The sequence below is a fragment of the Megalobrama amblycephala genome, linkage group LG7 (genome assembly GCF_018812025.1).
Source record: "Megalobrama amblycephala isolate DHTTF-2021 linkage group LG7, ASM1881202v1, whole genome shotgun sequence".
NCBI classification, from domain to species: Eukaryota; Metazoa; Chordata; class Actinopteri; order Cypriniformes; family Xenocyprididae; genus Megalobrama; species Megalobrama amblycephala.
Genome location: NC_063050.1, coordinates 14,949,109 through 15,018,573, shown reverse-complemented (window position 1 = coordinate 15,018,573; position 69,465 = coordinate 14,949,109). Strand labels below are relative to the sequence as shown.

Genomic DNA, 69,465 nt, shown 5'->3' with positions numbered 1-69,465 from the left:
TAAGAGTGAAGTGAAGATCCATTTATAATTCTGTTTTTGGAGCTGCATAACAGTGTTCATCATCAACATCCTGCTGAAAAATTAAACAACATTTCAATCCAGCCTAAACCAGTTTGCTGGTATAATTGGTCTCCCTGCCAAAACCTCTCTGAATCAGGTTGGGAGACTACAAACCAGCTTAGGCTTTGTCTTATGGTTTAAATTGCAAGCCATTATATTTATGTATGTTTACTATTAATGAGCATGTAAGATTTTTTTTTTTTTTTTTTTAATTGTTATTGTGCAGGATGGCCGGGTCAGGAGTTGCTCTGAGGTTACATGAATTTAAGGAAAGTCAGGACACCAAACATCAACCAACACATGTGTAAGTATAAATGATATTTAAAGGTCTTTGACTCCTAATAACTCAAAATAAAAGCATTTAGTTCCAGTTGTGGATGTTGATTGGGTAATAAATTATGCCTGACATTTACACTTGTAAATTTAACATGCTGTAATATTGCTTTCAGTTTAAGTCATTTAAAAATGTTAATGACTAAATTTGGCCAGTTTATTGCTTTGTTTCTCCAGCGCTCGTCGTCAGGGCCGAGATGTTCTGGGACTGTATCCTGGTCAGATCGCGAGAGTTCATACCGTCAGTTCACGTCTGCACAGGTGTGAGAGAGACACAAAGACACATTTACATAATCACAAAGAGAAATTCACTTTGTATTCTTTAATATTTTAATACGTTAAACGGTTTCCATTTTCTCAAACTTGCTGAGAAAACGTGTTGATATATTCACAGTGTTCATCATAACAGTGTTCATCATCAATATTTTATTTCAATGTTATCCTGTTGAAAAATAAAACAACAGTTCAATCCAGCCTAAACCAGTTTGCTGTTTTTTTAGGTCAAAACCTGGAAATGAACATTTTAACACTTCCGGTTCCATTGTCCTGAAGTCAATTGAAGACTTCAGATGCAAAAACCTCTAAGTGCCGTCTGAAATTTTCTTCTAAAATGAGCATTTTTATCAAGCTTGTATGTTTAGGGTCAGTAATTTCACTCTAATGGCAATGAAAAGGACTAATTGCCATTAGAATGAAATTACTGACCCTAAACATACAAGCTTGATAAAAATGCTCATTTTAGAAAACAATTTCAGATGGCTCTTAGAGGCTTTTGCATCTGAAGCCTTCAATTGGTTTTTTGAAATGTTTTTTGGTTTGATGCCTGAAATAAAGTCTGTGGTTGAAACAAGCCCATGATATTATCACTATGACATAAAACAATGTGATTTCATTAAAGCTTTTACTTGAAGGTGGTTGCTAACAAGAGGCTAAATGTGACTACAGAGGCTGTCGGGGACATTAAACATTATTTACAATCACGCTCTTGCAAACTATTATAGGTCGAACTTCCAGAGAAAATGTTCATAAATACGGAGCCCCGGACATGACATGCAGGAAAAAAATAGTAGGCTAAATCATTACTATTTCATTCCCTCAATTTATAAATCATGCACATGATTTATAAATCAAGGGAACAAATTAGTAAATTAAAAAGTTGTCCAAAACTTAACGATGGTGACGTATCATGAGGCTGTGGTGTCGTTCATTTAGCCTACGTTTAGCTTTTTACTTCTAGCGATTGTATTTAGGCTTTAAAATTTGTAAAAGTTGTGAGTATTATCATGATGAACAAAATGTGTAAGAATCATAAACTTTAGTTGGTCAAAGAGCTTATTTTCTGTAATAATTGGGTTTTAGTTGAGGGAACCAGAGTGATGCAAACTTCTGGGTTGGCCTACAAAAATACATCATCACTGCATCACTGCATCACTGCAGCGCTCTATTGCATAAGTATTAACATTCGGTGCATACTAATTTATGTAACTTATGGCTGAATGACATTATACTACTAATGCAATAGGTGATAGTAAAAATGTTGTCCAGATTTTTAACTGTGCACTAGGCTGCACCAACCTCAACAGATTTCTGATTTCTCTTCCTCAGATCGACACCGAAGACTCCAGACCTGCTTCATAATGAATCTAACGTAGAGCAGCATTATCAGAGAAGAAACTTCGATCTGCTGAGCCTGCAGGCCTCACTTCTGTCCGGTCACAGCGGACAACACACACCCTCTCAGCTGTCTATAGGTCTGTGTTAGAGAAGATTCACCTGATACCTCTGTTTCACCTGCTGTCTTCACTCGCTTGTAAACCTCTGTAGAGGAATTAACAAATACTCACAAGTCTTTTCTTCAGAGTCATAAATAGAAGATTATGATTAAATCCCCTTTCTTGATATTTAGCAATGTCTCACCTTTTTGTCTTACAAAAGATTCTGTAGGCCTATCCTAAGCTCTTAAATGCCCTGGATAATCAGGAGTGTTGTTGGAAGGCTTATTTTTTCATAATTTTTTTCTCTGGTACCTTACAAAATCATATAAAGGTTAAAATATAAAGGTTACATGTAGATGTAGACACAACCTGAGCAACTGTAGACTAGTTGTCCTTCACACATCGGGATGTTCTTGACCTGTAAGTGGAGAAACAGGGAGAGTGTGTGTGTGTGTGTGTGTGTGTGTGTGTGTGTGTGTGTGTGTGTGTGTGTGTGTGTGTGTGTTAATATATTGAACCTAAACGTTGTTCCACGTGCATTAATCTGTGTAAAAATCAAATGAAACTGAAATATTAATTTACATTAGATTAAAAACAGCAATGAACATTCTGAATACATAACCCTACTGTCACTAGCATGTATATCTCACACAATACTAATGGATTGTACCATTGTAGCTAATGCAACATTTCTCATTTTCATCTTATAGGTTTAACCTGATGTAATAAAATAACCCAAACATAGACATATTTACAAAAAACTAAAACTAATACATATGACAAAAACATAAATCTTATCTTTAACCACACACACACACATATTTGAGCTTTATGGAAAACTCTCCTAATAATAAAATGGCAGCACTGTAAAAAAAAAAAAAAAAAAAAAAAAAAAAGAATTGTTGTTTTAACTTAAAAAAGTAAGTTACCTTGTTGAAACTAAAAATTTGAGTTAATACAATGAAGGCGATTGGTTTAATCAACGGAAATGCAAATTATTATCTGAACCACATTAATTATCTGAGTTGATTTGACAAAAGAAAAAAAAATGTTTTACAGTATGTACAGTTGTGGCCAGAATTATTGGCACCCTTCATAAATATGATCAAAGATGACTGTAAAAATAAATCTGCATTGTTTATCCTTTTGATCTTTAATTTATAAAATTAGCAAAAATCTAACCTTTCATTGAAGGAAAAGAATTGAAAGTGGGGGGGAAGTAACATTATGAAATAAATCTTTTTCTCCAAAACACGTTGACCACAATTATTGGCACCCTTTTATTCAATACTTTTTGCAACCTCCTTTTGCCAAGATAACAGCTCTGACTCTTCTTCTATAATGCCTGATGAGTTTGGAGAACACCTGACAAGAGATCAGAGATCATTCCTCCATGCAGAATCTCTCCAGATCCTTCAGATTCTAGCTCCATGTTGGTGCTTCTTCTCTTCAGTTTACTCCACTCATTCTCTTTAGGGTTCAGGTCAGAGGCCTGAGATGGCCATGGCAGAAGCTTCATTTTGTGCTCAGTGACACATTTTTGTGTTGGTTTTGATGTTTGTTTTGGATCATTGTCTCGACGGATGATCCAACCACAGCCCATTATAAGATTTCTAGCAGAAGCGGTCAGGTTTGGATTTTTTATCTGTTGGTATTTGCTAGAATCCATGATATAATGTATCTGAATAAGATGTCCAGGACCTCCAGCACAAAAATAGGTCCACAATATTAAAGATCCAGCAGTATATTTAACCGTGGGCATGGGGCACTTTTTATGCATGTGTGCACCAAACCCATCTGGTGGGTTTAAGGCCAAAAAGCTCTTCTTTTAGTTTCATCTGACCATAGAAGCTGAAGAAGATTTTTCTTGAAACCCTCCCAAACAACTTTTGGTGATGTAGGTGCTTTTGATCATTTTTTTTAGGCTTTCTGAGACTCAAGACTCAACTAATCTCTGCAATTCTCCAGCTGTGATCCTTGGAGAGTCTTTGGCCATTCAAACTTTCCTCCTCACCGCACATTAGGATGATTTAGACACACGTCCTCTTCCAGACAGATTTATAACATCTTAAGTTGATTGGAACTTCTTTAATTATTGCCCTGATGGTTGAAATGGGGATTTTCAATGCTTTAGCTATTTTCTTACAGTCACTTTCTATTTTGTGAAGCTCGACAATCATTTGCTGCACATCAGAACTATATTCTTTGGTTTTTCTCATTGTGATGAATGATTAAGGGAATTTGGCCTTTGTGTTTCCTCATATTTATACTCCTGTGGAACAGGAAGTCATGGCTGGAAAATTTCATGTTCATGATCACCCTGGTGTGCTAAAAGATGTAAATATGAATGGGAATATACTTCAGAGATATTTTACTCATAAAAAATTCTAGGGGTGTCAATAATTGTGGCCAACGTGTTTTGGAGAAAAACATTTATTTCTTAATGTTACTTCCCCCCCACTTTCAATTCTTTTCCTTCAATGAAAGGTTAGATTTTTGCTAATTTTATAAATTAAGGATCAAAAGGATAAACAATGCAGATTTATTTTTAGAGTCATCTTTGATCATATTTATGAAGGCCACAGGTTCTGATGTCCAGAAGTTCACGCTGAGTTCACATCCAGCCCCGCTGGAGGAGCAGTGGGACATAAAGAGATGATCAGCACCTCTACCTGATCCACCACATCCAAGACATGTGAAGCTCCTATCAAAGTCATGATCAAAACCTTCCGATTGAGGAAAAAATTGGTGGAATGTGATCACACAATGACACAGCAGATCTGTTAGATCCGTCATGCAAAACATGCAATGAAGTAATTTTCCACTGGCACACAACCAGAACCTTAAAGATATTTCAGGCATGTCTGTAATGATTAGTCTTAAAATAGTGATAGTACACAGAATCATAGAATAAAATGTGAATTATGTGAAAAAAAAGTATGATGCAATCTTCTATTGCTGTTGCTCATATCATTCGGTGCATACTAATTTATGTAACTTAGCTGAATGACATATAGTACTTATAGTACTAGGGCAATAGGTGATAGTAAAAATGTAGCCCAGATTTTTAACCACTAGGTTGCACAGATTTCAGATTTCTCTTCCTCAGATCGACACCGAAGACTCCAGACCTGCTTCATAATGAATCTAACGTAGAGCAGCATTATCAGAGAAGAAACTTTGATCTGCTGAGCCTGCAGGCCTCACTTCTGTCCGGTCACCTGCTGTCTTCACTCACATGTAAACCTCTGTAGAGGAATGAAGCAAATACTTAAAAGTATTTTTCTTCAGAGTCATAAGTAGAAGATTATGATTAAATCCCCTTTCTTGATATTTAGCAATGTCTCACCTTTTAGTCTTACAAAAGATTCTGTAGGCCTATCCTAAGCTCTTAAACTTGGTCTCCCGCCCTGGATAATCAGGAGTGTTGTTGGAAGGCTTATTTTTTTATTCATTTTTTTTTCTGATGCCTTACAAAATCATGTTTTGCTAATATAAAGGTTATGTGTAGATGTAACTGTAGACTAGATGTCCTTCACACAACCTGAGCAACTGTAGACTAGATGTCCTTCACACATTGGGATGTTCTTGACCTATAAGTGGAGAAACAGGGTGTGTGTGTGTGTGTGTGTGTGTGTGTGTGTGTGTGTGTGCACGCATTTTTGTGACATATCAGGACACAAATTTGTACAATGACATGGGTATGACATATTACAAGAAGAGGTGACTTATGAGGACATTACCCCATGTCCCCACTTTTCAAAAGGCTTATAAATCATACAGAATGAGTTTTTGTGAGAAAGTAAAAATGTGCACAGTTTTCTGTGATGGGTAGGTTTAGTGAAGGGTGATAGAAAATACAGTTTGTACAGAATAAAAACCATTACACCTATGGAATGTCCTCGCAATTCACAAAAACAAACATGTCAGCTTGTATATCTCACGCAATACTAATGGACTACCATTGTACCACTAATGTGAAAAGAAGCCTGCATGACTGCATAAAGTATAATGACTTCATCACTACATCAAAACAATCAGTTGTAGCACGAACAAGCATTACTGGTTTCATATGTACAGATGATTTGTATCAGTAATGGTAGATGCAAAGATTTTTTTTTTTTTTGCACAAAGAGTGATAACGAGGCCTATTCGCGTCTACACAAACAGACGATAATGTTCTGCTGAATCAAATCATGCGATTCGGTTAAGTTCTGCAGCGCGCAGCCGCGCACTTTAAAGTTTGGTGGATTCTGATTGGCTGATAGTGTTTCAGCTGGAAAAAGCACTAAATCGTTCCTCTGTGTCTTGTCATTATAGCTGTGTTGTGGACACTCTAAGAGGTGTTTAGGCATATGTTTATAAGGCTAGTTATTTCACATATTTACCTTTAGTCATCTCTATTAAATGTTTCGTAAGAAAATGTGAGTGGTATTTAAGCCTGTATGTCGTTCCACATTCGAAAGCTGTAGAACACGAAGGAAGAATTTTGAAAAATTCAAAAAATTTAAACATGTATTCTAGTAAACGTTAACGTAAACTAACCACAGCAAACTATACAACAAACAATTGACTTTACTTGAGGGGAAAATAAATGCTATAACTGACATAAAATATATTATTAAAAACTTATTTTATTTCAGCTAATGCAACATTTCTCATTTTCATCTTATAGGTTTAACCTGATGTAATAAAATAACTCAAACATAGACATATTTACAAAAAAACTAAAACTAATACAAAAAACATACAAAAATCTTATCTTTAACCACACACACATATTTGAGCTTTATGGAAAACTCCCCAAATAATAAAATGGCAGAATACACTGTAAAAAAAAAAAAAAAAGAATTGTTGTTTTAACTTAAAAAAGTATGTGACCTTGTTGCCATAAAATTTTGAGTTCATTGAAATTAAAAAATTGAGTTAATAAAATGAAGGCAACTGGTTTAATAAATGAAAATGCAAATTATTATGTTATCTGAACCACATTAATTATCTAAGTTGATTTGACAAAATAATTTTTTTTTTTTTTTTTTTTTTTTTTTTTTTACAGTATATTTATATACACTGTAAAAAAAAATGCTGGGTTGTTTCAACCGAAATTTAAGAATTTAAGTCAAAAATGGACAAACCCATACATTTTGGGTTAAATTTTTTAACGGCTGGGTTAGTCCATATTTGACTAAAATTTTGGTTTAAACAACCAAGCATTTTTTAGAGTGCAAAACATGATGGCATAAATAGTTATATTTTATTTTGAGGTGAATTATTTTTTTAACAAATCTGGTGGGGATGAAAAGCTACTGTGGTTGTTCTTTTGTGCTTATGAAACACATGCCACAAAATCACTGTACCTGCAAGTGTTGATCTCCATCAACATGACAAGCCAACAATGCACACATAACGCATGAAACACTATGAAACATGAGGATTTTAGCTGATGAAATGACAAAACGACTCTTGACAAAAACATGCCATTATAAAGTGCAGTCTGTGAACTTTATGGTGATATTTTGTGCTGTTTTTACACAGGTTCTGATGTCCAGAAGTTCACGCTGAGTTCACATCCAGCCCCGCTGGAGGAGCAGTGGGACATAAAGAGATGATCAGCACCTCTACCTGATCCACCACATCCAAAACACATGAAGCTCCTATCAAAGTCATGATCAAAACCTTCGGATTGAGGAAAAAAAATCTTCCTGGTGGAATGTGATCACACAATGACACAGCAGATCAGTCAGATCCGTTATGCAAAACATACGATGAAGTAATTTTCCACTGGCACACAACCAGAACCTGAAAGCCTCAAAGATATTTCAGGCCTTAAATATTTCAGAAAAAATATTTCAGGCTTAAGATCAGCCTTAAAACAGTGAAAGTAGTACACAGAATCATAGAATAAAATGTGAATCAGAAGAATTTTGCTTTGTGAAGATTTGGGTGACTATGTTAAAGGGTTAGTTCACCCAAAAATGAAAATAATGTCATTAATTACTCACCCTCATATCGTTCTACGGGTTAAGACCTTCGTTTATCTTCAGAAAACAAATTAAGATATTTTTGATGAAATCCGATGGCTGAGTGAGGCCTGCATAGACAGCAATGGTACTTCCTCTCTCAAGATCCATAAAGGTACTAAAAACATATTTAAATCAGTTCATGTGAGTTCAGTGGTTCTACCTTGGTTCTATATTATAAAGCAATGAGAATATTTTTCTGTGTGCCAAAAAAACAAAATAACTTTTTAACGATATCTAGTGATGGCCGATTTCAAAACACTGCTTCATGAAGCTTGGAGCTTTATGAATCAAATCAGCGGATCGGAGCGCCAAAGTCACATGATTTCAGCAGTTTGGCGGTTTTATATTTGATCCGAATCACTGATTCGACACAAAAGATTTGTAACGCTCTGAAGGGTCCATAAAACAGACATGTTGATCTGCTTCATCAATGCAGAAATGTTTTCTGAAAACACCTGCAATTGCTGATAAAGAAGCAACAAAAGTCAGCTCAACTAAAACAAACACTAATCTACATGATGGTGACCTCAAACTAAACATTTTCAATAAGACATCAACATCTAAACCTCTGTTAATTCTCAATAAGAACTTCTGTAGACGTGTGACAGAAATAAAGTCAATCTGGTTAGTAATAAGTGAAGTTGGTAATGCTGATTGTGGAGTTGTTTAATAAGATCTTCAGAGATTTAATGTCTTTTATCTTCAGTTCATCTAAGGCTGTGGCTGAAGAAAGTTGTAGTTTGTGTTCTTATTTCTCTTTCTTTCAGTGTTTGTTAAGAGCAGGTGTTTGAATGATTGAAAGAATGTTTCAGGAACATCATACTAACCTTTAAATAACATTCTAATAACATTAAGGAAACTGAACATTTTCATGTTCTTGGAATGTTACTAATCAACTTCTTAGAATGTTGAATTTTAGATCAAAATTAAGTTTAAAGAACGTTTGAGGAACATTATACCTTATAAAAACGTTCCTCCAACAACAAGAAAACTGGAATTTTTTTACGTTCCCAGAACCAGCACTGAATATTTAGAGAACATTCTTATAACAAAATTCTGTTAGTTGGGAATGTACTCACATTAACTGATTTAAATATGTTTTTAGTACATTAATGGAGAGAGGAATATCTTGAGAGAGGAAATGTCATTGCAAAGATGAACGAAGGTCTTACGGGTGTAGAAAGACACGAGGGTGATTAATAAATTACATTATTTTCATTTCTGGGTGAACTAACCCTTTAAGGTGACTAATCCATGCTGTTTAGATTTACTTCAAAGTATGACATTAGAATGGCATAATCTCAATCATACAATGGTTAAATACTATGTAAATATTTAAACATCCCAAAGCAATTCATTAGATGATCAAAACAATGAGGACTAACAAGTGAGCAATAATCTCCACCTGCATTTGAACCTTTATTTGACAAAGGACATAAAATATTTAATCATATTTAACTATTTGATAGAAGATAATCACAGCAGTGAGAGACTGACGTCATGTGTGGATATCTAAACGTCTGAGCCATGCTGACATTTGTCTTGTGTTCACATCAAAAATAGCACAAACTCTTCTGAACTCTCTTGACTTACTGCAATCTGATCCCTCATTATAGAAACACTGAACAATTCAAGTTTATCTTTCTCAGAATATTGTCAGATGGCTCCAGTCTTCTCTGATATTTAATACTTGCGTCGTAACTCGTGATCATGTTCCTCAACTGTACGGTTCATTGTTCGTTGTGTTCTCACACCAGATTGTACATTTGTTCAGTGAGGGTGTGTGTGATACTGACCTTGGATAATTAAAAAAGAAAAAAAATATATATATATATATATATATATATATGTATATATATATATATATATACATTCAAAACAAAACAAGTACAATTTTCAATAAAGAAATAAAGTTTGGTCTTAAAATATAAAACAATAATTATATTGTTCAAAATTAACATGTTCTGCTGTCAAACTTTGTGCAACATGTAAATATACTAATATGAAGACCTTTTTGCATTCACAAAATAATGAACTCTGGTTAAAAATAACAGTGGCTGAGACTTAGTGTTACATACAGAAGGGGACGGAGACACAGGTATAATACAAGTAGTGTTTTATTGAACAACCAGAGATGGCAAGCAGAGTGCAGGTAAGTGAAGGCAGGTATAATTCGTGGCAGGGGTGATCGTGGAACTGATACTTGTCTTGTTTTCCCAGGGATCGTGGATGGCAGGCAGACGAGGAGCAGACCAGACACAGAGACACTCACAGGAGATGAGGAGAACACTAGGAGACGTGGAGAACACTGGAGACAGTTAAGTAATCGTTGGAGGAGTCCTTGAGGTAAGCATAACTGTGACTGTGTGTGCTGCTGTGTCTTTTGTAGTGCCTGTGATGATGTTGCTGATGCATGACAGGTGAGGATGATTAGTACTCTGATGAGGGAGCTGGTCTGTTGGGATGACTGGCATGGAATTCTTTGAGTAGGCTTGGATAGAGTATATCATTCCTGGGGACCCATGACCGCTCTTCAGGACCGTACCCCTCCCAGTCCACAAGATACTCCAGGTGACCACCACGGCGCCGGGAGTCCAAGATGTCTCATACCAGATAAGCTGCTCCATCATCCACGATAAGGGGGGGGGGGATTCACCAGGCTCTGTGGGAAGAGTGACAGAAGGATGGTGAGGCTTTAGCAAGGAGACATGGAAAGTGGGGTGAATTTTATACTCGGGGGGTGTTGAAGCTGATAGGTGACAGGGTTGATCTGTCGGCAGATGGTGAAGGGGCCAATGAATCTAGGACTCAGCTTCCTACAGGGCAGGCGCATCCTGATGTCCCGGGTCGACAGCCAGACCTTCTGTCCTGGCTGGTAGTTGGGTGCTTTGGAACGTCGAAGGTCCGCTGTCATCCTGCGCCTGCGTAGGGTTCATTGGAGTTGGAGATGAGCTGAGTCCCAGACCCTCTCGCTCTCCTGGAACCAGTAATCCACTGCAGGGACATCAGACGGTTCCCCGGTCCAGGGGAACAGTGGGGGTTGATAGCCGAGTACGCACTGGAAGGGGGTAAGTCCAGTGGTAGGCTGTGGGAGGGAGTTCTGGGCGTACTCGGCCCAACCCAGAAACTGGTTCCAGGAGTCCCGGTGGCCATGACAGAAGGTACGTAGGAAACGGCTGATCTCCTGTATCTTCCTCTCCGTCTGCCCGTTCATCTGGGGATGGTAGCCAGAGGAGAGACTTACGGTCACACCTAGGAGCTTGAAGAAGGATTTCCAGACTCATGAGGTGAACTGAGATCCACAGTCAGATACAATATCTTCGGGCAGTCCATAGTATCTGAAAACATAGTTAAACATGATCTCAGCGGTATCCATTGCCGTAGGAAGTCCTCGCAGGGGAATGAATCGACAGGACTTAGAGAACCGATCCACTACCACCATGATACAGGTGCATCCGTTGGAGACTGGAAGATCTGTGATGAAATCCACTCCTAGGTGTGACCAGGGGCGGTTGGGAATGGGCAGAGGTTGTAGCTTCCCGGAGGGAAGATTATGAGGCTCTTTGAGATGGCACATTCCCTGCACCCTTGCATGTACCTCCTGACATCAGCTGCCATGTTGGGCCACCAGAAGCATTGTTTCGACGAGAGGGTTGAAAGCGTTGTTTCAACGAGAGGGTTTCATTGACCCCTGGGTGGCCAGTGTCCAGTGACGTGTGAAGAAAAGAGCCCATCTTGCTTGGCGGGGATTCAACCTCTTGGCGTCCCTTAGTACTCCAGGTTTTTATGGTCTGTCAGAACCACAAATGGATGTTGGGCTCCTTCGAATCAATGCCTCCACTCCTCCAGGGCGAGCTTGATGGCGAGAAGCTCCCTGTTACTGATGTCGTAATTGACCTCAGCCGGGTTGAGTTTGCGGGAGAAGAAGGCACATGGATGGAGTCTACGGGGTTTCCCCTGCTGCTGGGACAGGACCGCTCCCACTCCTGTGGTAGAGGCGTCTACCTCAACGATGAAAGGGGTATCAGGATCAGGATGAACCAGGAGGGGAGCGGAGGTGAATGCTTTCTTGAGTGTGTCGAATGCTTGAGTGGCGGCTGGAGTCCAGGACAGAGACTTGGGCTTACTGCATAGCAAATCCGTGAGGGGGGTGGTGATGATACTGTAACCTTGAATGAATCTTCGGTAGAAATTGGCGAAACCCAGGAATCTTTGCAGTTCTTTAACGGAGGTGGGAATGGGCCAGTCCTTGATAGCAGAGACCTTCCTCTCGTCCATGCGGACGCCACTGCGATCAATGTTATAACCCAGAAATTGCACTGAGGGCTGATGGAAGGTGCATTTCTCGGCTTTCAGGAACAGATGGAAAGCCCTCAGGCATTGAAGGACCTCCGCAACGTGACGGCGATGTTTGGCCAAGCTCCGGGAGTAGATCAGGATGTCGTTGATGTAAACCAGAACTGACTTTTGCAGGAACTCCCGGAGCACCTCATGCATGAAATCCTGAAATACAGAGGGGGCGTTGACGAGTCCATACGGCATCACGAGATATTCATAGTGACCGGTAGGGGTCACAAAAGCTGTCTACCATTCGTCCCCCTCATGTATTCGGATGAGGTTATACGCGCTGCCGAGGTCCAACTTGGTGAACACAGTGGCTCCGTGGAGCTGTTCCAGTGCTGATGGGACGAGAGGAAGCGGTATTTGAATTTAACGGTGATTTTGTTTAAAGCTCTGTAGTCGATGCAGGGCAGCAAGCCTCCGTCCTTCTTCGCCGCAAAGAAAAAGCTGGAAGCAGCACGGGAAGTAGACGGATGTATGTAGCCTTGAGACAGAGCTTCGGTGATGTATTCCTCCATGGCCTTCTCCTCCGGGATGGAAAGGGAGTAGATTTTTCCTCTGGGCACTGACTCACTGGGAATGAGGTGTATGGCGCAGTCCCATGGCCGATGAGGAGGCAGTGTAGAGGCTTTCTTTGGACAGAAGACATCGCTGAAGTGGGAGTAACATGCAGGGATGTCCGTTGAGCGGTTTTCAAGTGGACTTTCCACAGACATAACACAGACTTGGACTTCTTTGGAACGTGGGAGACTAGGAACAGGAAACTCTGGGAAACATTAATTGAAACATTGGTTACCCCACTTCAGGATCTCTCCTGTCCTCCAGGAGATGATGGGGTTATGCTGCTCTAGCTGGGGCACCCTAAAATCACGTCAGCCATGGAATCCTTCAGAACCAGCAGGTGGATCTCTTCTGTGTGAAGAATGCCTATTTGGAGTTGAAGAGGGCAGACACAGTAACATACTTGATGTAGGGGCCTTCTCGTTACCGAGTGGATTTGGTAGATTTTCGGCATGGCTGTTGTCTTGAGTTGAAGCTGACGGAAGAGGGCTCCGGAGATGAAATTTCCGGCTGACCCAGAGTCAAGGAGAGCATTAACTGGAAGACAGAAGTCGGCAGCAGTAAGGTTTACAACAATGGTGAGCCTTTCCGTAGAGTTGAGAGATTATGAACGCCACTTTGGAACTGTCGTTGGGATACAGGTGTAGTTGCATCTCCAGGACCAGCGAATACTGAAGCAGAAATCCGTTGCAGTCCTCCGCCGAGCCAGAGAAGGGCACTGGTTTGGCCTTGGGACTGGCGACCGCGGGTGGCGAAAGAGATGCAGCGGTGAATGCGGAAGTGGGCGCTGGTGGTGTTGCTGTGGGAGTGCTGGTGAGCATGCGGCGAAGTGCATCCACAAGGTCTTGAAAAGGGTCGGGAGCGCTCATCTTGGTTGTTCAGACAGAAGGGGACGGAGACACAGGTATAATACAAGTAGTGTTTATTGAACAACCAGAGATGGCAAGCAGAGTGCAGGTAAGTGAAGGCAGGTATAATTTGTGGCGGGGTGATCGTGGAACTGATACTTGTCTTGTTTTCCCAGGGATCGTGGATGGCAGGCAGATGAGGAGCAGACCAGACACAGAAACACTCACAGGAGACTAGGAGAACACTAGGAGACGTGGAGAACGCTGGAGACAGGTAAGCATAACAGGTAGGTATGCGTTAACGAGACCGGACAGTGACTGTGTGTGCTGCCGTGTCTTTTGTAGTGCCTGTGATGATGTTGCTGATGTGTGACAGGTGTGGATGATTAGTACTCTGGTGAGGGAATGCATTGTGATTGGGTGACTGTGGAGCCTGGCGTGTCTGTGACACTTAGTTTGATATTTTGTATCCAATGCAGTGAAGTTAGACGTTGATGTTTTAAGGGTCCAGATACTTTGTACACAGTTTAAAATACTTTTCAATTAAAAAAAAATATACACACAACACACAGTCTGGACATCCCCAGACCATCACCAGTACATCTTAATAAATTAAAAAAGATAAATTAATTTATGTGTTGTCTTCTTTTATCATATTTAAGGGTGTATAATCATAAAAGTATTTTTGAATACATAGTTAAAACTAAAGCAAGTTTATTTAGCTACTGTTTTTATCAGTATTTATGTTTATACTTTTAAAAACTCTTTTATTTAAAATAAATAAATAAACATTTTTTTGTACATATTTCTGTACAAAATATGGACTGTGAATAATATGTTAAGTTGAATGTTTTATATTTTAGTAAAGCCATTATTAGACAGATTTGCATTGATATTCAACCTGTAACATTTAAACATTTTTAATGCCATTGCCCAAAACATGTTATGCATGAGAAATGTCATGGCTTAACCTTTACAAAAAGAAAATATATTTCCCTATATATAAATGATCGATATATTAAATGATTTAACAGTATATTTGAAAATACACAGAATAATTATTGTGTTAATATATTACAATATATTAAAGGAATTGCCAATTTTCATATATTGAAAATTATGTGACAATATATTTACTAATAGATCATAATGTATGTAGGCTAATGTCTATCTGCCTTCTATCTATACTGTTGAGCAGTGCGTTAAGACAGAAGTATAGCTAGAATAAGGCCTATAGGCTTTAAAAGTGCATATTTTTTGGCAGGAGGACATGACAAAGTTGGGCAAATACACAAAATATATCGCGGGGTGTTTTAGTGATTTAGCAACATTTACATACCTCAATTTCTGTGATTCTTCATCTTCGGTGAATATCCTAGCTTCTCTCATCTTCAGGAAAAGCTCTTCCGTCGTCAGTGTCTGATCTGAGAAACCATCGGGTTGTATATATAAATATATATATATACACTCGTCCCCAGCCAACAGAATTTTGTTATAAGAACATTCTCTAATATTCAGTGTTGGTTCTGGGAACATTAAAACATCCATTTTTCTTGACGTTTCAGGACATTTACTCTCCTTTAACAGTCAGAAACAAAGCATGCTGGGAACTAGAAGTCTGTTGTTACTCATATATATATATATATATATATATATATATATATATATATATATATATATATATATATATATATATATATATATATATATATATATATATATATGTGTGTGTGTGTGTGTGTGTACAATACATTGACATTTATATGGGAACATGTATGTGCAATATACAGTATGTACACAATAAAGGACAAAACTTTGTAAAAATTACATGCTATTTTTGTCTTCATTTATAGATATTTTTATATGTATCAATATATAGCCATACATGGTCAATGCATATATTGCAGTATATTGAAAAATATAAGCACTAGTTTTCCATATCTAGAAATGTATTATGTAATATATTGCATGATATTTTGCAGTATATTCCCATATATTTTGGTTTAGTAAGGGGATTTCTTTTTTCAATTTAAATTATTATACAGCACACCAAAACTAAATTTACTTATCCATTAAAATTAATTAGATATATATGAGTTCAAAGAAGTGGTTCTGTCGAGCATTTCATACCTTTTAGGGTTTCCCATTATGGGATCATTGTATGGATTTATTTGTAATTAATTCACTTTGTTTAAATTCATTTTTAATTTGAATTAAAGAATTAGATTTGATGAATTAAACAGCTTATAAACAAATAGAAATATCCCGTTAATCATGAATGTATGATTCAATCATTGAAGACATTTCTCCTTATACAACCTTTTTGGCATAAAGTTTTTTTTTTAAACTGAGTCAAGAATTCTGGGGTTATATTTAGAACCCAACAGAACTGAAAATGTTTTCTAAAGCCGGAGACACACTTAACGACTAGCTGAAACATTCTAAGACTGAACTGAACACACTATATGATTTTAAATGCTGACTGTAAACACCGACTGAACGCAACTGGCTCTGACTCAGCGTGTTTGGGCATGATCAGTCGTAAGTATCAAATTACATTCATAAATGGCCATAGCAATCATTAAGCGTGTCCCCGGCTTAAGAGTGAGGGGCTAAAATAGTGTAGGGTTTTAGGGTTAGTAATAATAAATATTAATATTACACTGGAGATCTATATAATGATAACAGCTCTGATACTTTGGACCTGAATAAAATATTATTTCTTGAGTTCTTAAGTTCAATGACAACCTTTTCAAATTAAAAGTAAAATAAAAATATATTGAAATTGTTAATATGCAGGGCCACTGTGTCAAAGCCTGAAGGAACCTATAGCACAACAGAGACCTGAGGTCACATTACATGGTCACAGTTTAAAAGTTGAAATGGTGAGAGGAAAAAGTGATGAGGCAAAACCTGACTCACCTCCACCTGAGCCTGTGTCTATTACATTGGCAAACATGCCAGATAAAGAGTGATTTCAAAATTATGAAGCAATACATGACATTTGTCTTTGAAATCCAAGTCATGAACTGTTTGATCAAAAGGTTTAGTGAGTTTCGAAGCAGTGAGGCCATCCCATCATAGTTTAGTATAAAAATGCCCATGCTCAAGCATTCAGAACACATCAGACAGTGGAAACAAACACCAGCTTAAAGCAAGAGTGAAGACTAGATCTCCATCTACAACAGACATCTCTGGTAAAATCACTTCTGAACTCTCAAATATTGCTCTCATTTATCTATTAGGCTAAAAATGCTTTATAACTTTGTTAAAATATGCAACAGTAATGAGCCATTTTGTTGTAGAAGATCTAATACAAAGTGTTTAGTGGCATGAGCGTTTCCTCTAGACCAACCAGTTGCTTTGCTGAAGAGCATAATGATTAAAAACAATTGTTTAAATACCCTACTAGGGCTTTACAAACCAAGCCTCAAACACTGTTAGTAAAACTACCTTAAGGGGCATCTACATGTTTTTTATCTGTCCCTAAAAGGTGCATATTATGCCTTAAAGTAGTAATACGTATGTACTATTAAGGTACTACTCCTTTTAGGGGTAAAGAAGGTACAAAGGTGTACCTTTGAGGGTACTGCCCCAAGTGAAATTTTTTCTGAACCCAGAAAGTTGCTAATTAGTTCGGTTTCTTCATTGTTTATTGATGTAGTTTGAAGAGAATTTACTTTTTATTGAGTTTTAATGCAGATTATGATTGTTTCATTGGATTTATTCATTGTTCTGTGTTTAATCTCCAGATATACAAGCAGAGAGAGATGAAGAGCGTTCTCTCAGTGAAGATGTTGGCGGCGTTGGCTCTGGTTCTACTGGTGTCCAGTGTGACTGAGGGACGGATTCTCAGTAAGTGTGAGCTGAAGGACAAGCTCAAGGCGGCTCTGGGAGGAAATCAGGGAGGAAATGTTCCTGGAGGAAATGACACTCCTGGGGTTGGAAGGACAACTCCTGGGGTTGAAGATGTGACCGGAGCTGGGTCTGGAAGTGTGGATGAGCCTGGAAATGTGGATGAGCCTGAAAATGTTGCTGCGCCTGAAAGTGTGGATGTGTCTGAAAGTGTGGATGTACCTGAAAGTGTGGATGTGTCTGAAAGTGTGGATGTGCCTGAAAATGTGGCTTCACCTGAAAATCTGGATGAGCCTGAAAATGAGATTGTAGATTTGGGCCTCATCGCCAAAAGTAAGTTTTGAAAGTGTAAACGCTGTCAGTTGAATACTAGTAATGGTACAAGTGTAAGCCAAGGGTGTTTCTGTCTCTCTTTCAGTCGTCTGCTTTGTGGAGCGTGTGTCAAAGTTCAACACCAACCTGGTCACCCCCATCCGAGGTGATGTCAGACCTCCAGCAGGACCCCCTCCCAGACCAGAACAACGACCCAATGGAAGACCAGGGGGAAGACCTAGTCAGGGCCGTCCCGGTGGAAGAGGAAAGAGATCCCCTGGTGGGGGACGTGACAGGAACCCACCTAGCTTTTTTGATGACAGTTCAGAGGAGGATTCCAGAGAAAGCTCAGAACGTTCCGCTCGTGTTCCCACAAAACTGTATGGAATCTTCCAGCTGAGCGATCGTGTGGCATGCAGTTCCGGACCCGGCCAGAGTCTGAACATCTGCCGCATGGACTGCAGAGGTGAGTCATGTGACTGGTCACAAAAGTCATTAAAAACTCATGGGAACACATTACTATTTTACAAGGACATTGTATTAATTTGCATTATGTTTTTTGAACGAAAACGCATGATTTTTAGAAAAAAATTAAGCATAACAGAACAGATTCAACCTGATCTCGTGAAAAAACTTGAATTTGTACAATGTGATTTGTATGAAAACATAACATTTTTAGAAAAAAAAATAAGCATGAAGCTTCACCTTAAACCTAACTGTTAGTGGGGAATAGACAGATTGTAGAAAAATGTATGAATGCGATTGTATGAATTCATACACACAATTTACAAAATGTAAAATAGTTACAAACTGCTATCAGTGTGTGTTGATAGATCGCATATACACAATAGCACAGTTTCATCACAATTTCAGAATCATACGTCAATGTTGAGTGACGTCTTGTAAATTTTGTCTTCTAAAGCTCTGATTGATGATGACATCAGGGATGACATCGCCTGTCTGCAGACCCTGTTGGACAGCGTGAACAATGCGTAAGTTCGTCTACTTTTCACATCTACAAATCAGTAGTCAATTATAACAGTTGCATAGTATTGCTAATCATGTGATCCCAGTCTCCGCTCCCATTAGTACCACATTCAGTCATTTGCATAACTTAGCTCAATTTTATAGCATTGCCAAGGATTGCTGTGGCTTTAAATCTGCAAAAAGAATTTTAATTGCAATGCATTTTAATTGCAAATCGCCAAATGTTTTCATTGTAGACCATTCTAATACGACTAAAATCGACTAAACAAATGTATTTTTCTCATGATTGCCAAATTTCTCACTTTTTTAAGTAGTAGACACATATTAAATAATAATAATATTCCTGGTCCTGTTTTCTTACAGTGTTGCTCCAGCTCCTCGGCACAACCAGTAAGTCAAACAAATAAAAGGTTGCATAAGTCAAGAGAAATACTGATTATAAATATATTTATATTTTATTCAATACCTGAAAGGCTTCAGGAAATACATTTTTCAAAGTAAAAATACATTTAATACACAAAACATACATTTTGGGTAAATGCAAAATGTATTTTAGATAAAATAAATAAATATATGATATAAGTACCTAAAACATATATACAGTATTTTCATCAATATTAGCAAAATATTTGGACCTTTTTGGATATTTTGAAATATATAGTTCAAAACATGTCTGAAAATATGCATTTTGCCATATAGGTTCTCATTAAGTATCTCATTAAGCAACATGATAAAGTGAACAATGCGTAACAATGCTTAAGTCGTCAACTTTTGAGAATTTATGCATTGCGCAAGTCATCAAAACAATGCGTAAGTCATCAACTTTTCGCATCTACAAATCAGTAGTCGATTATAAAAGTTGCATAGTATTGCTAATCATGTGATCCCAGTCTCCACTCCCATTAGTAGTCACCACATTCAGTCATTTGCATAACTTAGCTCAATTTTATAGCATTGCCAAGGATTGCTATGGCTTTAAATCCGCAAAAAGAATTTTAATTGCAATGCATTTTAATTGCAAATCGCCAAATGTTTTCATTGTAGACATTCTAATATGTCTAAAATCAACTAAACAAATGTATTTTTCTCATGACTGCCCAATTTCTCACTTTTTTAACAAGTTGTAGACACATATTAAATAATAATAATATTCCTGGTCCTGTTTTCTTACAGTGTTGCTCCAGCTCCTCGGGACAAGAAGTAAGTCAAACAACTGAAAGGTTGCATGAGTCAAGAGAAATATTGATTATAAATATATTTATATTTTATTCAATACCTGAAAGGCTTCAGAAAATACATTTTTCAAAGTAAACACAAAATATACATTTTGGGTAAATGCAAAATATATTTTGGACAACATAAATAAATATATGATGAAATATAAGTACCTTAAATGTATATACAGACCTTTTTGGATATTTTGAAATATATAGTTCAAAACATGTCTGAAAATATATGCATTTTTGCCATATAGTTTCTCAATAATTTCTCAATATCTCATTAAGCAACATGATAAAGTTAAACTTAACTGGAGTCACAAAGCAACTCCTTATGTAAATCATATAAATTGTGTGCTCTGTGTTAACAGTAACATTTACAATGTTAAGATACGCTACAGCAATGAGGTATACAAGATGTTTAGCCTGTTTTACAAGTTTGTGTTTATTGTCTTTTAGGAAGCACCCGCTGTTCGTGAAGGAGTGCCTCAATGTCAATCCTTTGCAGTACTTTGCTGAGTGTGTCTAACACATTCAGAGTTTCTTCAGACATGAATATTCTGACAAGCTTAAAAATTATTTAAATTTTTCAGTTCTCAGACTTCTATGCCTTTCATTTCACTCTTCAGTTGCACTTTTCAAAATATAATGTTCTCAAAATAGCCACAATTATGTTGATGCAAATAAAGCAATATTCATAAAAGAGTTCCTTGTCTAAGTCTGTCTTTACAATAAAACATCAATAAATCAATGTTTGCATGAGTGAAAGGTTGAAAGCTGTTCTCAGAGGTGTAAAGTCCAGGGGTCAAAAAGTAAAAGTCCTGCCATATTTTTTATTCCACCCACTGAAGCAATGTTAAAGTTAATGAGATAATGAAGTGATTAATTGAGTGATGATTGACCATTATTGAAGACACCTGATGATAACAAGCAGAACCACCAAAGGAGAAAAATCACAATTTTAAGTGTTTGCTGAATCGAATCACGCGATTCGGTTAAGTTCTGTGACCGCAGCCCGCACTTTAAAGTTTGGTGGATTCTGATTGGCTGATAGTGTTTCTTACTGTTTATCAGCTGGAAAAAGTGCTAAACTGTTCCTCTGTGTCTTGTCATTATAGCTGTGTTGTGGACACTCTTAGAGTTAGAGGTGTTTAGGCATATCCCAGATAGCAACATTGTGATGGCCTAGATCTGGCCCACATCTGGCACATGTGGAATGATGATCTGGCACCACATACTGCAATGAATTATGGTTCTTGTATGGGCTGTTTCTGTTTGCCAGATCTGGCCACAAGCAGGCCACAGCAATGCCACATGTCAGCCAAGAGCAAAGAAATAAACCTAAACTGGACCTAATCTGAGCCACAAAATCTGTGTATATTAAGTATAGAGTCATCTATTTTCTTGGTTCATGCTAATTCAGATTTGCACAGTTGGTTTTAAATTAATCTAGTTTATTTTAATTCAGGACTCCATAGTCTAGGTTTTAGTAATCTGTACTTAATCTGTGTTTCAGAAAGCCCTTTTTTAAGACACGATTCACTATTCTAGATTAAGGCCTATCCTGTCTTAATTTAAACCCTGTCCGAGAAAACCGCCCCTATAAGTTCAAATAACAACATTTGTCAAGCTGAAGGTACTTAATTCTAAGTAATTAAAACTTAAATAAGTCAGTGGAAATTAGTACCTCAAAAGGTTAAACTGAGAAAACAAAAAACATATTTTACAAGTAAGTTCACCTTACTTTCATAAAGTTAATCCAACTAAACATTAAATTCAAACAACATTAATTTTGGCAAGTTTAACATACTTAATATTCTACGTAAAGACAACTTAACTGAGTCAGTGCAAAAAGATAACTCTAAACGATAAGTTGAGTAAATGGATTTTTAGATATTTTTTTTATAGTGAAGGAAAGAAGAGAACAGAAAAAGAGACGAACAGAAACAGAAGAACTACAACTGACTTCAGCCACAGCCTTAGGTGAAATCAACTGAAGATAAAAGACATTAAATCTCTCAAGATCTCAGCAGAGGAGGATTAAACAACTCCACAAACAGCATTACCAGTGTAATGAAGGGTCGGCAGAGTGTGGATCCATTTGCAGCTTTTTATTAAAAGGGTTTACAAAGCAGACAGGGCAAAGGCAGAGGCATACACAGGGACAGACAATGGTCGTGGCAGGCGGCAAACAAACAGAGTCAAGGGACAGGCAAGGATCAGGGCCGGCGGCAATACAAACACAGTCCAGGAAACAGGCAAAGATCAGGACAGGCGGCAATGGGTCACAAGAGATAAACAGTCCAAACGATAACAGGTAACAGTCCACAGGAAAACGCTCAGTAATGATCACCTCAGCAAATCAAGACTTTGCGATGTATGTGTGCGTGTGTGTGTCTTAAATAGTGTGAATGTGATGCGGTGCAGGTGTGTGCACAATCAGTCCCAGGAATGAGGGCCCATGGGAATTGTAGTCCGAATGGTAACTGCTCAGTATTCCGGTGATGGCTCCCTCTGGTGGTCAGGAGGAGGGGCCGAGGGAGCCACATTCGTGACAGAGCCCTCCCCCCCCCCGCGAGCGGCTCCAGACGCGAGGACGCGGGCGCCGGAGTCTACCACGTGGTCGAGGGGCCGGTCTCTCCGGGTGCGTCCCATGAAACTCCTCTGTTAGTGAAGGGTCCAGGATATCATCCGTATTGACCCAGGATCGCTCTTCCGGGCCGAACCCCTCCCAGTCGACTAAGTACTGCAGTCTCCTACCCCGGCGCCTGGAGTCGATCAGCTCTCGTACTCGATAAGCCTCCTCGCCTTCGATCATCAAGGGTGGGGGGGTGAGGGCCTCGGCTCCCCCGGCTCCCCTCCGGGGCCCCTGGAAGGTTTCAACAGCGAAACATGAAAAGTAGGAGACACACGGTAATTAGTAGGCAAATCTAAATGATATGATACTGGAGTTATTTGTCTGATAATTTGAAAGGGCCCTACAAACCTGGGACTGAGCTTTCTGCATGGAAGTCTTAGCCGGAGGTCTCTAGTGGACAGCCACACCCATTGTCCCACGGTGTACTGGGGATTGGGACGACGACGTCGGTTGGCCTGTATCTCCTGTCTCCTTACGGCGCGCTGCAGGTGATGGTGAGCTTGGTCCCAGGTCTCCTCGCTTCTTTGCATCCATTCAGTGACTGACGGTAGGTTGGACGGTTCCCCAGACCAAGGAAATAACGGAGACTGAAAGCCCAGGATGCATTGAAAGGGTGTGATGCCAGTTGCAGGTTTTTGTAGGGAGTTTTGGGCATACTCCGCCCAAAGCAGATAGCGACTCCAGTCATTCTGGTTGCGATGGCAGTAAGTGCGTAGAAATCTGGTTAGCTCTTGGTTCATGCGCTCAGTTTGGCCATTGGACTCTGGATGGTACCCTGAGGTGAGGCTGACGTTGATATTGAGGTTTTTGAAGAAAGATGACCATACCCGAGAAGTAAACTGTGGTCCCCCTTCTGACACAATATCCTCGGGTAGTCCATAGAAACGGAACACATAATTGCATAGCATCTCAGCTGTCTCGAATGCTGTGGGTAACTTGGCCAGTGGAATGAGTCTGCAAGCTTTAGAAAAGCGGTCGATGACTGTGAGGATGGTAGTGTGTCCCTTAGATGCTGGGAGATCGGTGACGAAACCAATGGCTATGTGAGACCAGGGGCGTTGCGGAATGGGCAAGGGTTGTAGCAAACCAGCGGGTGCTTGGTGAGATGGTTTGGTGGTTTGACAGGGTGAGCAGTTGGTAATGAAGTGAGAGGTGTCGGCCAGCATGGAATCCCACCAGAATCGGTTTTGCAGCAGATTGAAAGTGGCTGTAACGCCTGGATGGCCGGAGCTAGGGAAGTCGTGTACATGATGAAGTAGTCTGTCCCGAAGCTGGACGGGGACGTATGTGCGGTCTGGTGGGCATGCTGGCGGAGGTGCGGTCTGTTCGTTGGCATGAGCAATCTCGGTGATAATATCCCACCGAACTGGAGCGAGAAGTAAGGTATCTGGGATGATATTGTCTGCGCACTCTGTCCGCTCCACCTCCTCATGTTGCCGAGACAACGCGTCCGCCTTAGTGTTTTTAGAGCCTGGCCTGTATGTTACCACGAACTGGAACCGTGTAAAGAACAAAGCCCACCTGGCTTGTCGTGGGTTGAGACGTTTGGTGGAGCGTAGATATTCTAGATTTTTATGATCCGTGAGAATGGTGAAGGAATGTCTTGCTCCCTCCAGCCAGTGCCGCCACTCCTCCAGAGCCGCCTTCATGGCTAGTAATTCCCGATTGCCCACATCGTAATTATGTTCTGTTGGACATGATCTTCGAAGGAGTTGGAATAAATCAGGATGTCGTCTATGTAGATAATGACCCAGCGATTGAGCATGTCTCGGAAGACGTCGTTCATGAATGACTGAAAGACAGACAGACTATTGGACAGCCCGAACGGCATGACGAGAGTCTCATAGTGACCAGTGGCTGTGGAAAAGACGGTCTTCCATTCGTCTCCTTCTCTGATGCGAATGAGGTTGTAGGCACAGCGGAGATCCAGTTTGGTGAAGTAAGTAGCCTGACAAAGTTGTTCAATAGCTGGAGGGACCAGAGGCAGAGGGTATCGGAACTTGACCGTTATATCATTTAATCCTCGGTAGTCGATACAGGGTCTTAAGCCACCATCCTTTTTCTTGACAAAGAAGAACCCTGAAGCTGCTGGTGAGGTGGACGGGCGGATAAATCCTTTCTCCAGCTCCTCCTCAACGTAGGCTTTCATGGCTACAGACTCGGGTTGTGATATGCCCTTGGGAGGCATGGTACCAGGCAGCAGGTCGATGGCACAGTCACTGGGGCGATGAGGAGGTAGTTCGGTGGACTTGCTCTTTCTAAATGCCACGGCCAGGTCGGCATGCTCATCGGGTATATTGGACTTTTCAGTATCAGTGCCGTGGAGTGAAGCAGCTTGAACAGGTAGTGGGGTGACTGGTTTGAGGCAGTTTATATGGCAGTTTGTGTCCCATTGTAGGATTTGGCAGTCTTTCCAGGAGACATGAGAGTTATGCGTTCTAAGCCATGGTAGAGGATTACAGGGTTGCTGGGCGAGTGGATGACATAAAAGAGGATTTGCTCATGGTGAAGGGCTCCTATTTGCAGTGTGACTTCAGCGGTGATGTGAGCCACTCTGCCTCCGCCGATGGGCTTCCCATCTAGCGCCTCCACTGTTAACAGGGAATTACAGTCTGTTAGAGGGATGCCATGATCTTTAACGAATGATTCTGACATAAAATTCCCAGCGGCTCCAGAATCCAGCAGAGCATGAGTGGTTATGTGGCAGCCATTGACAGTAATTTGGATAGAAATTTTGAAGCAGTTAGCAGAATGGTTGGACTGGTGTAGAGAACTCACAGCTTTGGAACCGGAGGCTTGGGGTCGTACAGGGCAATTGATCTTGACGTGGCCAGCCTCACCGCAATAGAGACACAGATGAAGTTGACGTCTCCTTTCTCTCTCCTCGGGTTGCAATGGAGTATAGCCGAGTTGCATGGGCTCTGGAGCGGGGCTGGTGGCGGCGGATAACCGGCTCAGGCGTCGTGTACGTAACAGATTGTCAATATGAATGGCAAGTTCAATGAACGTGTTGAGCGAGCTTCCTTCATCCCGGCAAGCGAGTTCAGCTTGTAATTCCAATGTCAGACCTCTTCGGAATAGCAATTTCAAAGTGTCTTCTACCCAGTTCGTTTGTGCAGCTAAAGTGCGAAAGTTCAGCGCGTACTCAGCGGCTGTTTGTTTACCTTGACTGAGAGCGAGTAGTTGATCACCCGCGCTCTTGCCTCCCTTGGGATGTTCAAAGACTTCTTTGAAGTTCCGTAAGAAATTCTGAAATGTGGGAAATGTGGAGACGTCATCTCGCCACACCGCGGTGGCCCAATCCAGGGCTTTGCCAGAGAGTAGGGAACACACAAACGCTATCCGACTGGACTCGGTGGGATACAGAGATGGCTGCTGGTTGATGAACAAGGAGCACTGGAGGAGGAACCCCTTACATCTGGCGGGAGTGCCGTCGAACTTCTCTGGGAGGTCTAGGCGAGGATTGACTGCAGGGGAGACCGCGAAGCCCGGATTGGCGGGAGCAGAGGGCGGCGGTGCGGCGGCTTCTGCAGGACTGAATCGGAGGCCTTGCAGCATTTTTACCAACTCTTCGGTAAGGGAGGTTAGGCGGTTGAGTTGATGCTGATGCACCGCCAGCTGGTTGGCCTGGGCAGATAATTCAGACGAAATCTGCAGGAGAGCTGCTGGATCGCTGTGTGGTGAAGTCTTCTATAATGAAGGGTCGGCAGAGTGTGGATCCATTTGCAGCTTTTTATTAAAAGGGATTACAAAGCAGACAGGGCAAAGGCAGAGGCATACACAGGGACAGGCAATGGTCGTGGCAGGCGGCAGACAAACAGAGTCAAGGGACAGGCAAGGATCAGGGCCGGCGGCAATACAAACACAGTCCAGGAAACAGGCAAAGATCAGGGCAGGCGGCAATGGGTCACAAGAGATAAACAGTCCAAACGATAACGGTAACAGTCCACGGGAAAACGCTCAGTAATGATCACCTCGGCAAATCAAGACTTTGCGATGTATGTGTGTGTCTTAAATAGTGTGAATGTGATGCGGTGCAGGTGTGTGCACAATCAGTCCCAGGAATGAGGGCCCATGGGAATTGTAGTCCAAATGGTAACTGCTCAGTATTCCGGTGATTGCTCCCTCCGGAGGAGCCACATTCGTGACAACCAGCTTCACTTATTACTAACCAGACTGATTTTAAGTTAGACAGAATTGTTGTTTTAACTTAAAAAGTAAGTTACCTTGTTGCCTTAAAATTGTTAATACAATGAAGGTGATTGGTTTAATCACTGGAAACGGAAATTATGTTATCTGAACCACATTAATTATCTAAGTTGATTTGACAAAAGAAAAAAATGTTGTTTTTTATTACAGTGTATGTATATGCACTCTAAAAAATGCTGGGTTGTTTCAACCAAAATTTTAGTCAAAAATGGACAAACCCATATATTTTGTGTTAAATTTTTAAATTATATTTTTAACCCAACAGCTGGGTTTGTCCATATTTGACTAACATTTTGGTTTAAACAACCCAGCATTTTTTAGAGTGTGGGAAAAAACATGATGGCATAAATAGTTATATTTTATTTTGAGGTGAATTATTTCTTTAACAAATTGTTTAAAGTCTGGTGGAGATGCTTTTGTGCTTATATGAAACACATGCCACAAAATCACTGTTGATCTCCATCAACATGACAAGCCAACAATGCACATAACGCATGAAACACTATGAAACATGAGGATTTTAGCTGATGAAATGATAAAACGACTCTTGACAAAAACATGCCATTCTAAAGTGCAGTCTGTGAACTTTATGGTTTATGTTTTTACACAGGCGCTGATGTCCAAAAGTTCACGCTGAGTTCACATCCAGCCCCGCTGGAGGAGCAGTGGGACATAAAGAGATGATCAGCACCTCTACCTGATCCACCACATCCAAAACACATGAAGCTCCTATCAAAGTCATGATCAAAACCTTCCGATTGAGGAAAAAAAATCTCCCTGGTGGAATGTGATCACACAATGACACAGCAGATCAGTCAGAGCCATCATGCAAAACATACGATGAAGTACTTTTCCACTGTCACACAACCAGAACCTGAAAGCCACAAAAATATTTCAGGCATGTCTGAAATGATCAGTCTTAAAATAGTGAAAGTACACTCTTAAAACAGATGCGTTAAAAACAACACAACCTGTGTTATATATATGAAATTTATTTATTTAGGATAAACCCCTTGAGATGTAACATCTCGTTTTCGAGGGGGTCCCAACATTCAAAATTACACAATCTTAACATACAAACATCATAAATTATAACTAACAATACAAACACAACAGCACACACACAAAAAAAAACAAAAAACACAGCGACAGTCTCAAGGGTAACATGTACAATCGTTCTTAAAATAAGATGTTAAACATTGTTTAAACAGCCCAAATGATGTAATGGATCTAATATCTACAGGTAAATATCAGGTTATATACAGATTATATCTTAACACACCTGTGTGTCTAGTTAAGGACAACACATTTTGTGTTACTTTTAACTCAACCAGTGTGTTATTTTTTCTTAATACAGGCATAAAATATTTAACACACTAATGTGTGAGAGAGAGAGAGAAACAACACTGTGTCCAACACAACATGTGTTAACTATCATCCAATCACATTGCTGCTACGTCACTCCACAAGCCGTTAAGCAAGTTTGTGCCTCTATCTTCATTGGTGGATGACTTAACACACGAGTGTGTTAAGATATAACACAGGTTGTGTTAAAAACAACACAACCTATGTTATATCTTAACACAACCGTGTGTCTAGTTAAGGACAACACATTTTGCATTACCAGTGTGTTATACAGGCAGTGTAAAATATTACTTCTTAATACAGGCAGTGTAAAATATTTAACACACATAATGTGTCATAAATCACACAATTTGTGTCATAGATGTGCTATTTTTGACCAGTTAAAATGAATGCAATACACACTCTTAGAAAGGATGTGTTAAATTCTTACACATCAGTGTGTGAGTTTAGGGACGATGCTTGATGTGTTAATTCTGACACATTCACCGAGTCAATGATTTTAACACAGTAAATGTGCCAGGAAGGTGATCTGCTGTTAACAAGCAGAATCAAAGGAGAAAATCACAATTTTTAAGCCACCATCATGGAGATGAGTGTTTGCTTTAGTTGAGCTCTTGACCCTTGAATTTTTTATATTAGATTTTGTTTTGGCTGTTGTAACTGTTATAACAGCCATACAAGCAAAGAAAATAGTTGATCAGGTGGTGTTGGTTATGTTTTCACATAATCATTATTTGACCTGAATCACTGAACTCATTTAGAGCCCAATCTCTGAGTTAGTTTTATAATATTGATTACAGCAGAAGATCAGCTTTATCAATATAATCTGAAGGATTTCTTAAAAGTTGTTCTGATTTAAAAAAAAAAACTTTTTCATTTCAAAACATAGACATCAAGAATCAGCATATGAATCTCAACAGTGGTGAGAATAATAAAGCATGCTGCAGTGCATTCTGGGTTCCACTAATCAAAATTCATCCATGGCTCCCATCATGCATTGCTGCATCAATAAATTATGAGATGAATTGTCTTAGTAATTTCCTTTATTCTCACTATTTTATTTTTCTGTTTTTATGTGACTTTTTAGTAGCTTGTTTTCTAATGCAATCTGTTGATCCGAATATGTTGCTTGTCACCATTGCTCTAAATGAGTTCAGGTCAAATAATGATTATGTGAACACATAGCTAACACCACCTGATCATCTCTGGTTGTATGGCTGTTATAACTAAGTTACAGCAACCCAAACAAAAACTAATATAGAAAAGTCAAGGGTCAAGAGCCCAACTAAAGCAAACACTCATCTCCATGATGGTGGCTTAAAACTGTAAATTTCTCCTTTGATTCTGCTTGTTAACAGCAGATCACCTTCCTGACACATTTAATGTGTTAAAATCATTAACACAATGAATGTGTCAAAATGAACACAAGTCATCCACCGATGAAGAAAGAGGCATGAACTTGCTTAAAGGTGCTAAAGAGGTTTTTGTTTTTAGATGTTTTGTTTTATGCACTTTTGCAAAATTACTTGAAACTGTCTTTACTAACTGATAAAAGACTATTTATTAGGTGCAGTGAAAGGAATAATATTAATATACATCATCTGTGCATGAGGTAGGGCCTTAAAAACATCAGCCAATCGTTTACGCGATCATCGCATAAACGACTGGCCCTCTGGCTTGTCAATCACTGCCAGGACGTTCCTTGTGCGAGACGTGCGGCTGCGCGCTCCAGTAACTTTCCACACTCTACAGGAGCTGCATGCAGTGTTTTTGTCAGGAGACAGGAGTAACAACTGCAGATTATGAGTTACCTGTGGTGAGTCCGTCATAATGAATCCACTAACATGACACAGCGAATGCCGGTGGTAAACACTCGTGTTCCAATACTCGTGCACGAGTTTTGGGAGGCGTTCCCTGGAAATTAGCTGTGAAGGAGGGGGTTGTTCTTATGCATGCGCTCATTTAAAAAACTCACTAACAGTCTTTGGTTTCTCAGTCGACGAAAAGATCCTCTGTAGCACCTTTAATGGCTTGTGTAGTGACGTAGCAGCAATGTGATTGGATGATAGTTAACACGTTGTGTTGGACACAGTCTCGTTTCTCTCTCTCTTTCTCTCTCTTTCCTTTTACACATGATCAACTTAAAGGGGACCTATTATGCCCTTTTTATCAAGATGTAAAATAAGTCTCTGATGTTCCCAGAGTGTGTATGTGAAGTTTTAGCTCAAAATACCCCACAGATAATTTTTTATAGCATGTTAAAATTGCTACTTTTAGTGGTTGAGCCGTTTCAGTGCGGTCCCTTTAAATGCAAATGAGTTGCTGCGATCGGCCTAAGAGGGCGGAGCTTTACGAGCTGATTCCTAGGATTCAGTCAGGACGCACTATAATGTCAGAAACTGCGAATATATGCTACATGGAGATAGAACAGGTATAGTTTAGTTCAATTACGGTTATAACTTATATTGCCTTCTTGTTTTTAATCTACTATATTAGTACAAGTCTGTTGTACCATCCGAATGATGGCCAAAACAGATGAGGTTTATAATGTTTACTTCACACAAAAGATGAAGCGACTGTTTTCACTCTAGAAAATCACTGTAAGAGCTTAATAAAACACTGCAAGTGTGCATTAAAATATTATCCATAAACTCTCTCTCTCCCTTGCATTATCACCAACACACATAGTGAATTACACAGAAACACTCGTTACAACTAACAGTAAACAAATATATAAAGACCGTATGCCTTTTCAGGTGGTGCTTAATAAACTTCAAGGCTGCCAACTCTCACGCATTCAGCGTGAGACTCACGCAATTGACCCAATTCTCACGCTCTCACGCCACACCCCCATATTCTCACGCAGAGTCGTGCAGAAGTGAGGAAAAAAATCGCGCCGCATGATCTCGCAAAGCAACGCGCAGAGAGACCAGACAGACAGTGTACAGGGAGTTTTTTGTGACAATTGTGAGGGAAATACACAATTTATTCCCATAAACTGTGTAGTCAGCCGTTCTCCCTCCCATCTGCACCGTGTGAATTGTGAACGCAGGCAGGTCAGTGAGTTACAGGGCGCTCCGTGTCTCCGTCCAGTTTAGGCTAGTAACTAATAGGCCTAATATGCTAGTTTATAGGGGTGTGACAGGATTTCTCGTCGAGGCGAAAAGTAGTCTTGTGATATTGCCATGACAGTGTTAGGATGATTAGGAAAGAATATGCCATCGCTACGTTTACATTGCGCCTCCACTATCGTTTTGCTTTGTATTTAAATAAAACACATTTAATTCAGTTGGATAACGGTCGCCGCCGCTCCATATTTACAGAGTTACGCGCGATCACGAAAGTGAAAGTAAACGCGAGCGCGCATTCAAACGCGATTTCAATACCCCGCATTTGAAAGCGGCTCCCTGATGAATACAGATATCTCTCAATATGAAACCTATTTTAGGCTGGGCAGTGTAGTTGTAACCATCTCTTAGCTCTGTATCAGAGAAAAATGTAGTCTTATTTGCACTTTGAATATTGAGAGAGTGCGATTATGGTTGCACTTATTGTAAAGTGTTACCATAAAAATGAATAACAGTTTTCTCTTAATCTTATTAAGCACAAACAATAAGGTTTCATTTGTTAACATTAGTTAATGCACTGTGAACTATCATGAACTAACAATGAATGATTATTTTTATTGACTAACATAAACAAAGATTAATAAATACTGTAGCAAATATATTGCTCATGTTAGTTGATGTTGGTTAATACATTAATGTTAATAAATGAGACCTTATTGTAAAGTGTTACCATTTTTATTTATACTGTTTTTATTTCTATGATCAGTTTGTGGAAAGGAGTTCAGTTAGGAGGTCAAAATTTGTAGAAGCTCATAAATCATGTACAGTAAGATCTGTCAGTTGAGTTAGTGGCAAAACCTTTTACAGTGCTTGAGTATTGTTGTCTTTTACCGCATATGATAATTCAGTCTCAGAAAGTAGAACTGAAATGACATTCATTACAAGATGATTAGTTAAAACATTTCAAATGCACCTGCAGACTACTTTTTCTAGTCATGTATTTCGCCATCTTGTCTCTTCTCGTGAACTCAATCTCGAGTCTCGTGAGATACCTGTCTCGTCACACCCCTAATAGTTTATATAGAGTTAAGTTAGCATTAGCAGAGTTGTTTGTTTTGCAGCACTGAGCAGTTATTTTACATAACTTTATCATAAAAAAAAGTACAAAAGTAAGCCACACCCCTCCATAAGCCCCTCCCCCATAACCAAAGCCACGCCCCCCAAAATCTCACTCTAAGCTGAACTCAAAAGTTGGCAGCCCTGAAACTTTATACCCGTAAATAAGCTCAGATGAACTGTAATCAAGTGCTCTCACCTTCATCACTGCCGTATAGTATCACTCTGGAGTCTTTAAGCTGGATCACGAACAGTTTTTCCTTGTATATCCTCCCTGAGTAGCACATTTTAGCACAGTCTCTGTTTTGTATTGTCTCTTTGTATTGATATTCGTTCACTAAGCAGTCCGGTGTGAATTGATTCGCGCAGACATAAACGAATTTCGACAGAACTGAGGGAACATTTTCCTGGAAAACCAAGTTAATCCACCTCGTCTTCATCGGCTCATTTAGGGAGTAAATGAAGAGAGCTATGTGGATTAATCCATCCAGCTACAGAACACCAAACACAAAACGCTTGGGAGACATTCTCGTCAGTGCAGTAATGGCGGGCTCGCTGTGAACGCTCTCAGGGTGGGTCTATATTCAAACGTCAGTGTATGTTATTATTCGTGGGCGGGGCCTGTGGCTTTTGTGACGTCACACTGCCAGGGATCTGGAAACGGCTTGTTCTGAGACACTGCTTATGATTTATGGGGATTAAAAAAAAAAGGAGTGGGTGGATTTTTATCACTATAGGGTGGTTGTGTACACACACTGCCAACACACATTTATGTCCAAACACCATGCAAAAGTGAATTTTGCATAATAGGCCCCCTTTAAATTGACACAAAATGTGTTAAAATAGCCATAACACAAAAAATGTGTTATTACTTAACACATCCTTTTTGAGAGTGTAGTACACAGAATCATAGAATAAAATGTGAATTATGTAAAAGAATTTTGCTTTGTGAAGATTTGGGTGACTACATTAAGGTGACTAATTCATGCTGTTTAGATTTACTTCAAAGTATGACATTAGAATGGCATAATCTCAATCATACATTGGTTAAATACTATGTAAATATTTAAATATCCCAAAAAAATACTATGTAAATATTTAAATATCCCAAAGCAATTCATTAGATGATCAAACAAATGAGGACTAACAAGTGAGCAATAATCTCCACCTGCATTTGAACCTTTATTTGACAAAGGACGTAAAATATTTAATCATATTTAACTATTTGATAGAAGATAATCACAGCAGTGAGAGACTGACGTCCTTGTTGGCATGTGTGGATATCTAAACGTCTGAGTCATGCTTGACATTTGTCTTGTGTTCACATCAAAAATAGCACAAACTCTTCTGAACTCTCTTGACTTCCTGCAATCTGATCCCTCACTATAGAAACACTGAACAATTCAAGTTTATCTTTCTCAGACTTTTGTCAGATGGCTCCAGTCTTCTCTGATATTTAATACTTGCGTAACTCGTGCTCATGTTCCTCAACTGTACGGTTCATTGTTCGTTGTGTTCTCACACCAGATTGTACATTTGTTCAGTGAGGGTGTGTGTGATACTGACCTTCGATAATTAAATATATTTAAGCAATTTAATAACAGATCCAACTGAACATAAAGTGGACACAGAAGTACTTGTGCACTTATGTGACATTTTAAAGAAGCACAAGCACGCTTTTTAAGGAAAACCACACACACAATATATATGTGTGTGTGTGTGTGTACATACATATATATATATATATATATATATATATATATATATATATATATATATACACACACACACATACAGTCAAACCAAAAATTATTCAGACATTTTTGATATATTTTTACTACTGTGTGCAGGACACTATAGTTCATTTATGTAAGTGAGGATAGCAAAATAAAGTAAACTGTGACATATTATACCCAAAAAGTATTCATACAGTTGACTACCAGTAACACTGATAAAAAGTTGTAACCAAAAATTATTCCGACACTTTGACCTGACCATGTTTTGCTTTAGTGTTATCTGACATAATAAAATAATTTTTTTCTGACACATCTTGTCATATTGTATTACCTTTTTTTTAAACTAGCCTATATACACATTCATTTGAGTCCAGCTGTGTTTGATTATACTGATTGGACTTGATTAGGAAACCCACACACCTGTCTATATAAGACCTTACAGCTCACAGTGCATGTCAGAGCAAATGAGAATCATGAGGTCAAAAGAACTGCCTGAAGAGCTCAGAGACAGAATTGTGACAAAGCACAGATCTGGTTAAGGTTACAAAAAAAATTCTGCTGCACTTAAGGTTCCTAAGAGCACAGTGGCCTCCATAATCCTTAAATGGAAGACGTTTGGGACGACCAGAACCCTTCTTAGAGCTGGCCGTCCGATCAAACTGAGATATTGGGGGAGAAGAGCCTTGGTGAGAGAGGTAAAGAAGAACCCAAAGATCATTGTGGCTGAGCTCCAGAGATGCAGTCGGGAGATGGGAGAAAGTCAACCATCACTGCAGCCCTCCACCAGTCGGGGCTTTATGGCAGAGTGGCCCGACGGAAGCCTCTCCTCAGTGCAAGACACATGAAAGCCCACATGGAGTTTGCCAAGATGGTGAAAAAATAAGATTCTCTGGTCTGATGAGACCAAGATAGAACTTTTTGGCCTTAATTCTAAGCGGCATGTGTGGAGAAAACCAGGCACTGCTCATCACCTGTCCAATACAGTCCCAACAGTGAAGCATGGTGGTGGCAGCATCATGCTGTGGGGGTGTTTTTCAGCTGCAGGGACAGGACGACTGGTTGCAATTGAGGGAAAGATGAATGCCACCAAGTACAGGGATATACTGGATGAAAACCTTCTCCAGAGTGCTCAGGTCCTCAGACTGGGCCGAAGGTTTACCTTCCAACAAGACAATGACCCTAAGCACACAGCTAAAATAACGAAGGAGTGGCTTCACAACAACTCTGTGACTGTTCTTGAATGGCCCAGCCAGAGCCCTGACTTAAACCCAATTGAGCATCTCTGGAGAGACCTAAAAATGGCTGTCCACCAACGTTTACCATCCAGCCTGACAGAACTGGAGAGGATCTGCAAGGAGGAATGGCAGAGGATCCCCAAATCCAGGTGTGAAAAACTTGTTGCATCTTTCCCAAAAAGACTCATGGCTGTATTAGATCAAAAGGGTGCTTCTACTAAATACTGAGCAAACGGTCTGAATACTTATGACCATGTGATATTTCAGTTTTTCTTTTTTAATAAATCTGCAAAAATGTCAACAATTCTGTGTTTTTCTGTCAATATGGGGTGCTGTGTGTACATTAATGAGGAAAAGAAAGTTAACTTAAATGATTTTAGCAAATGGCTGTAATATAACAAAGAGTGAAAAATTTAAAGGGGTCTGAATACTTTCCGTACCCACTGTATGGAGCTTATGATGCCTAGTTTTACTATGCATAACCTCATCTGCATATCATTTCCATGCATATTCCCATCCACGTGACACCATGGTTAACACCGTCAAAGGTACAAGACATTGAAAAATATTAGATATGGGCTATAAATAATCCAGTATCCTCTTTATGTTTTAGAATGAATATATCAAAAAATACATAAAAACAAAATTGTATAAAATACTTGAGAGAAAGGTTTTAGAACATAGTTGATTCATACATTTTCACTGGCCAAATAGTATTTTAATTGTTTAAAATAATTCGAATCAAATTTATGCAGTTTTGCTGATAAGGTGAACATGTCTTTTAGGATGTTTATAGGCTATTTTTAGTTACTATTTATTGCAATGTAAATACAATTGTCTGCGCTTCACTGACAAAGTATTTTAAAAAGAAAACATGCTAATCTTACCATTTACCTCAAATTATATCCTTCAAATACAGTGGTTTGAAGTTCCTTCAAAGGACATCAACACCTCCTGCAGCTGTGGTTATATCATTGGACCTATTCAAACTGGACAACGGACCGTTCGACCACTGAATCCAGCAGTGTCTTCCATAATATCCAAGTTAAATGTGCATCACTGATAGCCGTTATCAGTAAAATATTTTGTCATAACATCTGCAGTTTAGTTTAAAGAGGAATTATTGCGCTCCTATCACTCATCGCTGTCATTAAAGCAGCGTGTCACAGGAAAAGTGATCGAAAGTAGCACATCTACTATCTAAATTCATATCTGTGGCGACCAGGGCGGGCGAGAGCCGTGAGGGAATGGCGTGAGGCCGGTGGCGCGATAGTTAACGAGCTACACCTGGGAGGCGCACCGGCCTTGAGTCTCTCACAGAGGAGCTCCGGAAGCATAAAAGGAGGAGCGACGACAGTGAACGACGAGAGAGGACCAGGCCTGGACTTTATGTTATGTTTTAGCTATTATGTTTGTGTGGCCGGCAGACGTCCACGAGGGTCTGCCGGCATTACTTTCGTTTTGTTCTTTGTTTATTTTATTTTAAAGTTTGTTTCAACGTTCGCCGGTTCCCGCCCTTGCTGTCCAGAATAAAAGAGAACATCCCAATCGAGTGAAGGGATTTGTGGAAACTTCTAATTATTGTGATACAACACTTGTCTTGCATTTCAGCATGAAAAGACAAACATTTCAGGTGAAGGATAATCCACTTCTTACCTCCGAGACTGTGTTGATCTATATTATTTTTATTTTATTATCATTATTGCTGATCACTGTTGTTGTGCTTTGATATTGTAATATTTACCATTATATAATCAGAGGAGAATAGAAAAGTTTATTAAAGTGTCACTTCACAATACAATAGCAAAAGATATAAGTATAGTATTTTTGTTACATTAATACCCATTGTGCGAGCTGTCTCTTTAATACCGCGTGGTTTATATGCATCTTGCCGCTGATTGGGCTGACATTTCTGACACACCCAATAAACAAGAGAAAACGAATCTCAAACCCATTGCACACCATTTCCAGGAAACATGTCATTCAACCCGGAAAACTTAGCAAAACGTTGCGCGCCAGTTTGAGCTTGAACATGCCCCAGACCTTCCAAGACCAAAACAAGTCCATTCAATCAAGATAATTAATTAATCAATCGTGTGACTATTGAACATTAATGATGAACACCTGCTGTTAAAATCACACTGTTTGGAGATCAGGGTTTGCTTTAGTTGGGCTCTTGATCCTTGACTTTTTAATATTAGATTTTGTTTGGCTGTTGTAACTGAGTCACAACAGCCAGACACACAAAGAGAAAAGATGATCAGATGTTGTTGGTTATGTTTTCACATAATCATTATTTGACCTGAATCACTGAACTCATTTAGAGCCCAATCTCTGAGTTAGATTTACATTATTGATTACAGCAGCACTGTGATTCTACAGCACAAGATCAGCTTTATCAATATTAAAAGTTGTTCTGATCAATAACAACCACAAAAAAAAAAAAAAAGAACAAAAAAAAAATTTCTTTTAGGCACACACAGACATCAAGTATCAGCCTGTGAATCTCAACAATGATGACAAGCAACATATTCTGATAAACAGATCAACTCTGAACATTAAAAAACAAGCTACTAAAAAGTCGCATAAACAACAGCAAAAAATAAAATAGTGAGAATAAATTAAATTATTCAGCACATAATTTATTCATGCAGCAATGCATGATGGGAGCCTTGGATGAATTTTGGTTGGTGGCTCCCAGAATGCACTGCAACATGCTTTATTATTCTCACCACTGTTGAGATTCACAGGCTGATTCTTGATGTCTGTGTGTGCCTAAAAGAAAGGGTTTTTTTGTGGTTGTTGTTGATCAGAACAACTTTTAATATTGAATAAAGCTGATCTTCTGCTGTAGAATCACAGTGCTGCTGTAATCAACAATGTAAATCTAACTCAGAGATTGGGCTCTAAATGAGTTCAGTGATTCAGGTCAAATAATGATTACGTGAAAACATAACCAACCTGATCATTTTTCTCTTTGTTTGCCTGGCTATTATAATTAACATTGCAACAGCCTAAACAAAATCTAGTATTCAAAAGTCAAGGGTCAAGAGCTCAACTAAATCAAACCCTGATCTCAATGACGGTGACTTAAAATTGTGATTTTTTTTTTTTTTTTGGTGATTCTGCTTGTTATCATCAGATCACCTTCCTGACACATGTACTGTGTTAAAATCATTACAATCATTACACAATCATTACACAATGAATGTGTCAAAATAAACACAAGTGTTGTCCCAAAACACAAGCACTGATGTGAAAGCCTTTTTTTGACTGGACTTGACAAAGAGATCATTGCAAATTTGGTCTTCATGTTCAGAAGTAGCACAGGTGTTTTATTTTGTTGTTGTTTTTCTCTTTCCTTCAATGATTCTGCCTGTTAACAGCAGGTGTTCATCACTAGTGCTTGATTAATGACTTAATTATCTCATTAACTTCCCTCTTGAATGGTCTCGGTCTCGACTACACCTCTGGTTAACCTTCCTGACACATTTACTGTGTTAAAATCATTGACTCAATGAATGTGTCAGAATTAACACAACAAGCGTCGTCCCTATTCTCACACACTGATGTGTAATGAGTCAGTTTTACCACATCCTTTCTAAGAGTGCACAATATTCAATAAAGAAACAATGTTTGGTCTTAAAATATAAAACAATAATTATATTGTTCAAAATTAACATGTTCTGTTGTCAAACTTTGTGCAATATGTTCATATACTAATATGAAGACCTTTTTGCATTCACAAAATAATGAACTCTGGTTGAAGTTAGAAGTTATATGTTGATGTTTTAAGGGTCCAGATACTTTTTGGTCCCACTTTGTACACAGTTTAAAATACTTTTCAATTAAAGAAAAAAAATCTATTTATACAGTCTGCATTTGAAAGTACATGCATTTTACAGAACAAAGATTGACAATCTTATCATAGAAATGAATTATAGTATTGTGTATTTGAATACTCTAGACAAAACAGCTCTGTAACAACAAAAGATGCATCTACTGAGTTATTATTACTGCCGAAACTATGTGGCAGTCCAGCTAAAATTACATAATCCAACAGGTATGTGATACCAGTCCACCCACTACACACACAACACACAGTCCGGACTTCCCCAGATCATCACCAGTACATCTTAATAAATTAAAAATGATAAATTAATTTATGTGTTGTCTTCTTTTATCATATTTAAGGGTGTATAATCATAAAAGTCTTTTTGAATACATGGTTAAAACTAAAGCAAATTTATTTTAGATCTTTATCAGTATCGGTAGATCTTTATCAGTATTTATGTTTATACTTTTAAAAACTCTGTTATTTAAAATAAATAAATAAAATCATTTTTTGTACATATTTCTGTACAAAATATGGACTGTGAATAATGTGTTAAGTTGAATGTTTTATATTTTAGTAAAGCCATTATTAGACACTTTTGCATTGATATTCAATCTGTAACATTTAAACATTTTTAATATCACTGCACAAAACATGTTATGCACGAGAAATGTCATGGGTTAACCTTTACAAAAAGAAAATATATTTCCCTATATATGAATGATCGATATATTAAATGATTTAACAGTATATTTGAAAATATACAGAATAATATATTGTGTTAATATATTACAATATATTGAATAATACATAAGGAATTGCCACTTTCCATATATTGAAAACTATGCGACAATATATTTACTAATATATCATAATGTATGTAATTTTATATTCAGTAATACACTTTATAATGTATAGATGTATATGTGATCAGATATGGTACTGCCTTTGTAATATATTGCAGATATATTTACTTACGCAGTATAAACACACATATATAAAGAAATATATAATGTAGTATATTACTTTTCAATGCATATATAGCAGTATATTGAAAATTTTAAGCACTAGTTTTATATACCATATATGGAAATGTATTATGTAATATATTGCATTATATTTTGCAGTATATTCCCGTATATTTTTGTTTCGTAAGGGAATTTCTTTTTCAATTTAAATTGTTATACAGCACACCAAAACTAAATTTACTTATCCATTAAAATTAAGTAGGTCTATATGAGCACAACAGAGACCTGAGGTCACATTACATGGTCACAGTTTAAAAATAGCTAAAATGGTGTGAGGAAAAAGTGACGAGGCAAAACCTGACTCACCTCCACCTGAGCATCTTTGTTACATCAGCAGACATACCAGATAAAAAGTTATTTGTGGTGTCATGTGGTGTTTCATCAACAGGTTTAGTGAGTTTCGAAGCAGTGAGGCCATCCCATCATAGTTTAGTATAAAAATGCCCATGCTCAAGCATTCAGAACACATCAGACGGTGGAAACAAACACCAGCTTAAAGCAAGAGTGAAGACTAGATCTCCATCTACAACAGACATCTCTGGTAAAATCACTTCTGAACTCTCAAATATTGCTCTCATTTATCTATTAGGCTAAAAATGCTTTATAACTTTGTTAAAATATGCAACAGTAATGAGCCATTTGGTTGTAGAAGATCTAATACAAAGTGTTTAGTGGCATGAGCGTTTCCTCTAGACCAACCAGTTGCTTTGCTGAAGAGCATAATGATTAAAAAAAAGGTTTAAATACCCTACTTGGGCTTTACAAACCAAACTTTAGGCCTCGAACACTGTCAGTAAAACTACCTTAAGGGGCATCTACATGTTTTTTATCTGTCCCTAAAAGGTGCATATTATGCCTTAAAGTAGTAATATGTATGTACTATTAAGGTACTACTCCTTTTAGGGGTAAAGAAGGTACAAAGGTGTACCTTTGAGGGTACTGCCCCAAGTGACATTTTTTCTGAACCCAGAAGGTTGCTAATTAGTTCGGTTTCTTCATTGTTTATTGATGCAGTTTGAAGAGAATTTACTTTTTATTGAGTTTTAATGCAGATTATGATTGTTTCATTGGATTTATTCATTGTTCTGTGTTTAATCTCCAGATATACACGCAGAGAGAGATGAAGAGTGTTCTCTCAGTGAAGATGCTGGCGGCGTTGGCTCTGGTTCTGCTGGTGTCCAGTGTGACTGAGGGACGGATTCTCAGTAAGTGTGAGCTGAAGGACAAGCTCAAGGCGGCTCTGGGAGGAAATCAGGGAGGAAATGTTCCTGGAGGAAATGTTACTCCTGGGGTTGGAAATACAACTCCTGGGGTTGGAAATGTGACCGGAGCTGGGTCTGGAAGTGTGCCTGGAAATGTGACTGCGCCTGGAAATGTGATTGTGCCTGGAAATGTGACTGCGCCTGGAAATGTGACTGCGCCTGGAAATGAGACTGTGCCTGGAAATGTGACTGCGCCTGGAAATGTGACTGCGCCTGGAAATGTGACTGTGCCTGGAAGTGTGACTGTGCCCAAAAATAAGATTGTAGATTTGGGCCTCATCGCCAAAAGTTAGTTTTGAAAGTGTAAACGCTGTCAGTTGAATACTAGTAATGGTACAAGTGTAAACCAAGGGTGTTTCTGTCTCTCTTTCAGTCGTCTGCTCTGTGGAGCGTGTGTCAAAGTTCAACACCAACCTGGTCACCCCCATCCAAGGTGACGTCAGACCTCCAGCAGGACCCCCTCCCAAACCAGAACAACGACCCAATGGAGGACCAGGGGGAAAACCTAGTCAGGGCCGTCCCGGTGGAAGAGGAAAGAGATCCCCTGGTCGGGGACGTGACAGTTCAGAGGAGGATTCCAGAGAAAGCTCTGCTCGTGTTCCCACAAAACTGTATGGAATCTTCCAGCTGAGCGATCGTGTGGCATGCAGTTCCGGACCCGGCCAGAGTCTGAACATCTGCCGCATGGACTGCAGAGGTGAGTCATGTGACTGGTCACAAAAGTCATTAAAAACTCATGGGAACACATTACTATTTTACAAGCACATTGTATTAATTTGCATTATGTGTTTTAAATGAAAACGCATGATTTTTAGAAAAAAATTAAGCATAACAGAACAGATTCAACCTGATCTCGTGAAAAAACTTGAATTTGTAAAATGTGATTTGTATGAAAACATAACATTTAAAAAAAATAATAAGCATGAAGCTTCACCTTAAACCTAACTGTTAGTGGGGAATAGACAGATTGTAGAAAAACGTTTGAATGCGATTGTATGAATTCATACAAACAATTTCCAAAATGTAAAATAGTTACAAACTGCTATCAGTGTGTGTTGATAGATCGCATATACACAATAGCACAGTTTTATCACAATTTCAGAATCATACGTCAATGTTGAGTGACGTCTTGTAAATTTTGTCTTCTAAAGCTCTGATTGATGATGACATCAGGGATGACATCGCCTGTCTGCAGACCCTGTTGGACAATGCGTAAGTTCGTCAACTTTTCACATCTACAAATCAGTAGTCAATTATAACAGTTGCATAGTATTGCTAATCATGTGATCCCAGTCTCCGCTCCCATTAGTACCACATTCAGTCATTTGCATAACTTAACTCAATTTTATAGCATTGCCAAGGATTGCTGTGGCTTTAAATCTGCAAAAAGAATTTTAATTGCAATGCATTTTAATTGCAAATCGCCAAATGTTTTCATTGTAGACATTCTAATACGTCTAAAATCAACTAAACAAATTTATTTTTCTCATGATTGCCCAATTTCTCACTTGTTTAACAAGTAGTAGACACATATTAAATAATAATAATAATATTCCTGGTCCTGTTTTCTTACAGTGTTGCTCCAGCTCCTCGGGACAAGAAGTAAGTCAAACAAATGATATATTTATAATAGGAAATACATTTTTCAAAGTAAAAATACATTTAGTACACAAAATATACATTTTGGGTAAATGCAAAATGTATATATATATATATATATATATATATATATATATATATATATATATATATATATATATGTATGTACATATGTAAATATATATATTGGACAAAATATATAAATATATGATGAAATATAAGTACCTAAAACGTATATACAGTATTTTCATCAATATTAGAAAAATATTTGGACCTTTTTGGATATTTTGAAATATTTAGTTCAAAACATGTCTGAAAATTATGCATTTTTGCCATATAGGTTCTCATTAAGTATCTCATTAAGCAACATGATAAAGTTAAACTTAACTGGAGTCACATAGGTTAGAAGGCAACTCCTTATGTAAATCATATAAATTGTGTGCTCTGTTTTTACAGTAACATTTACAATGTTAAGATAAGCTACAGCAATGAGGTATACAAGATGTTTAGCCTGTTTTACAAGTTTTTGTTTATTGTCTTTTAGGAAGCACTCGTTGTTCGTGAAGGAGTGCCTCAATGTCAATCCTTTGCAGTACTTTGCTTTGTGTGTCTAACACATTCAGAGTTTCTTCAGACATGAATATTCTGTCAAGCTTCATCCTAATGCATTACTGAAATAATCCCAACACTTGATGTTTTCAGCCTTGACAGCAGTGCTTCAAAACCTATTTGGTGTTTGTTAATCTGCTGGAAAAAGTCTTTCAGAGAGGAACTACTGTTCACACTCACATAAATTAGTTAAATGTATCAGTTCTCAGACTTTGTCTTTTATTTCACTCTTCCGTTGCACTTGTCAAAATGTACCTGGAAAATGTTCTCAATTATAAGAACAATTATGTTGATAAATGCTTCTACATGTAATTAGCATGCCTCAGAATGCAAATAAAGCAATATTCATAAGAGTTCCTTGTCTAAGTCTGTTTTTACAATAAAACATCAATAAATCAATGTTTGCATGAGCGAAAGGTTGAAAGCCGTTATGTAATGAATATTTGTGTGCTAACACCAACAACCATGTTGAAAATCTGGTTCACTAAATCCAAACGCCACACAGCCACAAATATTTCATTAAAGTTTTACACAAAAGTTTGTTCATCACAAAGCAAGTGTATACCATTCAAGAAGTCAGGATTTAGTTGGTTTTTGTGTGATGTCAAAACTAACTACACAATCTGGCTGCAAAGAACATCTTTCTCTATTATTTTTATGACATTTAAATGTAAAAAAAATTGTTTGTAGATGTTTTATTCATTTTTGGAGGGCTCAAAACATTTATTTTCGTGTTACCTGTGTTTTATGTTCTTATGTCTGATTTTCCCCTTTGTCTGTGCACCTGCCCCAAGCTTCACAATAAAAAATACACTCTATTTAACCAAATCCATTGTGCAGCGCCCGTTCCTCCCATTAGGAGGGGTATATTATATTACATAAGCAAATTATAGTGGCATTGACCATGTTAACTGCTTTTGTACACAGAATGCTCTTTGGATCATTCTCAGGTCCAGTGTTGCCAAGTCCATGGTTTTCCTGTGGAATTGGACTACTTTTAAATTGTTGCCCCGCAGGTTGATTTCCCCGCCCACCAGGGTTTGACATTAACAACCGCCAGTGTAACGTAGTCACTTCTGAAATTGGCGGGTACTGAAATATCGGAAATGCTTACAATACTCATTTTTCGGCAGAAAAGATACATGATACCAGCTGCACTTTCTCTCTCTCTCATCTCTCCGACAGTGAGTTGACACACAAACCCGTCTCCTCTCACTCACTCATTTCATCTGCTCCAGATGAATATTGTTGGTGTTACAGGGCTTGAATTTCGGCGTAGGATTGCACCTATTGCGCATAATTTTACTCATTCCTGTATATTTTGTGCTCACACCGAAAGTATGCGCACATAAAGCCGCCTCTCAGTACTAAATTGAGTTCTTTTTCGCTGCTTTTTGTGCTCAAATACACAAAATAATATCAAAATGCAGGTTTTGGCAAATTTTTCTCATGGAAATGCATGAATGCATGAGAAAGAAAATGCATGTGTAACAGTATAATGGATCCGTGCATCAGGTCTTAAAGTGACAGCAGCCTAACATACCTGCTGCCAAAATATGAGATAATATTAAAAATATCTATATAGCAGGTTTTCTAATGTTACTGATGTCAAAATTGTGGCCAGTGAAAATGCAGAGTGGCTAGTAACTTAGTAACTTCTTTATAAATCTCTCAAACAGTGTGTAACGTTAGCTTTAGCCCCGTTAGCCGCAGCATAGGCTACTATCAAACTCATTCAGAATAAAATGTAAACATCCACAAAATAAATACCATACTTACATGATCTGATATGCTGCATGACGAACACTTTGTAAAGAACCATTTTGAGGGTTATATTAGCTATGTGAACTTTGCGAGCTTGGGGCAGGGAGTTTGAGCATTTAAAGGGGACACGCACTGAATCGGCGCATTTTTAATTATGCCCCAAAATAGGCAGTTAAAAAATTTTATAACAAAAAAAACTATGGGGTATTTTGAGCTGAAACTTCACAGACACATTCTGGGGACACTTTTTAACTTATATTACATCTTGTGAAAAAGGGTTCTAGGGCACCTTTAATGTCAAGCCCTGCCTGCCACCCATTTCTCCCCAAACCCCATCCCCGAACATACAATTTCAGCAGAGAATTCGCCCCCCGGGCAGAGAAATTTGCATTGGGCTGTATTTAATTGGCCATTGGGCTAATTTTGTTGTGCAGACCTGGCAACCCTGCTCAGATCAGTGCTGAATAATGCAGCCATCAGGTGCAAATAAATTCTGTTTTTATAATAAAATAGCATTTTAAAAGGTGGTGATTGCATATTCACAAGAAATATGAGAAATAATCATTGAAATTGTGGTTACAAAATCCTTTTATCACGTTTATTGTTTGACCTGTGCCACGTGAAATTCATATTTACATTTTTGAAAACAACACGAAAAAGGTCAGCGCAAGAATTTTCCCTAAAGTATTTGTGCACTATTTGAATAAACTCAAATGAACCCTCACAGTGTCGCTCAGAGGTTTGTACTGAGATACTGACTGTAATGGTGAAAATGTCTGTCTTAACATTTACAGACATATTGTCTTCAGTTTGTCAGATTGAACCAGTAAAACATTTAAAGTTAAATAAAAAATAAAGCTTAAGTGCGTATAACTGTAAGCTTATTCTTTATCTATCTTAAACACAAGTGTTTGAATGATTAGCATACCATAAACAAAGCTGCATGGAAAGAGAAATATATCTAAGTTTCGAGAGAACAAACTGTGGATCACAAAACCAATCTGGTGTGACAATGTAGAAGATAATTTTCAGCTTGATTTTAACATTTTTCATTACATAATTCATAACTGTTAAATAATCCTTTAATTAGACCAAAACCATTGTCAGCTCTTCAGATCCACCCAAACAAAACAGAGTAAAGCTTTAGAGCTTTAGAGAGTCATACAGTCCTCTATTATATGAGCTGTGGACTCTAGATGAAGATGAGATGAATGACGAGACTGCAGTATTCATCTATTTGAATAGGAAATGTGCTGTGTGTGTGTGTGTGTGTGTGTGTGTGTGTGTGTGTGTGTGTGTGTGTGTGTGTGTGTGTGTGTGTGTGTGTGTGTTGCAGAACATCATAATCCAAAGACAAACAGCTCAAAGGCTCAAACCACAAAACATCAGCTTCAAAACAGAAATCACTGGGGTGAATAGTGCACATAAATAAATAAACATGACAACCTGAACACCCTGGCATGCTTTTGTGATTTTTTCCAATTTGTTTAAGAATGACATCACAGTAATACGATCTCCTCGTGATGATGGGATGAACCAACAGCACAGGTGGAGGTCTCTCGTACATATATAAGATGGACCACAGTACAGAAAAACACTAAAACTAGAAGAACCTCCAACAAGAATCATCTCAACAGAACATCTGGTAAGATGCATGACAGATCCGTTCATTGTCAACATACTTTATTTCATGTTTTTCACTCAAACTAGTCACTTAATCAGCTGGTTATTCTAAAAAAAAAATTGTCTGTTGAGGCTGACTATTTATTTAAAAATTATTTAAAAAAAAAAAAAACAATTAAAAATATATATTATAACAATTGTAGATGAATGCATCTGCTGAATTATTAAATGTAAATTATTTGTTTTTGTGAAATATAGTACATATAAATATAGTGAAATATGTTCATATATATAGATAGATGAAAGCATCTGCTAAATTAATAAATGCAAATGTTTTGGTTTTAATTATGGGATCTATATAAATAGAGACATTTTTCATGCATGATCAAATCTAAAATATTACAGTTATTTATATTTCTGTCAGAAAATACTAAATTGCTAACATATTAACAATAGCAATATAAAGCTTTTATATACTTGCTCTCAAACCAAGCCACATGCACCGCTTGTCACCATGATGGTAACTCTCAAGAAACCCACATTAACAGAAACTCTTCTAAATAAGCAAAACATTAATCACTACTAAATCTCCCACTTAACATTAATCTTGGTCAAAAAAACAAAAACAAAAAAGCATTATATAACATAATTTTAGCATTTACTCTCCCTTTGAATTGCCTTTGGGCAAAGAGTGCAGGGAAATAGAAATCCCAGCCCAGTTTCAGTTAAACTTTCAGTTAAAGTTTGTCTAAATTAAAAGAAATAAGTTCATAAAACTCAAAACAATGAAACAGTTCAGTTTACTTAAAATAGATCAGTTCAGTGAAGTTGAAAGAAAAATAAAGTGCTAAATACTCATAAAAGATCATTTGACTGAACTAATTTGTTTAATGTAAGTTTGTCCTACTCAAACCAATTAATTATTTTCAGTGTTCTCTGGGTTTATCTAATGCAGCTAAGCTCCGATCATAGAGAGATGAAGAGCGTTCTCTCAGTGAAGATGTTGGCGGCGTTGGCTCTGGTTCTGCTGGTGTCCAGTGCGGTGGAGGGACGGATTCTCAGTAAATGTGAGCTGAAGGCTCAGCTGGACGCTGCTCAGTTTCAGCAGATTACAGCCATGGGAGAAAAAATAACCATGGACAATCTCATCGCTAGACGTGAGTCATTTTTCTGTCAAGTTTTCTCTTCGTCTTTAGAAAGCCAAATTGCCATGTTTTATGTCAGATTATGTCTTTCTTCCTTCCTTTCTGAGGCAGTTGTCTGCAAGGCCAACAGCTCAGCCTTCAACACCAGCTTTGTCAAAGCAATCATGGTCAACAATAAGGAGATGAAACCAGCTCAAGCCCCACCTCAAGCCCCACCTCAAGCCCCAGCTAAAGCCCCATCTCGAGTTCCACCTCAAACCCCACCACAAGCCCCACCTCAAGCTCCATCTAAAATCCCACCCAAGCCTCATGCACAGGCCCCCACTAAAGGACCACAGGTGCCCGACCACAAGACCAAGCATCCAAAGCTGAACGCTACTGCCAAAGTTTCCGGGCAGCTGTACGGTGTGTTTCAGCTCAGTGATCAGCTGGCCTGTGATTCTGGCATGATGCCGTCGCTCAATGTCTGCAACATGAGCTGCTCTGGTGAGTTTAAGAGGCAAATGTAGCACCTAAGATCTGCATTTATCATAAACCAATTTTTTTGTTGTTGTTTTTAATTTCTGCATTGAAAATCTGAAAGAGAAAGCCTGCGTCTCAATGTGCATACTATCCATCCTAAATAGTATGTGACACTAGTAATATTCAATACTATTTAGGGCGGATAGGGTGGATAGTATGCACATTGGGATGCAGGGAAAGTGAATACTGTGAAAGTTTAAAAACCAATCAAAAGAGCCAATTGAACAAGATTCTTTCTTCTTTTTTTGCACAAAAGCTCTGATTGATGATGACATTACCAATGACATCGCCTGCCTGAAGACCCTGATGAACACCATGTAAGTTCACACAAGCTCAAACACAAGCTTGTTTTAGTTACCAACAGTGCATATTAATTCAAAGCAGGACATGCTTTTCTTTATGTTAGTTTGCCATGATAAGAATGGAATAATAATAATAAAAAGAACTGAGACTGTAAATATTATGTGTCTTATTTCTTAACAGGAAGCCTAAACCCATAGAGAAGCCCACTGATGGTAATAAGATGTAAGTTTATAGATTTACTGGTGAAAGTTTTACAAATCAAGTGAAATCATACATTTTGTTATTGTATTTAAATGTATTGCCATATCAGCTTCACAGACTATTACATGGCAGACACAGATTCAACATTCATCAATATAATATAAAAAAATACAATATATATAAAATTCAGAAATACAGAATAATACAAAATACGAATGTGTTAGAGGCTTGAACAATATAATCAGGCCTCAATGTTCAACGTGTGATTGTCTTTGGTGTGTTACAGTTTGGAGGAGCTGATGGTGAAGGAGTGTCGCTCTGTTGTTCCCGCAAAGTACTTTGCAGACTGTGCTTAAAACAGACGGGCCAACAGACCCGCTCTAGCTTCCTTACAAACACAACAGTCTGATGGTTTCCATACCTCTGAGGTCAATTTTGTGAAGGTGGCGGTATCTGTGTGAGTTTATTAAATGTCTAATGACTTTTAATAGAGAGAGTTTGTGCATTAAGACACTTTAGTTTATTGCTGTAATACTGTGAATGTTTACATTTCTGTCTAAATATATATCACTGTATATCGTTGTGCTGCTGCTGAGGGCTTTTAAATACTGTCATTTTATCATAAACAATAAAATATGCGCTCAAAATAAATGTTGTTTCATTATTACAAATAAAACATAAAGCTTAATTAACTGAACTTGTCAGTTGGTAGTGTTTTGACTTCACTATCCCCAGCTCCACCTGTGGTCTGAAATATATTGCAATCTGCATTCTGTGCATTTTACACTTTTACTTTACGGAGCCCTAAAGGGACATGGTGATTTTTTTTTTTTTTTTTTTTTTTTTTTTTTTACATTTGCATTTCTTCAAAAAACTTTTTCACTCCCCCGATAAACTTTGCATTTGCTCACAAAGAACTCAAAACTCTGTAATATTTTCCCCTAGCAATACTTATTACATATATTATTATTTATTTATTTATTTATATATTTTTTTGTAAATCTAGTTGTTGATACATTCATATGGTGTTATATAATAAGCAGCACAAAAATGTAATTATGTTCAGTTTGGCAAACAACCAAACTAATAATCAAATAAATACATTCTTATTTTATTAAGACGGCATGAACATTTTATAATGTTCCATTTTATTAACTATTTTATATTTTAAAGTGCATAGATTTTATTAAATATATTCAATAATATTAATTATAATATACATTTTATTTAAAAAAAAAAAAAAAAAAAAAAAACGATATAAAAAATGTTATTTGGTCAATGCACAATGCATTTTGTGAAACATTTTATTTCTTACCAGATGTTCTGTGGTTGGAGATACAGAGATTCTTTTTAGGCACTACATTCACCAAAGCAGCTTTGGATCAAAATGTATTGTGAAAAGCATTATGCCAATAAAACTTAAAAACAAACTCAATTACTACATCGGGCAGGCTTTCCAAGTAAATCATCACTGTTCCTACATAAAGCTGCACAAGCCTTTGACACACTAATGTAAGCTGCAAACTATTAGTGTAACAATGCTGAAGATCAAGTCTGATTTGAATTGTATAATTCATAATTCCTAAATGATCCTTAAATTAGGTTGGTTGAAATAATTTCTTGACTAAAACCACTGTGCCTTGCCCAAAAAAAGTCTTTACAAGGAATCTTCAAGTTCACACCACCAAAAGACACACCCAAGGAAATGCTATATCACACTATAGTGAGGATATGAAGCTTTAAAAAGTGACTTCTGTCCTTGATTATATGTCTGTTGCAGTTATGCAATATAAGCTCCAGAAACACTCACAGCCATTTGAAAGAATGACCTGAATATCACATTACAACAAACACAAGCCAGTTTTTAAAATTATACAGGGACTTAGGCACAAGACTGTGCAACGCCAAGGCGGTTGGTTTGGGTGGATGGAGAAACCTCGGGAGGAACCAAAACTCAACAGGGTGAGACTATCTTTTCCTGACATAAATTTAGAACAAACAAAAAAAACAAACAAACATTAATCTCAGTATTACAGATGGGATGAACCAAAAGTTCAAGTGGAGCTGACTCTAACATATATAAGTCTTATGGGTCACAGTAAGAAGGACAGTGAAGACTGAGGAACAATTCAAGACTCTCATTCATTTTTATCTCCAACAACAGAACGTCTGGTAAGAGTCATTTTTATAAAGTTCTTCCTGCAGTTTGATTGCAGGTAATGTGATCAAACTGGTATGAAATGCCTCGCTGGTTATTGTGATTATGCAACAAATATACAGTATAGTTCATTTGGGGTTGGTAAGATAAACTGTTTTTAAAGGGAGTCTCTTTTGCCTAACAAGGCTGCATTTATTTGATCAAAAATACAGTAAAACAGCAATATTTTTGAAATATTATTGCTAATGTAAAATAAGTGTTTTCTATTTGAATATATTTTATAATGTGATCAAAGTTGAATTTTCAGCATCATTACTGCAGTCTTCAGTGTCACATGTTCCTTGAAAAATCATTCTAATATGCTGATTTGCTGCTTAAGAAATATTTCTTATTATTATCTATGTTGAAAACAGTTGTGCTGCTTCACAATTTTGCTGAAACTGTGATATTTTTTTTAGGTGATGAATAGAAAGTTCAAAAGAACATTTAGATTGTCACTTTTGATCAATTTAAAGCATCCTTAATGAAGTATATATAATTTATTAGTTTGTTTGCATGATCGCAATAAAATAATGAGCCATTTTAATGGGCTTCTGAGCATTATGCCTGTGCAACCAAATTAATATAAATACAAAGTTCTGTCATGAAACTCTAGATGGCGCAGGCTGATTGGCTCTTAACTCACTCTGTTTGCAATCACATCATTCTCTAAAGGGCACAGCTGATTGGTTCCTGCTGTATCAGTAGCCAGTGATCTCGCTGCTCAACCTTCAAATACTTGGTCAGCATTTGCTGAAGCACGCTTTCAGAAACCCTCCACCTTCCCCAGCTCCACCTGTATAGATCTGACACGGGTAATTCATGCGCACTATATTGTACAGCAGCAGTAGGCTATGTCTTACTTGCTCACAGCAGCGTGTCGTGTCTGTATTGGCAGCAGCAAATCCTGTACTTGCTCTGCAGCAGTAGCAGCAGAGTAGCAGATCCAAGACCAAATATCAACACAGTCAAATCTATTACCATGCCAAACACTCTGAGAGTTGTCATGACAGTACTATAACAAAAAAACTAAATTTCCTTTTATCTGTGCTTTTACCTTCCTGTGTTTAATCTCAAGAAATCCGAGATGAAGAGTGTTCTCTCAGTGAAGATGTTGGCAGCGTTGGCTCTGGTTCTGCTGGTGTTTGGTGCGACTGATGGACGGATTCTGAGTAAGTGTGAGCTGAAGGAGCAGCTGGAGGCTGCTCAGATTCCTGTGATTAGGGCCATGGGAAACAAAATGACCGTGGATGATCTCATCGCTAAACGTGAGTAACAGATTCCCTTTTCTATCTAACTTCTGGTCACCATATGATGTGCAGATGAAAGGTTTATCACTCTTTATTCCCTTCGTTCTGTGGCAGTTGTCTGCATGGCCAGTGCCTCAGGCTTCAACACCAGCTATGTCAAAGCTATCACCGCCAAGCCTAAGGCACCTGTAATCCAGCAGCTGTATGGTGTGTTTCAGCTCAGTGATCAGCTGGCCTGTGATTCCGGCATGAAGACGTCACTTAATGTCTGCAACATGAGCTGCTCTGGTGAGAAAATGCCGCATCAATCATAACACAGAATAATGTTTTATTATTGTTCCTAAACAATGTTTTGCGAATTTCTGGACTCTGCCAGATTCCTATGGCTCTCTAAACATTCACAGTGTGCCAATTAAATAAGGTTTTGATTGTTTTCTGTTTTCTCCAATAGCTTTGATTGACGATGACATCACAGATGACATCGCCTGCCTGAAGACCGTGATTAGCAGCATGTAATTAGTGCGCACACTATGGACACTGCATTGAATGATCTAGATGTCATTTCATACATTGAAAAAAGAAATGCTAACTAACACATTATGAAGTAAAAAGACTAGTATTTTCTTGCCAAATATACTCCAATAATTTTTGTTTTAGTTACAACTACAAATAAAAATAATTTTAACATTTTAGTTAGGCTACTGGACGGCATTTGGGCAAGAACACATTTGAAGGGAAAGTTAAATCTAAAAGGCATTAAAAAGCTTCTACACAGCAAAATCAACTCTGCTCAGATTACATATGGTCCCTCTCTACTTAGTGTTAAAGTAACACTGAAGCAGAGTTAAAGTTAATGAAATAATTAAGTAATTAAGTTATGATTGAACATTAGTGATGAACACCTGCTGTTAACAAGCAGAATCACTGAAGAGAAACACATGAACTACAACTGACTTCAGCCACAGCCTTAAGGCAGGAACAAACCAAGCTGATGGTCGGCTGTTGGGCAGTTTTTGTTCGTTGGCCAACTAAGTTTTCTCAGTGTGTTCCACACCGTCGGTTGAAGTTGGTCCTCGTCGGCTTTTTTCAGGCTGATTCGACATGTTGAATCAGCGTTGAAGCTTGTCGGTCTGTCGGGTCATCTGATCATTCTGTTTGGCTGTTTAGCTACAGCCACCTGCTGGTAAGGAAAGATTTTATCTTGTGCAGGCACAAAACAGATGTGCTACTTGGCTGTCGGCTGTTGAGTGTTGGTTTGGTGTGTCAGGCCAACTTTGGACACAGACGCTGCCGACGTGAGCAGTTTGCTTTCGTCACCACTAGTTTGTCGGCGTCGGCTTGGTGTGTTCCTGCCTTTAGATTAAATCAACTGAAGATAAAAGACATAAAATCTCTCAAGATCTGATTAAACAACTCCACAAACAGCATGTTATCTCATTAACTTTAACTCTGCTTCAGTGTTATTTTAACTCTATGTATAGAGGGACCATATGTTCTCTGAGCAGAGTTGATTTAACTCTGGAGATTTTGTTGTGTATAAAAATGTGTACAACATACAAACATTCAATGTAAGTATTATTACATTCATAACATGTTTTCTTTCTTCCCAGTAAACCTAAACCTAAAACCACTCTTCCACTTACAACGTAAGTTGAACTTCAAAATAATCAATTTATGACCCTTTATAATTTTATGTGTATAATTTTATGTCTCTTTTTTCATAATAGTAAGCAGGATTTTTGCATATATTATTCATAATTTTGCTATCATGTAAACTCATTAATAAGTAACAATAAATAAAATAAAATATGAAATGGGTTCAAGTTGGGCACAAATAATATTTTGCTTTGTGTTAATAATATATTTGATTTTTCATTTATTTATTAATATAATTATTTACCTCAAATATAACTGCTTTAAAGGTTTAAAGGGATAATTCACCCCAAAATGGAAATTTTGTATCAAGGCTCATGTATCTATGCAATGTAACTGTATGAATTTCTGTCTTTTGCTGTACACAAAAGATATTTTGAAGAATGTTGGTAACCAGACAGTTGATGGTAGTCACTGGCTACCGTCAAAAGGCTACCTATTCTTCAAAATATCTTCTTTTGTGTTCAGCAGACAGGTTGAAAACAGAAACTCATACAACTTGAGAACAAGTAAGAGATGACAAAATTTTCATTTTTTTGGTCAGCTATCTCTTTAAGAAGTAAAATCAGGCTTGAACAGTCAAAAAGTGAACTGTCTTTTGTGCTTTACAGGTTGAACACTATTTTGGTGAAGGAGTGTCGCTCTGTGGTTGCCTCTAGTTATTTCGCTGAGTGTTGATTGAATGGTAATGAGGTCACTATGATGGTGGAGGGACCAGCGTGAGTTTAAATATATAAAGGCTCTGAACAGAGGGTGCTTGTGCATGAATAAATGTTATAGTATTGCTGTAATAATGTAAATGTTTGGTTGCATTTTAAATTTCTGTCAACAACTGTAATAAAACTTTCTCTGTTCCTTGAATCACACTGTGCTGATGAATTATGTATTGTTATATTATATGATGCTGTGTATGGTATATAATAAAGTCTGTGAAGAGAATGCTTGTAAAAATGATGGGAGCGTATGTTTTCTGCAAACACTGTGAAAGTGTGCTAAAGTACAACAAGCATCTGTCACTATCCATCAGTCTCACCCCAGTCAAAAAGCCACTAAATTATAATAGGGGACATTTCTAGTCTCAAATTTGGAAATATACTCGATGCATCTAAACACAGAACATCAGACATCTTCACTGACGAACTTAATAAAGTTAACCTGACAGATAGCATTAAAATAACATAACAGTAAAAACCTACGAAAAAGTACTTTAAACTAATGCTTATTATGAAAAAATCAATCTTCCATAGGAATCACAACTCCTTCAAAACTGTTCAAAACATCTTTTTAGCATTTAATTATTATTTGTTATTATCATTCATAATGATCATAATAATGTTTTTGTTTTTTGCAATGTGTTGTATCAAAATAACATTTTAACAGTAAGTAGCTTACGAACACTAAAAAAAGTAATTGAAGAAATTTCAGAACCATTAACTCATATCGCTAACTTGTTTTTTCAACTCGGTAAATTTCCAGAAAAAAATGAAAGTTGCAAAAGTAATACCATTATATAAAACAGGGGATAAGCACCTATTCACAAGCACCTATTATTTCTATACTGCCCCAGTTCTCCAAAATCCTAGAAAAACTGTTTATAGAAAGGTTTGATGATTTTATTGAAACACACAAACTGCTAGTGGAGAGTCAATATGGATTCCGAACAAACAGATCAACATCTTTATAGCTTTAATGGAATTAATTGAGGAAATTACAAATTGTATAGATACTAAAAAATATGTGTTATGAATATTTATAGATCTAAAGAAAGCATTTGATACCATAAATCATGACATTTTATTACAGAAATTGGAGAGGTATGGAATCAGAGGAGTTATTTGAAAAGCAGGCAACAATTTGTGGAAATCGGTGATCAAAAATCTATATGTATGGATATAACTTGTGGAGTACCACAGGGATCGGTCTTAGGTCCAAAACTTTTCATAATGTATATTAATGATATTTGTAAAGTATCAAATATATTAAAATTTATTTTATTTGCTGATGATACAAATATTTTCTGTTCTGGGGACAATTTACAGCAGCTTTTGGAGGCGATAGCAAAAGAATTGATTAAATTAAAACGGTGGTTTGATGTAAATAAATTATCATTAAATATAGCTAAAACAAAGATTATGTTATTTGGAAAGTATACTCAACCTGAAGTAGAATTGAAAATTTATAATATCAGTATAGAAAGAGTCTATGAAAATAAATTTCTTGGTGTTATTTTAGACCACAAAATCAGCTGGAAACCACATATAAAACATATTGAAGCAAAACTGGTAAAGACTATAGCAATATTAAATAAAGCAAGATATATTCTAGATAATAATTCATTGTATATTCTGTATAATACACTCATAGTGCCATATTTAAGTTATTGTGTGGAAATCTGGGGAAATACCTACAAAACCAACCTACAGTCATTATGCACATTACAAAAGAGAGCAATCAGAATCATAAATAATGTGGGATATCTTGAACACACAAATTCACTGTTCTTGAAATCAGATACACTAAAGTTTATTGATCTGGTTAAATTTAAGACGGTACAAGTCATGTTTAAAGCAAGAAATAATTTACTTCCGGAAAATTTACAAAAAATGTTTATGGAGAGTGGATATAATTTGAGAAATGAATTAAACTTTAAAAAGCTTAAAATAAGAACAACTCTAAAAAGTATGTGCATCACTATATGTGGGGTGAGGTTGTGGAATAATTTGGAGCAGGTGTTAAAATATTGTACAAACTTTAAACAGTTTAAAAAGTTGTATAAAAACGAGTTACTAAAAGGATATGAGGATGAACAAGAGTGAATGTGAGGGTGGATTTAAAGATTGATTGTATTAAGATTTAAGGGTGATGGGTGGTTTGGAATAAAAGGTAAATTTTGGTTTGAGTTTAAAAAAAAAAAAGGTTTATTTGTTATTGTGTTATGAAGATATTGTCACAGAAACGGTCTCTGTGGCTCCCTCTGATCACCACCTGAGGGCGCCGTCACCGGAATACTGACTGTTCTCTGAACTACAAATCCCACACCACGTATCTGGGCTGATTACCCACCACCTGTTATGCATTATCTGGACTATTTAAGACTCCATTACCCCATCATGCTTCGCGAAGTCTTGTTTTGCCGAGCATACATTTCTGAGGGTTTACCCTGTCTATTGATACCCTGTGTTTGACCTTGGACTGCCTACTCTCTCTGATTCCTGTCTGCCGCCTGCCTTGTCTATTACTGCCTGTCTCACGGATTACCCTGTTCAGCCTGCCGCCTGCCCTGACTTTCTGCCTGGTATTGTTATTGATTTCTGTCTTGCCTGCGTTACACCTGTTGCTGTTGTCTGACCATTGCCTGTACGACTACGATTGTGAATAAAGCTACATATGGATCTCCCCGAGTCTGCTGCCTCGTTACAGAAGACTTCGCCAGATCTCGATCCAGCAGCCATGCATCGGTTGTCAACTGAACTGTCCACCCAGGCCAGTGTACTGGCAGTCCACCAGCAGCAACTCACACGTTTAACCTCTGTTACAGAGGAGTTGGTAAAGACGCTGCAGAGCATGCGGATGACGCACGCCGAGTCTAGTCCGCCATTAACCACGCCGCTTGCTGCAGCGGTCACTGCTCCCAATGCCACCAGCAGCCCGCGCCTAGCCTTTCCTGACAAATATGATGGCTCGCCAGCGAGGTGTAAGGGTTTTCTCCTCCAGTGTTCACTCTTCCTGTCGCAGCAACCAACGCTCTATCCCACCGATGAGAGTCGCATCGCCTTCATATGCTCACTCCTTACTGAAAAGGCTCTCGAATGGGCAACCACCGTTTGGGTGAACGGCCAACCATCATATGCCTCCCTCGATTCCTTTCTACAATGTTTCCGTCAGGTGTTTGAACACGCCGAAGGAGGTAAGGAGGCTGGCGAGCTTCTCCTGGCTCTGCGCCAGGGTAAACAAACTGCCGCTGAGTATGCTTTAACATTTCGCACCCTGGCTGCGCAAACCTCGTGGGTTGAGGACACACTTAAACTCTTGTTCCGTAAAGGATTAAAATATGGATTTACAGTCTGAACTGGCTTGCCGGGATGAGGGGAAAACTTTAAATGAATTCATCGACCTCGCTATAAGCATTGACAATCTCATCCGAGCTAGACGACCTGTCAGAGTTCAAACACCCACCTCAGCATCAACATTCCCTGTCGCTGAACCTGAACCCATGCAGATCGGTACCACTCACCTGTCACTGGAGGAAAGAGACAGACGGATGCGGCAACGCCTGTGCCTCTACTGTGGTCAGCCCGGCCATATGCGCGCTTCCTGCCCCACGCGACCCACCAGTTGCGGCGCCACGGCGGTGAGTTCACCCTCCAATGCATCCAATATCAAAATTGCAGCAACTTTGGTATACCACGAGCATATAATCCAGACTGAGGCCATGATTGATTCTGGTGCGGCTGGCAATTTCATGGACTTAAGTTTCGCACAGGCTCACAACATTCTGCTAATCCCTTGTGATTCTGTTTTGTCAGTGGCTGCGCTGGACGGGCGCCCCCTAGGGACCGGTAAGGTGCGCTACACCTCTGATGACATCACACTGCAAATCGGATCTCTGCATAAAGAATTACTTCGTTTCTTCCTAATAAAGTCTCCTCAGCATCCTCTCATCCTTGGTTCCCCCTGGCTCAGAGAACACAACCCACAAATCTCATGGGCCGACAATCAAATCACTCAGTGGTCAACTACCTGCCTTCAGACCTGTATCCAAGCACCCAGCCGTCCTGAAACCAACTCACCTGTGCTGTCCCAGAACAAGTTACCTGCCGAGTACCATGATCTCATTGAAGTTTGTAGTAAGACCAGGGCTGCCCAACTTCCTCCTCACCGTGATAATGACTGTGCTATCGACCTGCTGCCAGGTGCTACGCCCCCCAGGGGACGCATATTCCCGCTCTCACAACCTGAATCAGAGGCCATGAAAAAATACATTGAGGAGGAATTAGCCAAGGTGTTCATACAGCCGTCCACATCACCAGCTTCAGCAGGGTTCTTCTTCGTAAAGAAAAAGGATGGAGCTCTAAGGCCGTGCATTGATTATCGTGGGCTCAACGACATCACTGTGAAGTTCCGCTATCCTCTGCCTTTAGTTCCTGCTGCTTTGGAACAACTGCGTTCTGCACGCTATTTCACCAAACTCGACCTACGCAGCGCTTATAATCTCATCCGCATACGCAAAGGGGACGAATGGAAGACCGCCTTTTCCACCACCACTGGGCACTACGAGTACCGGGTTATGCCCTTCGGGCTGGTCAACAGTCCCTCTATCTTCCAGGCTTTCATCAATGAGGTCTTCCGTGACATGCTGAACAGATGAGTAATCGTCTACATGGACGACATTCTCGTATACTCAAACTCCTACTCTGAACACGTCCAGCAGGTACGAGCTGTGCTCCAGCGTCTTATGGATCATCAACTCTATGTTAAACTGGAAAAATGTGAATTCCACCAGACATCCACGTCCTTTCTGGGATATATCATCAGTGCGGAGGGAGTTGCTATGGACGATGTCAAAGTTCAGGCAGTGTTGAAGTGGCCGTTGCCCACTACAGTAAAAGAGCTGCAGCATTTCCTGGGTTTCGCTAATTTCTATAGAAGATTCATCCGAAATTTCAGCCTGGTAGCAGCCCCTCTCACGTCGATGCTAAAGAAAACTCGTATCAGACTGGAATGGACACAAGCCGCATCTGAGGCGTTCCAAAGGTTAAAAGAACTGTTTACCTCTGCGCCCATTCTGCGTCACCCAGATCCTGAAAAGGAATTCATTGTGGAGGTGGATGCTTCTAGCACTGGTATTGGAGCTATACTATCACAGAGACAAGGCAGTCCTCCCAAGTTATTTCCCTGTGCTTTCTACTCACGTAAACTTACCCCTCCAGAACAGAATTACGATGTCGGGAACCGTGAACTGTTGGCCATGAAGGCGGCCATGGAGCACTGGCGGCACTGGCTGGAGGGAAGTAAGCATCCCTTCACCGTCCTGACAGACCACCGCAACTTGGAGTACCTGAGGTCGGCCAAGCGCCTCAATCATCGTCAAGCCAGATGGGCCCTGTTTTTCACTCGATTTCAATTCAATGTTACTTACCGACCTGGCACCAAGAACACAAAGGCTGACGCTCTGTCACGGCAGTTTGAATCCAGTCTCACCCCACCATCATGTGAACCCATTCTACCCTCTACAATTATGCTCGCACCTGTACTGTGGGACGTCATGTCCGAGATAACTGAGGCTCAACGGGAGGAGCCTTCTCCGGCAGAGTGTCCAGCTTCACTCACTTATGTTCCTGCTGCTCTCCGTCAGCGAGTGATTCAGGAGGTTCATAATTCACCCAGTGCAGGACATCCAGGCATAGCCGTGACCACACAACTTGTAACCAACCGTTTCTGGTGGCCAACCCTGTCTTCTGACATCATCACTTACATTCGGGACTGCACCACCTGTCAAACCACGAAAACCCTCTGGCACTCGCCAGCAGGCCTTCTTCAACCTCTACCGATTCCACAGCGCCCTTGGTCACACATTGCCATAGACTTCATCACCGACCTACCCAATTCCCAGGGACATACCACCATACTCACTGTGATCGATCGCTTTTCCAAGGCCTGCCGTTTCATTCCCCTGTCCAAACTGCCCACTGCCATGGAAACCACTGAACTCCTCTGTAATTATGTCTTTCGTTTCTACGGCCTGCCCGAGGATATAGTTTCTGACCGCGGACCTCAGTTCACCTCCAGACTCTGGTCCTCATTCTTCCAGAGGCTCAACGTCAATATCAGCCTCACCTCTGGGTACCATCCACAGTCCAACGGGCAAGCTGAGAGGCTCAATCAAGAACTCATTCGGTATTTACGCTCCTACTGTCACCAGAACCAGTCGGATTGGAGTAGATATCTGTTCTGGGCCGAATACGCTCAAAACTCACTTCACAAACCTGCCACGGGCGTCACCCCATTCAAGTGCATCCTAGGCTTTCAACCTCCTTTCTTCCCATGGACCGGGGAACCCACTGACTTACCTGCTGTGGATCATTGGCTACAACGTAGCGAGGAGGTCTGGAATGAGGCTCACGTTCACCTGCAGAGGGCAGTACGCCGACCACCACCTGACTACAGACCTGGCCAGATGGTTTGGCTCTCAACCCGGGATCTTCGTCTCCGTCTACCCTGCAAAAAACTTAGTCCCAGGTACGTGGGTCCATTCAAAATCTCAAGACAAATTACTCCAGTTTCTTACCGTTTAGACTTACCACCTGAATATCGTATCTCACCCACCTTCCATGTTTCTTTGCTCAAGCCCGCAGGTGGTTCGAGAGGAGGTGAGAACCTAGAGGGGACCGGTGACCAGAGACCCCCTCCTATCATCGTTGAGGGCGAGGAGGCCTATCAAGTCAACGAACTCCTAGATTCCAGACGCCGGGGTCGTGTTCTGCAGTATTTGGTCGATTGGGAGGGGTTTGGCCCGGAGGAGAGGTCCTGGGTCAATGCTGACGACATACTTGATCCAAATCTCATCACGGATTTCCACAGGACCCATCCGGAGCGTCCGGCCCCCCGGCCTCGTGGAAGACCTCGGCGTCGCCAGGCTTCTCGCTTCAGGAGCCGCTCGCAGGGAGGGGGCTCTGTCACAGAAACGGTCTCTGTGGCTACGATTACGCCTTCGATTCACGCCTTCGGCTACGATCACGACTACGATTGTGAATAAAGCTGCATATGGATCTCCCCGAGTCTGCTGCCTCGTTACAGATATAATATATACTTAAATTTGATGATTATAAAATCAAACATTCATGACGTTCAGAATGGCCACTTAAACATTTTACAATGTAATGGTAGGCTATTTAAATTATTAAATAAGTAAAGTATCAAAGTCTTAGTACATAAAGTTCCTCACATTTATAACTTTGTATGCTGCCATGCCATTTATAAAACAAATAAGCTTTGCTCATGAATATTAATTATGGTTTAATTATGAATGTTGCTTATCAGCTGACGAATAAAGAAAACCTACTATAAAACGCGCATACATGAATATTTATTAGGAGTTTACCATACCCATTATATGTTTACTTCCCTGAAAAAATACAAACATAAGTCTGCTTAGCTTAATTTATATTCATGCATAGCACTTTAATTTTCAAAACGTGTATTTTTTGACGTTTTTTGCGTTGTAAAGTTGCTTGTATTGTGTAATTTATATGTGTAAATGATGTGCCTTACTCTGAAGTTGACAAAGACGACAACACCATCGAGAGGGTTCACTCTGGTGAAGTTTTCAAAAGCAAAACTAGCGCGAAAAAGCACTGAGAGGAAGACGAACGAAAACACGACTTGAATCAGATGCTGCGAGCAGCGCCCTCTGTTGGTGGAGTGAACCTCTCTGCTTCTCTGCCTTCCCTGTCAAAATTGGTGTTATCTAACTTTTGAACTTGTTATTAAAACACTGGGACATTTCAGGTGACATTTCCAGACAGGTCCAAGCCACCAATAACAGGCACTGTTCCTGGAAAACAGGACGTTTGGTCACTCTAATATAGACTGACCTGTTCCCCTGAGATCTTGTGTGAAATAAAAGAGTTTGGGGTTGTTGTCTGTGAGTGTGTAGGCGGTTTCATGACACTGTGTGTTGAGTATGAAACATTGTGGTTTGTTTTTTGTGGAACTGGGTGACACAGCAAGTTTTGTATACAGTAAAATACAATAGTGATTTTGTGCATCTTTCAGACAATCAAGGACCCATCTGAAGAGTCCTCTTTGTCTCAGTGGGGATTGAATGTCATGTACAGGTTATGTGACACCTCAGAGAACCAGATTAGATGTGTAATTACTAATAAAATACATTTTAAAAATACATTTTATATAGTAAATAATAATAATAAAATCAAATAAGGGGTGTTTCTTATGTTTTCAAGGGCAGTGTATTCTACACAAATATAGCTATTTTTTTTTTTTTTTTTTTAATTACAGTAAAAGCTGCCAAAGCTATATTTTTGTATAATAATTCATTTAAAAAGTGCTATTTATCTCTAAGCTATACTGTCACTATATTGTTCATCCAGACTTTTTTTTGTTTGTTTGTTTTGTTTTGTTTAATGAAGGGTAACACCCGTTTTCATTGCTTTGCCTTATTTAAGTTTTCTTTTCAAATCTGGATTAGCAGAATAGGCTTCAACATAATGCCTTATGGTTGCAAAACCTGTTCTAGCCCTGAATAAAACAGTGATCTAGGGCTAGTTCTGGTTATGATTGTGAATTATGTAAAATGTAATATAAGAGATAATCAGGTAATTAAAAAAGGACTGCATTGTTTTAAACTGGCTTGACAGAGAAGTATGTGTATTTCTAAATGCCAATCCTCCCAAAGAAAAACAAAACAAAAAAACAAACAAACCAGGATTTAATGATTTGGAGCGGCAGGAAAATGACACCCTGTGTAGGGACTGACCAAACATATCATCACCTTTACTTTACGTACATCATCTTTGAATAAACCATCACACATACAAACTCTGACTCAGCAACATTGCATAGCTGACACAGTTAGGATCTTAACATGACAACAAATGCAGTTTTTTGCAGTAAAAACTGGTACAAAGACGTGTTGTTTTGGCCAATTATTGTATGTTTTAAGAACAAGAATGTTTTATGTTTAATAACAAGATTGCCCAGCACTACTTAAATTCAATATAATAATTCAATTTGTTACAAGGTAACTGAAAACAGATGTTTTAAAACTCCCCAAGACATTTTGGTAATAGAGGATGAGGATGAAACCTTGGGAGGAACCAAAACTCAGCAGGGAGAGTCCATCATCTTCTGGTTCATACATGTTTAAAAAAAAACATTGACAAAATACCGATAATGCTGGGATGAATCAACAGCAAAGGTGCAGCTGTAGGTGGAGACGAAACTAACATATATAAGTCTGATGGGTTACAGACAGTGAAGACTGAGGAACATCTGAAGACTCTCATTCATCTGTATCGCCAACCAACATCTGGTAAGAAATTTAAATATAATTATACTATTGATTAAAAAAGTATTTGTATGAAGTTTGATTGAGTTTTAGTGGTAATTTGTAAAATGATTTATCCATTTATTTATTTATTTATTTATTTATTCTTATAATAAATATAATATAAATGTTAAAGAATAAACATATTATTTGCTTGTTTGCATGATTTTGCAATAATATTATTTTTTATTTCCTAATTTTACACATATTGATTTGTCGGAATGAACTTAAAATGGTGATTTGTTCTTGGTTTTATTTCCAGAGATATACACAGTAATTTTGCATCCTAATATCATCTGGGATGTATAAGCTGTTCACCAAATACAGTGTTTAATCTCTTGTGTTTAATCTCCAGATCATCAGAAATGAACAGTGTTCTTCTAATGAAGATGTTGGTGGTGTTGCCTCTGGTTCTGTTGGTGTTCAGTATGTGTGAGGCCCACCACCCCTTTGGTCCACCTATAAAGCTGATTCCAAGACCTCCATTCATACCACCTCATTTCTTTAACACGACAAAGCCAACCTCAAGGCCAACCACAATATTAACCTCAAAGCCAGTCTGGACCACAACCTCCACCTCATCCTCTGTTGGAACCTCCACTTCAAGCCCCACTGAAACCTCTACTTCAAGGCCCACCACAACCTCCACTGAAACCTCAACTTCAACCCCTACTGCAACCTCCACCTCAAGGCCCACCTCAACCTCCACTTTAATCCCCACTGAAACCTCCATCGAAACCTCCACTTCAAGCCCCACTGAAACCTCTACTTCAAGCCCCACCACAACCTCCACTGACACCTCCACTTCAACCCCTACTGCAACCTCCACCTCAAGGCCCACCTCAACCCCTACTGCAACCTCCACCTCAAGGCCCACCTCAACCTCGACTTCAAGCCCCACTGCAACCTCCACCTCAAGGCCCACCTCAACCTCGACTTCAAGCCCCACTGAAACCTCAACCTCAAGCCCCACTGCAACCTCCACCTCAAGACCCACCAAAGCCTCCACCTCAAGACCCACCAAAACCAACACAAGACCCCACAAGCCTCCCCACAAGCATCCCCACAAGTATCCCCACAAGCCTCCTCACAAGCCCCATCTCAAACCTCACAGTAACATCCACCTCTAAGCTCCACCACAGGCTCAATCACAATCTAGATCACCAAACAGTAATTTATGAATGGTTAAAGGGCTCAAATCATACATAGTATTGTATTTTCCCCCTGACATCCACTTAATGCTAGTAAACTTTTTTGTTCGTTTTGAGTTCTTCTCTGACATAATAATACAGTTTATTCAAATCTTCTGAATGTATAATGGGTTGTTTCTTGTTTCATTCCATTTCAATAAATGTAAAGCAAAATTAAAATATTTGCATTTTTCTATAAGATTAAAATGTATAGGTTCACATTCACAATTGATAATAAAATGAAACACAAAAACCGTACGTGCAAAAAATGAGGAGGGTGGGTCTCAATAGTGCATTCACATGTGGCCTATTTGTCAGTAAAATCTGAGTTCATGCATTTGTGATTCATAAATAATTGTGCACTTAAACTTCTTCTAAATGTAGGTTACAATAAAATAAAATCATCTGTATGGAAAAAAAAAATCACATATTAGGCTATGAGTAACAATAAATTACATAACAAAATGCAGCCTGTAAATTCCAAAAAGAAATTAGGGTTATCCATAGTGGGCTTCAACGGCAGCCAACATGTTGAAGGTCTAAATTGCAGTTCAATGCAGCTTCAAAGGGCTCTACACGATCCCAGACGAGGAATAGTGAAACGATTGGTCATTTTCAAAAGATTTTTTAAAAGTTATACTTTTTAACCACAAATGCTCATATTGCACTAGCTCTCTTCTTTTCTCTTCTCTTTTATTGCCGCTGCTGTCACTACTTGCCGTCCCACACAGCAAGGAACTCCTAGGCGGATCCGCATTCAAGTCGCCAAATCCGCGTGACTGTCACATCCATTTTGACACCACCCAGAGGATACCATAAATTCTACTGTCAATCAGCGGATCCTGAGCGGACCCATGTCGGATCCGCAGACGCGCACGCGCCTTTACTGTAACGGTTGTATCAATTTGCGGGTCTCAAACGGACCCGCCGCGGAGGTAAGGTTTTAATCGCGGATGCAGCGCGGAGCCAAGGCGGGGTCCGCGATCCGCCTTCGTTGCGGATCCGTCACTGCGCGCAAGTGGACTCCGATACGGGTCCGTTCGCGGCAGAGGTGGAAAGTCCAGGGCTCAGAAAGTAAAAGTCCTGCCATATTTTTTTTTTGCACCCACTGAAGTGGCGTTAAAGTTAATGAGATAAATAAGTGATTAATTGAGTGATGATTGAGCATTATTGAAGACACCTGATGATAACAAGCAGAATCACCAAAGGAGAAAATCACAATTCTTAAGACACCATCACAGAGGTCATGGTTTGCTTTAGTTGGGCTTTTGACCCTTGACTTTTTAATATTAGAATTTGTTTGGGCTGTTTTAACTGCATTATAACAGCCAGGCAAGCAAAGAGAAAAGGTGGTCAGGAATTGTTGGTTATGTTTTCACATAATCATTATTTGATCTGAATCACTGAACTCATTTAGAGCCCAATCTCTGAGTTAGATTTACATTATTGATTACAGCAGCACTGTGATTCTACAGCACAAAATCAGCTTTATCAGTATAATCCAAAGGGTTTCACAAAAGTTGTTCTGAATAAAACAAAAAAGAAAAATCTTTTAGGCACACACAGACATCAAGAATCAGCCTGTGAATCTCAACAACGGTGACAAGCAACATATTCTGATCAACAGACCAACTCTGAACATTAGAAAACAAGCTACTAAAAAGTCACATAAAAACAGCAAAAAACTAAATAGTGAGAATAAAGAAAATTACTAAAACAATTCAGCTCATAATTTATTCATGCAGCAATGCATGATGGGAGCCGTGGATGAGTTTTGATTGGTGGCACCCAGAATGCACTGCAACATGCTTTATGATGGCCACAACTGTTGAGATTCACAGGCTGATTCTTGATCTCTGTGTGTCTAAATGAATGACTTTTTTTTCCTAAGAACTTTTGATGAAACCTTTGAATTATTTTGAAAAAAAAAAAAAATGGATCTTGTGCTGTAGATTCGCAGTTCTGCTGTAATCAATAATGTAAATTTTATATATTATAAATAAATGAGTTCAGTGATTCAGATCAAATAATGATTATGTGAAAACATAACCAACACCACCTGATCATGTTTTAACATTGCTTGTCTGGTTGGTTTTAATGCAGTTAAAACTGCCCAAATAAATTCTAATATTAAAAAGTCAAGGGTCAAGAGCTCAACTAAAACAAACCCTGACCTCTGTGATGGTGTCTTAAAAATTGTGATTTTCTCCTTTGGTGATTCTGCTTGTTATCATCAGGTGTCTTCAATAATGCTCAATCATCACTCAGTTAATCACTTATTCATCTCATTAACTTTAACACCGCTTCAGTGGGTGGAAAAAAAAATATGTCAGGACTTTTACTTTCTGAGCCCTGGACTTTCCACCTCTGCGCGATACCTCCGTGGTGGATCCGCCACGGAGTCCTTTTGCTGTGTGGGGTTTGTCTGTCACTTCACCTCAGCTAATTCCAGCTGCTGAACTTGGCATTGGCTAAAAGTTTTGTCAGTCAGATTTACTACAATGACGACAGGAATTTCATGGATTTAACGCTTTTGTAGACAAAAAGTGCTGTTTGATGTTTTTCAATGATCGCTTATCATAGACTGTGCTGATCAAAAACGATAGGGAAACGACTTGCTGACGACACAGATTAATGCTCATTGGTTAAACAGTGATGCATTGTTCTCTTTTAAAACGTTTGATTTTAAAACTCAGATATCATGTTTTTATGTGAATAAATTATGTGTGAATATTCCAGTGCAATCTCTCAATGGGTTATGTGATTATATTTGTAAAGATATATATAGGCTATATAAAAACATGTCTGTAGTAAAGTAAAAATGACTGATATAATATTTATTTTCATGTAAAAGCAACAGAACTTAAATTACATCCAGTTTATCAGCAACAAAGCACATGAGTGAGAATCCCGCAATATCCGCGTTTAATCTCGAAGGTGTCTGATCCACTACGAGAAGAGAGATCTGTCAGAATTGCCTGGACTTTTTTCACTCCTCCCCACCGCGGTCGCATACTCTCGCCTTCATTTTAGGCGAGGCGAATCTCAAACGAGTCTAGTGTTATATCCTATGCATTTCGGTGATGGATGCTGGCATCACATGCGCGCCAGCTCGTTGAAGAGAGTGATGTGAGCCACATGTGCGGCTATGTTAATCTTATCCTTATCTTATCATTATCAATATTTTTCTAAATGGATGTCTGACCAGTTTTATTGCAATAGCGATTGGATGTTGCGTCGCAAGCTGGATGGGATCGGACTCTCTCAACGCTCGGTGATCGTGTTGGATTCGTACAGTGAGGGAGAGTCACACTGGATTGTACTACGGAGTAAGTGTGTCATCTGAGGACTCAGCTTTACGGAGGAAAAGTTTTTCTTCATCGTTTGTTCCTGCAAAGACTGTAGGCATTCACACATCCACACAGACTGAACTGAAACAATTCATATTGCACTCGGACTTCAGTATACACATGGAAATTTTTTTTATTTTTTTTTATTTTTTTTTTTATTGTTATTGATGAACAATACAATATCTCTTCATCTTGGCACCTGTTAGTGGATGGGATATATTAGCAGAAAGTGAACATTTTGTCCTCACA

The 69,465-nt window shown here is 38.8% G+C and overlaps 4 protein-coding genes across 7 annotated transcripts; all 4 read left to right on the top strand.

Annotated features, from left to right (window-relative positions):
- The first annotated feature begins 16,931 nt into the window (after positions 1 to 16,931).
- On the top strand, positions 16,932 to 44,305 carry LOC125271804. 2 transcript variants are annotated; one of them, XM_048196055.1, is made up of 8 exons: positions 16,932 to 17,078; positions 17,634 to 18,069; positions 18,155 to 18,514; positions 18,971 to 19,040; positions 19,399 to 19,425; positions 20,209 to 20,235; positions 20,712 to 20,803; positions 43,980 to 44,305. In XM_048196055.1, the coding sequence occupies exons 2-7, from the start codon at positions 17,652 to 17,654 to the stop codon at positions 20,779 to 20,781; spliced, it is 972 nt and encodes a 323-aa protein (XP_048052012.1). In that variant the 5' UTR covers positions 16,932 to 17,078; positions 17,634 to 17,651; the 3' UTR covers positions 20,782 to 20,803; positions 43,980 to 44,305. The 2 variants fall into 2 exon arrangements, with proteins under 2 accessions (XP_048052012.1, XP_048052013.1); XM_048196056.1 differs by lacking the exon at positions 19,399 to 19,425 and having other exon boundaries at positions 16,933 to 17,078.
- LOC125271805 lies at positions 40,871 to 44,305 on the top strand. Its single transcript, XM_048196057.1, has 6 exons — positions 40,871 to 41,023; positions 41,585 to 42,032; positions 42,118 to 42,441; positions 42,896 to 42,956; positions 43,320 to 43,346; positions 43,888 to 44,305. Exons 2-6 carry the CDS (start codon positions 41,603 to 41,605, stop codon positions 43,955 to 43,957), a joined length of 912 nt encoding a protein of 303 aa, XP_048052014.1. The 5' UTR covers positions 40,871 to 41,023; positions 41,585 to 41,602; the 3' UTR covers positions 43,958 to 44,305.
- Positions 44,306 to 47,274: 2,969 nt separating this feature from the next.
- LOC125271408 lies at positions 47,275 to 50,161 on the top strand. 2 transcript variants are annotated; one of them, XM_048195484.1, is made up of 6 exons: positions 47,275 to 47,361; positions 48,295 to 48,496; positions 48,596 to 48,970; positions 49,263 to 49,323; positions 49,490 to 49,531; positions 49,797 to 50,161. In XM_048195484.1, exons 2-6 carry the CDS (start codon positions 48,316 to 48,318, stop codon positions 49,864 to 49,866), a joined length of 729 nt encoding a protein of 242 aa, XP_048051441.1. In that variant the 5' UTR covers positions 47,275 to 47,361; positions 48,295 to 48,315; the 3' UTR covers positions 49,867 to 50,161. The 2 variants fall into 2 exon arrangements, with proteins under 2 accessions (XP_048051441.1, XP_048051440.1); XM_048195483.1 differs by having other exon boundaries at positions 47,314 to 47,361; positions 48,270 to 48,496.
- Positions 50,162 to 51,101: 940 nt separating this feature from the next.
- On the top strand, positions 51,102 to 55,544 carry LOC125271407 (lysozyme C, milk isozyme-like). 2 transcript variants are annotated; one of them, XM_048195482.1, is made up of 7 exons: positions 51,102 to 51,472; positions 51,610 to 51,682; positions 52,786 to 52,975; positions 53,072 to 53,245; positions 53,409 to 53,469; positions 54,568 to 54,603; positions 55,222 to 55,544. In XM_048195482.1, exons 3-7 carry the CDS (start codon positions 52,795 to 52,797, stop codon positions 55,286 to 55,288), a joined length of 519 nt encoding a protein of 172 aa, XP_048051439.1. In that variant the 5' UTR covers positions 51,102 to 51,472; positions 51,610 to 51,682; positions 52,786 to 52,794; the 3' UTR covers positions 55,289 to 55,544. The 2 variants fall into 2 exon arrangements, with proteins under 2 accessions (XP_048051439.1, XP_048051438.1); XM_048195481.1 differs by having other exon boundaries at positions 51,102 to 51,682.
- Positions 55,545 to 69,465: the final 13,921 nt, after the last annotated feature.

Excerpts from the sequence above, each read along its gene's own strand:
- LOC125271804 (XM_048196055.1), top strand. The coding sequence starts at position 17,652 with ATGAAGAGCGTTCTCTCAGTGAAGATGTTGGCGGCGTTGGCTCTGGTT. Across the intron at positions 18,515-18,970 it reads CTGCCGCATGGACTGCAGAG|CTCTGATTGATGATGACATC; the intron begins GTGAGTCATGTG and ends TGTCTTCTAAAG. Across the intron at positions 19,426-20,208 it reads CCAGCTCCTCGGCACAACCA|TGTTGCTCCAGCTCCTCGGG; the intron begins GTAAGTCAAACA and ends GTTTTCTTACAG.
- LOC125271805 (XM_048196057.1), top strand. The coding sequence starts at position 41,603 with ATGAAGAGTGTTCTCTCAGTGAAGATGCTGGCGGCGTTGGCTCTGGTT. Across the intron at positions 42,033-42,117 it reads TTTGGGCCTCATCGCCAAAA|TCGTCTGCTCTGTGGAGCGT; the intron begins GTTAGTTTTGAA and ends TCTCTCTTTCAG. Across the intron at positions 43,347-43,887 it reads CCAGCTCCTCGGGACAAGAA|GAAGCACTCGTTGTTCGTGA; the intron begins GTAAGTCAAACA and ends ATTGTCTTTTAG.
- LOC125271408 (XM_048195483.1), top strand. The coding sequence starts at position 48,289 with ATGCAGCTAAGCTCCGATCATAGAGAGATGAAGAGCGTTCTCTCAGTG. Across the intron at positions 49,324-49,489 it reads AAGACCCTGATGAACACCAT|GAAGCCTAAACCCATAGAGA; the intron begins GTAAGTTCACAC and ends ATTTCTTAACAG. Across the intron at positions 49,532-49,796 it reads CCCACTGATGGTAATAAGAT|TTTGGAGGAGCTGATGGTGA; the intron begins GTAAGTTTATAG and ends GGTGTGTTACAG.
- LOC125271407 (XM_048195482.1), top strand. The coding sequence starts at position 52,795 with ATGAAGAGTGTTCTCTCAGTGAAGATGTTGGCAGCGTTGGCTCTGGTT. Across the intron at positions 53,470-54,567 it reads AAGACCGTGATTAGCAGCAT|TAAACCTAAACCTAAAACCA; the intron begins GTAATTAGTGCG and ends CTTTCTTCCCAG. Across the intron at positions 54,604-55,221 it reads ACCACTCTTCCACTTACAAC|GTTGAACACTATTTTGGTGA; the intron begins GTAAGTTGAACT and ends TGTGCTTTACAG.